This window comes from Lepisosteus platostomus, chromosome 24, assembly GCF_059453375.1.
Source record: "Lepisosteus platostomus isolate fLepPlt1 chromosome 24, fLepPlt1.hap1, whole genome shotgun sequence".
Lineage (NCBI taxonomy): Eukaryota > Metazoa > Chordata > Actinopteri > Semionotiformes > Lepisosteidae > Lepisosteus > Lepisosteus platostomus.
In genome coordinates this window covers 1497172-1569260 of record NC_142634.1, presented here as the reverse complement: position 1 = coordinate 1569260, position 72089 = coordinate 1497172, and positions in this window count along the sequence as shown.

Genomic DNA, 72089 nt, shown 5'->3' with positions numbered 1-72089 from the left:
TATTTCGGGCTGAAAAACACGTTTTGAAAAGTCTGCTGTTCCTGCCCCATTAGTTACAAGGGGGTGACCAAACTTGCAGAAACATGTTTATTTCTGCTGAAAAACACGTTTTGACACTTTCTGCACACTGGGGCTAAGAGCTGAGTGTGTGGACTCTTCTGAGCCTTGCAGTTACATGTTTATTCAGAAGTCTGAAAAAACGCGTTTATTTCGGGCTGAAAAACACGTTTTGAAAAGTGTGCTGTTACTGCCCCTTAAGGTACATGGGGTTGACCAAACTTGTAGAAACATGTTTATTTCTGCTGAAAAACACGTTTTGACACTTTCTGCACACTGGGGTTAAGAGCTGAGGCAGTGGGCTCTTCTGAGCCTAGCAGCTACATTGGGATTCTACAGTCTGAAAAAACGCGTTTATTTCGGGCTGAAAGACACGTTTTGAAAAGTCTGCTGTTCCTGCCCCATTAATTACATGGGGGTGACCAAACTTGCAGAAACATGTTTATTTCTGCAAAAAAACACGTTTTCACACTTTCTGCACACTGGGAATAAGAGCTGAGGCAGTTCTCTTCTGAGCCTAGCAGTTACTTTGGGATTCAAGAGACTGAAAAAACGCGTTTATTTCGGGTTGAAAAACACGTTTTTAAAAGTGTGCTGTTACTGCCCCATAACTTACATAGGGGTGACCAAACTTGCAGAAACATGTTTATCTCTGCTGAAAAACACGTTTTGACACTTTCTGCACACTGGGGTTAAGAGCTGAGTGTGTGGGTTCTTCTGAGCCTTGCAGGTATATGTTTATTCAGAAGTCTGAAAAAATGCGTTTATTTCGGGCTGACAAACACGTTTTGAAAAGTGTGCTGTTACTGCCCCATAAGTTACATGGGTTTGACCAAACTTGCAGAAACATGTTTATTTCTGCTGAAAAACACGTTTTGACACTTTCTACACACTGGGGTTAAGAGCTGAGGCAGTGGGCTCTTCTGAGCCTAGCAGCTACATTGGGATTCTAGAGTCTGAAAAAACGCGTTTATTTCGGGTTGAAAAACACGTTTTGAAAAGTGTGCTGTTACTGCCCCATAACTTACATAGGGGTGACCAAACTTGCAGAAACATGTTTATTTCTGCTGAAAAACACGTTTTGACACTTTCTGCACACTGGGGTTAAGAGCTGAAGCAGTGGGCTCTTCTGAGCCTAGCAGCTGCATTGGGATTCCACAGTATTAAAAAACGCGTTTATTTCGGGCTGAAAAACACGTTTTGAAAAGTCTGCTGTTCCTGCCCCATTGGTTACATGGGGGTGACCAAACTTGCAGAAACGTTTATTTCTGCTGAAAAACACGTTTTGACACTTTCTACACACTGGGGTTAAGAGCTGAGGCAGTGGGCTCTTCTGAGCCTAGCAGCTACATTGGGATTCTAGAGTCTGAAAAAACGCGTTTATTTCGGGTTGAAAAACACGTTTTGAAAAGTGTGCTGTTACTGCCCCATAACTTACATAGGGGTGACCAAACTTGCAGAAACATGTTTATTTCTGCTGAAAAACACGTTTTGACACTTTCTGCACACTGGGGTTAAGAGCTGAGTGTGTGGGCTCTTCTGAGCCTTGAAGTTACATTGGGATTCTGCTGACTGAAAAAACGCATTTATTTCGGGCTTAAAAACACGTTTTGAAAAGTGTGCTGTTACTGCCCCATTAGTTACATGGGGGTGACCAAACTTGCAGAAACATGTTTATTTCTGCTGAAAATTACGTTTTGACACTTTCTGCACACTGGGTTTAAGAGCTGAGTGTGTGGGCTCTTCTGACCTTGCAGTTACATTGGGGTTTCTGTAGTCTGAAAAAACACGTTTATTTCGGGCTGAAAAACACGTTTTGAAAAGTGTGCTGTTACTGCCCCATAACTTACATGGGGGTGACCAAACTTGCAGAAACATGTTTATTTCTGCTGAAAAACACGTTTTGACACTTTCTGCACACTGGGGTTAAGAGCTGAGTGTGTGGACTCTTCTGAGCCTTGCAGTTACATGTTTATTCAGAAGTCTGAAAAAACGCGTTTATTTCGGGCTGAAAAACACGTTTTGAAAAGTGTGCTGTTACTGCCCCATAAGTTACATGGGGTTGACCAAACTTGCAGAAACATGTTTATTTCTGCTGAAAAACACGTTTTGACACTTTCTGCACACTGGGGTTAAGAGCTGAGTGTGTGGGCTCTTCTGACCTTGCAGTTACATTGGGGATTCAGAAGTCTGAAAAAACGCGTTTATTTTGGGATGAAAAACACGTTTTGAAAAGTGTGCTGTTACTGCCCCATAAGTTACATGGGGGTGACCAAACTTGCAGAAACATGTTTATTTCTGCTGAAAAAGACGTTTTGACACTTTCTGCACACTGGGGTTAAGAGCTGAGTGTGTGGGCTCTTCTGAGCCTAGCAGTTACTTTGAGATTCAGCAGTCTGAAAAAACGCGTTTATTTCGGGCTCAAAAACACGTTTTGACAATTTCTGCACACTTGGGTTAAGAGCTGAGGCAGTGGGTTCTTCTGAGACTAGAAGTTACATTAAGATTCAACAGTCTGAAAAAACACGTTTATTTCGGGCTGAAAAACACGTTTTGAAAAGTCTGCTGTTCCTGCCCCATTGGTTACATGGGGGTGACCAAACTTGCAGAAACATGTTTATTTCTGCTGAAAAACACGTTTTGACACTTTCTACACACTGGGGTTAAGAGCTGAGGCAGTGGGCTCTTCTGAGCCTAGCAGCTACATTGGGATTCTAGATGCTGAAAAAACGCGTTTATTTCGGGTTGAAAAACACGTTTTGAAAAGTGTGCTGTTACTGCCCCATAACTTACATAGGGGTGACCAAACTTGCAGAAACATGTTTATTTCTGCTGAAAAACACGTTTTGACACTTTCTGCACACTGGGGTTAAGAGCTGAGTGTGTGGGCTCTTCTGAGCCTTGCAGTTACATTGGGATTCTGCTGACTGAAAAAACGCATTTATTTCGGGCTTAAAAACACGTTTTGAAAAGTGTGCTGTTACTGCCCCATAACTTACATAGGGGTGACCAAACTTGCAGAAACATGTTTATTTCTGCTGAAAAACACGTTTTGACACTTTCTGCACACTGGGGTTAAGAGCTGAGTGTGTGGGCTCTTCTGACCTTGCAGTTACATTGGGGTTTCCGTAGTCTGAAAAAACGCGTTTATTTCGGGCTGAAAAACACGTTTTGAAAAGTGTGCTGTTACTGCCCCATAAGTTACATTGGGTTGACCAAACTTGCAGAAATGTTTATTTCTGCTGAAAAACACGTTTTGACACTTTCTGCACACTGGGGTTAAGAGCTGAGTGTGTGGGCTCTTCTGACCTTGCAGTTACATTGGGGATTCTGTAGTCTGAAAAAACGCGTTTATTTCGGGTTGAAAAACACGTTTTTAAAAGTGTGCTGTTACTGCCCCATAACTTACATAGGGGTGACCAAACTTGCAGAAACATGTTTATTTCTGCTGAAAAACACGTTTTGACACTTTCTGCACACTGGGGTTAAGAGCTGAGTGTGTGGGTTCTTCTGAGCCTTGCAGGTATATGTTTATTCAGAAGTCTGAAAAAATGCGTTTATTTCGGGCTGACAAACACGTTTTGAAAAGTGTGCTGTTACTGCCCCATAAGTTACATGGGGTTGACCAAACTTGCAGAAACATGTTTATTTCTGCTGAAAAAGACGTTTTGACACTTTCTGCACACTGGGGTTAAGAGCTAAGGCAGTGGGTTCTTCTGAGACTAGAAGTTACATTAAGATTCAACAGTCTGAAAAAACATGTTTATTTCTGCTGAAAAAGACGTTTTGACACTTTCTGCACACTGGGGTTAAGAGCTAAGGCAGTGGGTTCTTCTGAGACTAGAAGTTACATTAAGATTCAACAGTCTGAAAAAACACGTTTATTTCGGGCTGAAAAACACATTTTGAAAAGTCTGCTGTTCCTGCTCCATTAGTTACATAGTGCTGACCAAACTTGCAGAAACATGTTTATTTCTGCTGAAAAACACGTTTTGACACTTTCTGCACACTGGGGTTAGAGCTAAAGCAGTGGGCTCTTCTGAGCCTAGCAGTTACATTGGAATTCAACAGTATGAAAAAAAGTGTTTATTTCGGGCTGAAAAACACGTTTTGAAAAGTCTGCTCTTCCTGCCCCATAAGTTACATGGGGGTGACCAAACTTGCAGAAACGTTTATTTCTGCTGAAAAACACGTTTTGACACTTTCTGCACACTGGGGTTAAGAGCTGAAGCAGTGGGCTCTTCTGAGCCTAGCAGCTGCATTGGGATTCCACAGTATTAAAAAACACGTTTATTTCGGGCTGAAAAACACGTTTTGAAAAGTCTGCTGTTCCTGCCCCATTGGTTACATGGGGGTGACCAAACTTGCAGAAACATGTTTATTTCTGCTGAAAAACACGTTTTGACACTTTCTACACACTGGGGTTAAGAGTTGAGGCAGTGGGCTCTTCTGAGCCTAGCAGCTACATTGGGATTCTAGAGTCTGAAAAAACGCGTTTATTTCGGGTTGAAAAACATGTTTTGAAAAGTGTGCTGTTACTGCCCCATAACTTACATAGGGGTGACCAAACTTGCAGAAACATGCTTATTTCTGCTGAAAAACACGTTTTGACACTTTCTGCACACTGGGGTTAAGAGCTGAGTGTGTGGGCTCTTCTGAGCCTTGAAGTTACATTGGGATTCTGCTGACTGAAAAAACGCATTTATTTCGGGCTTAAAAACACGTTTTGAAAAGTGTGCTGTTACTGCCCCATTAGTTACATGGGGGTGACCAAACTTGCAGAAACATGTTTATTTCTGCTGAAAATCACGTTTTGACACTTTCTGCACACTGGGTTTAAGAGCTGAGTGTGTGGGCTCTTCTGACCTTGCAGTTACATTGGGGTTTCTGTAGTCTGAAAAAACACGTTTATTTCGGGCTGAAAAACACGTTTTGAAAAGTGTGCTGTTACTGCCCCATAACTTACATGGGGGTGACCAAACTTGCAGAAACATGTTTATTTCTGCTGAAAAACACGTTTTGACACTTTCTGCACACTGGGGTTAAGAGCTGAGTGTGTGGACTCTTCTGAGCCTTGCAGTTACATGTTTATTCAGAAGTCTGAAAAAACGCGTTTATTTCGGGCTGAAAAACACGTTTTGAAAAGTGTGCTGTTACTGCCCCTTAAGTTACATGGGGTTGACCAAACTTGTAGAAACATGTTTATTTCTGCTGAAAAACACGTTTTGACACTTTCTGCACACTGGGGTTAAGAGCTGAGTGTGTGGGTTCTTCTGAGCCTTGCAGGTATATGTTTATTCAGAAGTCTGAAAAAATGCGTTTATTTCGGGCGGACAAACACGTTTTGAAAAGTGTGCTGTTACTGCCCCATAAGTTACATGGGGTTGACCAAACTTGCAGAAACATGTTTATTTCTGCTGAAAAACACGTTTTGACACTTTCTGCACACTGGGGTTAAGAGCTGAGTGTGTGAGCTCTTCTGAGCCTTGCAGTTACATTGGGATTCTGCTGACTGAAAAAACGCGTTTATTTCGGGCTGAAAAACACGTTTTGAAAAGTGTGCTGTTACTGCCCCATAAGTTACATTGGGTTGACCAAACTTGCAGAAACATGTTTATTTCTGCTGAAAAACACGTTTTGACACTTTCTGCACACTGGGGTTAAGAGCTGAGTGTGTGGGCTCTTCTGAACTTTCAGTTACATTGGGGATTCAGAAGTCTGAAAAAACGCGTTTATTTCGGGCTCAAAAACACGTTTTGACAATTTCTGCACACTGGGGTTAAGAGCTGAGTGTGTGGCTCTTCTGACCTTGCAGTTACATTGGGGATTCTGTAGTCTGAAAAAACGCGTTTATTTCGGGTTGAAAAACACGTTTTTAAAAGTGTGCTGTTACTGCCCCATAACTTACATAGGGGTGACCAAACTTGCAGAAACATGTTTATTTCTGCTGAAAAACACGTTTTGACACTTTCTGCACACTGGGGTTAAGAGCTGAGTGTGTGGGTTCTTCTGAGCCTTGCAGGTATATGTTTATTCAGAAGTCTGAAAAAATGCGTTTATTTCGGGCTGACAAACACGTTTTGAAAAGTGTGCTGTTACTGCCCCATAAGTTACATGGGGTTGACCAAACTTGCAGAAACATGTTTATTTCTGCTGAAAAAGACGTTTTGACACTTTCTGCACACTGGGGTTAAGAGCTGAGGCAGTGGGTTCTTCTGAGACTAGAAGTTACATTAAGATTCAACAGTCTGAAAAAACACGTTTATTTCGGGCTGAAAAACACGTTTTGAAAAGTCTGCTGTTCCTGCCCCATTAGTTACAAGGGGGTGACCAAACTTGCAGAAACATGTTTATTTCTGCTGAAAAACACGTTTTGACACTTTCTGCACACTGGGGTTAAGAGCTGAGGCAGTGGGCTCTTCTGAGCCTAGCAGCTACATTGGGATTCTACAGTCTGAAAAAACGCGTTTATTTCGGGCTGAAAGACACGTTTTGAAAAGTCTGCTGTTCCTGCCCCATTAATTACATGGGGGTGACCAAACTTGCAGAAACATGTTTATTTCTGCAAAAAAACACGTTTTCACACTTTCTGCACACTGGGAATAAGAGCTGAGGCAGTTCTCTTCTGAGCCTAGCAGTTACTTTGGGAATCAAGAGACTGAAAAAACGTGTTTATTTCGGGCTGAAAAACACATTTTTAAAAGTCTGCTGTTCCTGCTCCATTAGTTACATAGGGCTGACCAAACTTGCAGAAACATGTTTATTTCTGCTGAAAAACACGTTTTGACACTTTCTGCACACTGGGGTTAGAGCTAAAGCAGTGGGCTCTTCTGAGCCTAGCAGTTACATTGGAATTCAACAGTATGAAAAAAAGTGTTTATTTCGGGCTGAAAAACACGTTTTGAAAAGTCTGCTGTTCCTGCCCCATAAGTTACATGGGGGTGACCAAACTTGCAGAAACGTTTATTTCTGCTGAAAAACACGTTTTGACACTTTCTGCACACTGGGGTTAAGAGCTGAAGCAGTGGGCTCTTCTGAGCCTAGCAGCTGCATTGGGATTCCACAGTATTAAAAAACGCGTTTATTTCGGGCTGAAAAACACGTTTTGAAAAGTCTGCTGTTCCTGCCCCATTGGTTACATGGGGGTGACCAAACTTGCAGAAACATGTTTATTTCTGCTGAAAAACACGTTTTGACACTTTCTACACACTGGGGTTAAGAGCTGAGGCAGTGGGCTCTTCTGAGCCTAGCAGCTACATTGGGATTCTAGAGTCTGAAAAAACGCGTTTATTTCGGGTTGAAAAACACGTTTTGAAAAGTGTGCTGTTACTGCCCCATAACTTACATAGGGGTGACCAAACTTGCAGAAACATGTTTATTTCTGCTGAAAAACACGTTTTGACACTTTCTGCACACTGGGGTTAAGAGCTGAGTGTGTGGGCTCTTCTGAGCCTTACAGTTACATTGGGATTCTGCTGACTGAAAAAACGCATTTATTTCGGGCTTAAAAACACGTTTTGAAAAGTGTGCTGTTACTGCCCCATTAGTTACATGGGGGTGACCAAACTTGCAGAAACATGTTTATTTCTGCTGAAAATCACGTTTTGACACTTTCTGCACACTGGGGTTAAGAGCTGAGTGTGTGGGCTCTTCTGACCTTGCAGTTACATTGGGGTTTCTGTAGTCTGAAAAAACACGTTTATTTCGGGCTGAAAAACACGTTTTGAAAAGTGTGCTGTTACTGCCCCATAACTTAAATGGGGGTGACCAAACTTGCAGAAACATGTTTATTTCTGCTGAAAAACACGTTTTGACACTTTCTGCACACTGGGGTTAAGAGCTGAGTGTGTGGACTCTTCTGAGCCTTGCAGTTACATGTTTATTCAGAAGTCTGAAAAAACGCGTTTATTTCGGGCTGAAAAACACGTTTTGAAAAGTGTGCTGTTACTGCCCCTTAAGTTACATGGGGTTGACCAAACTTGTAGAAACATGTTTATTTCTGCTGAAAAACACGTTTTGACACTTTCTGCACACTGGGGTTAAGAGCTGAGTGTGTGGGTTCTTCTGAGCCTTGCAGGTATATGTTTATTCAGAAGTCTGAAAAAATGCGTTTATTTCGGGCGGACAAACACGTTTTGAAAAGTGTGCTGTTACTGCCCCATAAGTTACATGGGGTTGACCAAACTTGCAGAAACATGTTTATTTCTGCTGAAAAACACGTTTTGACACTTTCTGCACACTGGGGTTAAGAGCTGAGTGTGTGAGCTCTTCTGAGCCTTGCAGTTACATTGGGATTCTGCTGACTGAAAAAACGCGTTTATTTCGGGCTGAAAAACACGTTTTGAAAAGTGTGCTGTTACTGCCCCATAAGTTACATTGGGTTGACCAAACTTGCAGAAACATGTTTATTTCTGCTGAAAAACACGTTTTGACACTTTCTGCACACTGGGGTTAAGAGCTGAGTGTGTGGGCTCTTCTGACCTTAAAGTTACATTGGGGATTCAGAAGTCTGAAAAAACGCGTTTATTTTGGGATGAAAAACACGTTTTGAAAAGTGTGCTGTTACTGCCCCATAAGTTACATGGGGGTGACCAAACTTGCAGAAACATGTTTATTTCTGCTGAAAAAGACGTTTTGACACTTTCTGCACACTGGGGTTAAGAGCTGAGTGTGTGGGCTCTTCTGAGCCTAGCAGTTACTTTGAGATTCAGCAGTCTGAAAAAACGCGTTTATTTCGGGCTCAAAAACACGTTTTGACAATTTCTGCACACTGGGGTTAAGAGCTGAGTGTGTGGGCTCTTCTGACCTTGCAGTTACATTGGGGATTCTGTTGTCTGAAAAAACGCGTTTATTTCGGGTTGAAAAACACGTTTTTAAAAGTGTGCTGTTACTGCCCCATAACTTACATAGGGGTGACCAAACTTGCAGAAACATGTTTATTTCTGCTTAAAAACACGTTTTGACACTTTCTGCACACTGGGGTTAAGAGCTGAGTGTGTGGGTTCTTCTGAGCCTTGCAGGTATATGTTTATTCAGAAGTCTGAAAAAATGCGTTTATTTCGGGCTGACAAACACGTTTTGAAAAGTGTGCTGTTACTGCCCCATAAGTTACATGGGGTTGACCAAACTTGCAGAAACATGTTTATTTCTGCTGAAAAAGACATTTTGACACTTTCTGCACACTGGGGTTAAGAGCTGAGGCAGTGGGTTCTTCTGAGACTAGAAGTTACATTAAGATTCAACAGTCTGAAAAAACACGTTTATTTCGGGCTGAAAAACACGTTTTGAAAAGTCTGCTGTTCCTGCCCCATTGGTTACATGGGGGTGACCAAACTTGCAGAAACATGTTTATTTCTGCTGAAAAACACGTTTTGACACTTTCTACACACTGGGGTTAAGAGCTGAGGCAGTGGGCTCTTCTGAGCCTAGCAGCTACATTGGGATTCTAGAGTCTGAAAAAACGCGTTTATTTCGGGTTGAAAAACACGTTTTGAAAAGTGTGCTGTTACTGCCCCATAACTTACATAGGGGTGACCAAACTTGCAGAAACATGTTTATTTCTGCTGAAAAACACGTTTTGACACTTTCTGCACACTGGGGTTAAGAGCTGAGTGTGTGGGCTCTTCTGAGCCTTGAAGTTACATTGGGATTCTGCTGACTGAAAAAACGCATTTATTTCGGGCTTAAAAACACGTTTTGAAAAGTGTGCTGTTACTGCCCCATTAGTTACATGGGGGTGACCAAACTTGCAGAAACATGTTTATTTCTGCTGAAAATCACGTTTTGACACTTTCTGCACACTGGGTTTAAGAGCTGAGTGTGTGGGCTCTTCTGACCTTGCAGTTACATTGGGGTTTCTGTAGTCTGAAAAAACACGTTTATTTCGGGCTGAAAAACACGTTTTGAAAAGTGTGCTGTTACTGCCCCATAACTTACATGGGGGTGACCAAACTTGCAGAAACATGTTTATTTCTGCTGAAAAACACGTTTTGACACTTTCTGCACACTGGGGTTAAGAGCTGAGTGTGTGGACTCTTCTGAGCCTTGCAGTTACATGTTTATTCAAAAGTCTGAAAAAACGCGTTTATTTCGGGCTGAAAAACACGTTTTGAAAAGTGTGCTGTTACTGCCCCTTAAGTTACATGGGGTTGACCAAACTTGTAGAAACATGTTTATTTCTGCTGAAAAACACGTTTTGACACTTTCTGCACACTGGGGTTAAGAGCTGAGTGTGTGGGTTCTTCTGAGCCTTGCAGGTATATGTTTATTCAGAAGTCTGAAAAAATGCGTTTATTTCGGGCGGACAAACACGTTTTGAAAAGTGTGCTGTTACTGCCCCATAAGTTACATGGGGTTGACCAAACTTGCAGAAACATGTTTATTTCTGCTGAAAAACACGTTTTGACACTTTCTGCACACTGGGGTTAAGAGCTGAGTGTGTGAGCTCTTATGAGCCTTGCAGTTACATTGGGATTCTGCTGACTGAAAAAACGCGTTTATTTCGGGCTGAAAAACACGTTTTGAAAAGTGTGCTGTTACTGCCCCATAAGTTACATTGGGTTGACCAAACTTGCAGAAACATGTTTATTTCTGCTGAAAAACACGTTTTGACACTTTCTGCACACTGGGGTTAAGAGCTGAGTGTGTGGGCTCTTCTGACCTTGCAGTTACATTGGGGATTCAGAAGTCTGAAAAAACGCGTTTATTTCAGGTTGAAAAACACGTTTTTAAAAGTGTGCTGTTACTGCCCCATAACTTACATAGGGGTGACCAAACTTGCAGAAACATGTTTATTTCTGCTGAAAAACACGTTTTGACACTTTCTGCACACTGGGGTTAAGAGCTGAGTGTGTGGGTTCTTCTGAGCCTTGCAGGTATATGTTTATTCAGAAGTCTGAAAAAATGCGTTTATTTCGGGCTGACAAACACGTTTTGAAAAGTGTGCTGTTACTGCCCCATAAGTTACATGGGGTTGACCAAACTTGCAGAAACATGTTTATTTCTGCTGAAAAAGACGTTTTGACACTTTCTGCACACTGGGGTTAAGAGCTGAGGCAGTGGGTTCTTCTGAGACTAGAAGTTACATTAAGATTCAACAGTCTGAAAAAACACGTTTATTTCGGGCTGAAAAACACGTTTTGAAAAGTCTGCTGTTCCTGCCCCATTAGTTACAAGGGGGTGACCAAACTTGCAGAAACATGTTTATTTCTGCTGAAAAACACGTTTTGACACTTTCTGCACACTGGGGTTAAGAGCTGAGGCAGTGGGCTCTTCTGAGCCTAGCAGCTACATTGGGATTCTACAGTCTGAAAAAACGCGTTTATTTCGGGCTGAAAGACACGTTTTGAAAAGTCTGCTGTTCCTGCCCCATTAATTACATGGGGGTGACCAAACTTGCAGAAACATGTTTATTTCTGCAAAAAAACACGTTTTCACACTTTCTGCACACTGGGAATAAGAGCTGAGGCAGTTCTCTTCTGAGCCTAGCAGTTACTTTGGGATTCAAGAGACTGAAAAAACGTGTTTATTTCGGGCTGAAAAACACGTTTTGAAAAGTCTGCTGTTCCTGCTCCATTAGTTACATAGGGCTGACCAAACTTGCAGAAACATGTTTATTTCTGCTGAAAAACACGTTTTGACACTTTCTGCACACTGGGGTTAGAGCTAAAGCAGTGGGCTCTTCTGAGCCTAGCAGTTACATTGGAATTCAACAGTATGAAAAAAATTGTTTATTTCGGGCTGAAAAACACGTTTTGAAAAGTCTGCTGTTCCTGCCCCATAAGTTACATGGGGGTGACCAAACTTGCAGAAACGTTTATTTCTGCTGAAAAACACGTTTTGACACTTTCTGCACACTGGGGTTAAGAGCTGAAGCAGTGGGCTCTTCTGAGCCTAGCAGCTGCATTGGGATTCCACAGTATTAAAAAACGCGTTTATTTTGGGCTGAAAAACACGTTTTGAAAAGTCTGCTGTTCCTGCCCCATTGGTTACATGGGGGTGACCAAACTTGCAGAAACATGTTTATTTCTGCTGAAAAACACGTTTTGACACTTTCTACACACTGGGGTTAAGAGCTGAGGCAGTGGGCACTTCTGAGCCTAGCAGCTACATTGGGATTCTAGAGTCTGAAAAAACGCGTTTATTTCGGGTTGAAAAACACGTTTTGAAAAGTGTGCTGTTACTGCCCCATAACTTACATAGGGGTGACCAAACTTGCAGAAACATGTTTATTTCTGCTGAAAAACACGTTTTGACACTTTCTGCACACTGGGGTTAAGAGCTGAGTGTGTGGGCTCTTCTGACCTTGCAGTTACATTGGGGATTCTGTAGTCTGAAAAAACGCGTTTATTTCGGGTTGAAAAACACGTTTTTAAAAGTGTGCTCTTACTGCCCCATAACTTACATAGGGGTGACCAAACTTGCAGAAACATGTTTATTTCTGCTGAAAAACACGTTTTGACACTTTCTGCACACTGGGGTTAAGAGCTGAGTGTGTGGGCTCTTCTGACCTTGCAGTTACATTGGGGATTCTGTAGTCTGAAAAAACGCGTTTATTTCGGGTTGAAAAACACGTTTTTAAAAGTGTGCTGTTACTGCCCCATAACTTACATAGGGGTGACCAAACTTGCAGAAACATGTTTATTTCTGCTGAAAAACACGTTTTGACACTTTCTGCACACTGGGGTTAAGAGCTGAGGCAGTGGGTTCTTCTGAGACTAGAAGTTACATTAAGATTCAACAGTCTGAAAAAACACGTTTATTTCGGGCTGAAAAACACGTTTTGAAAAGTCTGCTGTTCCTGCCCCATTAGTTACAAGGGGGTGACCAAACTTGCAGAAACATGTTTATTTCTGCTGAAAAACACGTTTTGACACTTTCTGCACACTGGGGTTAAGAGCTGAGGCAGTGGGCTCTTCTGAGCCTAGCAGCTACATTGGGATTCTACAGTCTGAAAAAACGCGTTTATTTCGGGCTGAAAGACACGTTTTGAAAAGTCTGCTGTTCCTGCCCCATTAATTACATGGGGGTGACCAAACTTGCAGAAACATGTTTATTTCTGCAAAAAAACACGTTTTCACACTTTCTGCACACTGGGAATAAGAGCTGAGGCAGTTCTCTTCTGAGCCTAGCAGTTACTTTGGGATTCAAGAGACTGAAAAAACGTGTTTATTTCGGGCTGAAAAACACGTTTTGAAAAGTCTGCTGTTCCTGCTCCATTAGTTACATAGGGCTGACCAAACTTGCAGAAACATGTTTATTTCTGCTGAAAAACACGTTTTGACACTTTCTGCACACTGGGGTTAGAGCTAAAGCAGTGGGCTCTTCTGAGCCTAGCAGTTACATTGGAATTCAACAGTATGAAAAAAATTGTTTATTTCGGGCTGAAAAACACGTTTTGAAAAGTCTGCTGTTCCTGCCCCATAAGTTACATGGGGGTGACCAAACTTGCAGAAACGTTTATTTCTGCTGAAAAACACGTTTTGACACTTTCTGCACACTGGGGTTAAGAGCTGAAGCAGTGGGCTCTTCTGAGCCTAGCAGCTGCATTGGGATTCCACAGTATTAAAAAACGCGTTTATTTTGGGCTGAAAAACACGTTTTGAAAAGTCTGCTGTTCCTGCCCCATTGGTTACATGGGGGTGACCAAACTTGCAGAAACATGTTTATTTCTGCTGAAAAACACGTTTTGACACTTTCTACACACTGGGGTTAAGAGCTGAGGCAGTGGGCTCTTCTGAGCCTAGCAGCTACATTGGGATTCTAGAGTCTGAAAAAACGCGTTTATTTCGGGTTGAAAAACACGTTTTGAAAAGTGTGCTGTTACTGCCCCATAACTTACATAGGGGTGACCAAACTTGCAGAAACATGTTTATTTCTGCTGAAAAACACGTTTTGACACTTTCTGCACACTGGGGTTAAGAGCTGAGTGTGTGGGCTCTTCTGACCTTGCAGTTACATTGGGGATTCTGTAGTCTGAAAAAACGCGTTTATTTCGGGTTGAAAAACACGTTTTTAAAAGTGTGCTGTTACTGCCCCATAACTTACATAGGGGTGACCAAACTTGCAGAAACATGTTTATTTCTGCTGAAAAACACGTTTTGACACTTTCTGCACACTGGGGTTAAGAGCTGAGTGTGTGGGTTCTTCTGAGCCTTGCAGGTATATGTTTATTCAGAAGTCTGAAAAAATGTGTTTATTTCGGGCTGACAAACACGTTTTGAAAAGTGTGCTGTTACTGCCCCATAAGTTACATGGGGTTGACCAAACTTGCAGAAACATGTTTATTTCTGCTGAAAAAGACGTTTTGACACTTTCTGCACACTTGGGTTAAGAGCTGAGGCAGTGGGTTCTTCTGAGACTAGAAGTTACATTAAGATTCAACAGTCTGAAAAAACGCGTTTATTTCGGGCTGAAAAACACGTTTTGAAAAGTCTGCTGTTCCTGCCCCATTGGTTACATGGGGGTGACCAAACTTGCAGAAACATGTTTATTTCTGCTGAAAAACACGTTTTGACACTTTCTGCACACTGGGGATAAGAGCTGAGTGTGTGGGCTTTTCTGACCTTGCAGTTACATTGGGGTTTCTGTAGTCTGAAAAAACACGTTTATTTCGGGCTGAAAAACACGTTTTGAAAAGTGTGCTGTTACTGCCCCATAACTTACATGGGGGTGACCAAACTTGCAGAAACATGTTTATTTCTGCTGAAAAACACGTTTTGACACTTTCTGCACACTGGGGTTAAGAGCTGAGTGTGTGGGTTCTTCTGAGCCTTGCAGGTATATGTTTATTCAGAAGTCTGAAAAAATGCGTTTATTTCGGGCGGACAAACACGTTTTGAAAAGTGTGCTGTTACTGCCCCATAAGTTACATGGGGTTGACCAAACTTGCAGAAACATGTTTATTTCTGCTGAAAAACACGTTTTGACACTTTCTGCACACTGGGGTTAAGAGCTGAGTGTGTGAGCTCTTCTGAGCCTTGCAGTTACATTGGGATTCTGCTGACTGAAAAAACGCGTTTATTTCGGGCTGAAAAACATGTTTTGAAAAGTGTGCTGTTACTGCCCCATAAGTTACATTGGGTTGACCAAACTTGCAGAAACATGTTTATTTCTGCTGAAAAACACGTTTTGACAATTTCTGCACACTGGGGTTAAGAGCTGAGTGTGTGGGCTCTTCTGAACTTTCAGTTACATTGGGGATTCTGTAGTCTGAAAAAACGCGTTTATTTCGGGTTGAAAAACACGTTTTTAAAAGTGTGCTGTTACTGCCCCATAACTTACATAGGGGTGACCAAACTTGCAGAAACATGTTTATTTCTGCTGAAAAACACGTTTTGACACTTTCTGCACACTGGGGTTAAGAGCTGAGTGTGTGGGTTCTTCTGAGCCTTGCAGGTATATGTTTATTCAGAAGTCTGAAAAAATGCGTTTATTTCGGGCTGACAAACACGTTTTGAAAAGTGTGCTGTTACTGCCCCATAAGTTACATGGGGTTGACCAAACTTGCAGAAACATGTTTATTTCTGCTGAAAAAGACGTTTTGACACTTTCTGCACACTGGGGTTAAGAGCTGAGGCAGTGGGTTCTTCTGAGACTAGAAGTTACATTAAGATTCAACAGTCTGAAAAAACACGTTTATTTCGGGCTGAAAAACACGTTTTGAAAAGTCTGCTGTTCCTGCCCCATTAGTTACAAGGGGGTGACCAAACTTGCAGAAACATGTTTATTTCTGCTGAAAAACACGTTTTGACACTTTCTGCACACTGGGGTTAAGAGCTGAGGCAGTGGGCTCTTCTGAGCCTAGCAGCTACATTGGGATTCTACAGTCTGAAAAAACGCGTTTATTTCGGGCTGAAAGACACGTTTTGAAAAGTCTGCTGTTCCTGCCCCATTAATTACATGGGGGTGACCAAACTTGCAGAAACATGTTTATTTCTGCTGAAAAACACGTTTTGACACTTTCTGCACACTGGGGTTAAGAGCTGAGGCAGTGGGCTCTTCTGAGCCTAGCAGCTACATTGGGATTCTACAGTCTGAAAAAACGCGTTTATTTCGGGCTGAAAGACACGTTTTGAAAAGTCTGCTGTTCCTGCCCCATTAATTACATGGGGGTGACCAAACTTGCAGAAACATGTTTATTTCTGCAAAAAAACACGTTTTCACACTTTCTGCACACTGGGAATAAGAGCTGAGGCAGATCTCTTCTGAGCCTAGCAGTTACTTTGGGAATCAAGAGACTGAAAAAACGTGTTTATTTCGGGCTGAAAAACACATTTTTAAAAGTCTGCTGTTCCTGCTCCATTAGTTACATAGGGCTGACCAAACTTGCAGAAACATGTTTATTTCTGCTGAAAAACACGTTTTGACACTTTCTGCACACTGGGGTTAGAGCTAAAGCAGTGGGCTCTTCTGAGCCTAGCAGTTACATTGGAATTCAACAGTATGAAAAAAAGTGTTTATTTCGGGCTGAAAAACACGTTTTGAAAAGTCTGCTGTTCTTGCCCCATAAGTTACATGGGGGTGACCAAACTTGCAGAAACGTTTATTTCTGCTGAAAAACACGTTTTGACACTTTCTGCACACTGGGGTTAAGAGCTGAAGCAGTGGGCTCTTCTGAGCCTAGCAGCTGCATTGGGATTCCACAGTATTAAAAAACGCGTTTATTTCGGGCTGAAAAACACGTTTTGAAAAGTCTGCTGTTCCTGCCCCATTGGTTACATGGGGGTGACCAAACTTGCAGAAACATGTTTATTTCTGCTGAAAAACACGTTTTGACACTTTCTACACACTGGGGTTAAGAGCTGAGGCAGTGGGCTGTAGCGGTGAGGCTTAATAATAATGCAGAATTAAGTGTTTCTGAGCTTTCCCAAATTAGGCCTCATTTCTCTGTTCATCTCTGTGGTGCAGCCACAGAGAAACCATTCATGCAAGGTGATTTAAGGTCCAAGGACAGCTCCCAAAGGGGGATGCACTTAGCTAAGCCTGGCTATCATGATCAATGGTCACCCATTGGCGCCTATCTGTCTAGGGAGTGCGAGTTGGACATCTGGATTGCATTCCTAAGTGTCAGGACTAAGTGACTCATATCTCACCTTGATCAACCAATCAGGGACCGGTAGGGCCGAGTAACCCACGTGGGACTCTGATGCCCATGGAACTTTCAGCCAATCAATGAGCTGAAGTTCCTCCAGGTAAAAACAGGCAACACAGAGAGCCTGAGAGATTCAACGAGATTCAGACAAGATTCAGATTCAGATTCAGATTCAACAAGATTCTGTGAGAATTCCAGGGCAGGACGGCCCAGGAGAAGAAGGCTCCCAAGGGCAGGACATTCTCGCAGCGCGCCTCCTGACCATCCTGAGACTCAGCCCGGACAACCACGGAACGGCCAGTGTGTCCGAGTGCCAGAACTTTCCTTTGTTCTAAGAGTCTAGAGTGGAGGTTGCCAGAGAGTAACCAGCAGCAGGCCTCGTGAACAGGTCGGAACTGTGGACAGCTGAATCACTATTCAGAACTAGCTCTTCATCATAAACGAACTGGTCCTCTTCCTGACTTGCTGGGACCCACAGTCATCTTTTCTCCTGTGCACAAACTTTGCTAGTTAAAGCCAACACTAACTAGCCGGTCAGTGAGCATCAGCAGCGCACCGTCGCAAGCCGCACAGCACAGCCTGGCACCGAGCCAGAGAGCGCGGATTGGACAGCAACAGCCTGCAACTGTTTCTTTGTGCCCGCAGGAGATCTGAATCCCCAGAGATTGGATGAGTATTCAACTTCAATGCATTACAGCTCGAGAATTCAATTGTTATCCCAACCAGTTGATATCAATTTAATTCCTAAGAGTTATGTACTTGTTTGAGTATCTAATGTAGAAGTTGTAACCAAGTTCACTTTACGAAACGGTCTTAATGAATGATATACTGAACGTATGTCCTCTTGATGTGTAACACTTTGTAACTGATTGAATATATATCTTTTGTATTCTGATAACCCTCTCGATAAGATCTGTTAGGTTTATATGCATATTCTATGTATTAATAAATGTATCCTCGTGTATTAGTACCTGTGTGTGTGCGTTGTTTGAGTTATGTCGCATGGTTGGATTCTAAAGCCACCAAAAGAATCAACTTTGTGATTTACTGCTACAATTAATAATTGTCTCAGTAAATGCCCAAACCCTACAGAACTGGTGCCTTCAGAGAGCCACTATGATTACATATTTGGCGTCCCTGAACCGGCTATGAATCACTACATTTATTTGGCGTCCCTGGGTCGGCTTAATCTACATTTATTTGGCGTCCCTGGCACGGGCGTGGCAAGACTGAAATGAGTCAACCAAGCGAATAATTCATATAAAACGCCGCGGGTTTCATACACGACAATACAGTGTGCTGAAAGCCGAAAGGAAAAAAAGTTCCCCTTGCTCTTTAAGCAGTGCTTGATTGTTTTGTGATCTTTTGCGATCTACCGGGTTGATTGCATACTTGATCTTGTGGTTTTCTGTGGTAAAACTGTAATTTCGTACTTAAAAGTAATTAAGTTTAACGATGGTTGCTAAAAGGTCTGAATTCGAGTCGCTATTAAGCACTCTCTCTAGCAGCGACAGGTCTGACCACGATCTCTTCCATATCTCCGTCAGCGGAGAAGCTAGAATAAATCTCCATTCTCTGAGAGAGCTAGCGAAGGACATAGAGAGATTTGACCCCGCAGTGTCAGAGAATAATATCGAGAGTTATATTCAAGACCTCAGGTATACCCTGCAGTACCTGCCAAACGCCACAGAACAGGAGAAAGTGTTTCTGGTCAGGAAAACTACCAGCAGAGCTGTACATGAGTGGATGGCTAGGCAGATGAAAGAAGTCTGCAATGACTTTGAGCAGCTTTGTCAAGCACTTATCGAAGAATACAGTGCGTTTATTGACCCGACTGCTGCGATAGCCGCCGCTCTTAACATTAAGCACGAGAGAGCAGAGTCCCCTCGCGAATATTACGAGAGACTTAGACGAACTTATTTTGCAGGGCGAAATGATGAGGGTTGCGAAGAGAACACACATTTCAAGGGTTTATTCATTGCGAATCTCCACCCATCAGTCAGAAATATGATCTTAATGCATACAGATGCACACACCATGAAAATGACTGATATTAAGAGATTCGTGCAGAAAGCCTGGGAGTATGATGTCCAAAGTCGCTCTGAGAAAAAAGCTGTTAAAGCGACTGTGTTCGCCGTCAGAGCCAGCAGGGTTAACTCCCTCCTGCTCGAAGGAGCGCAGGTTCCTGAGCTGGCTAAGCCCCGTTCCAAAGCACTCACACAGGACCGCACCCAGCGTTCTAAGTGCCATGAGAACACCGGGGGAGGGAAAGGGCTAGATAAAGCTGAACAAAAGGATTCAGTAGCCGCCCGCCTGGCCAGGCTTGAACAAGCTTTATTAAGACAGGGACAACCGCTCCCCAGGGCTGCCGGAAACGTGAATGAGCTGATACTCTCCACTGGAGGAGGCGGAGACCCGCCCCCTCTCCCTCCCTCAGTCTATCTGATTGAGCGGAAGAGTTCCTGCCTGGATAAGGTCAGCCACTCCCAAGCGAGTGCTGACTCCACCCCTGAAGTCACAGAGCAGGCAGTAAAACGCAGAGGAAAAGCAAGAAGCTTTTACTTCAAGGCTGCCATGGGAGATGTCTTACCCAGTGAGACACTGATTGACACTGAGGTTGAAAGGTGTTTGAAGTCACACGGCAAGCTCAAACGGGTAGAAAAAGAAAAGGGCATGCGACTCAGAGAGGAACCTTTGGTGAATCACCAGAAAGGCAAGGTGTGGAAACAGGTCAAGGCTCCTAAGCCTTCTGTACAGAAGGAAAGGGGGGCCAAGAGGCAGACTGTGCTCACACAGTGCCCACCGAACACAGAAGCCTATGCGGAGATTCCTTCTGTTCCCTCTGGACAAGAAATAAAAATATTTCCTTGTTCCCCAGATATACAGGGAAGTCCTGTCCCGGCTGAGGTCCCAACAGCCTCCCTGCCACAGGAGCGCTGCTCCAAGCAGCCGCCTGATCCACCAGGTAAAGCACACACCTTTTATGTCCCTAAAGAGGAGCAGATCTCCCCACCTGGCGATGAAAAGGAGCTTTCCCTGTGCACCCTGGCACCCAAGAGGGGTCAGGACCACCACCCTGCAGTGGTGGAAGGGATCCAGATGGCAGGAGAGCAGGTTGGTGATGTAGCCCTCACCCTTAGCCCTGAGAGGTCCTCTATTAGTGAGGATCTGCTTGAGCAGCTGTCACAGGGCCACCGCCAGGTGCCCCTGGTGCAACATTCACAGGTTAGACAGGAGGTCCAGCTGGACGCTGAGACTACTGCGCTGTGGACACACCTGATCCCAGATGCTGATTCCCTCTGCTTTGACCCAGGGAACCTGCAGTCAGGTAACATTATTTCTCACGACTACCAGGTAGTGAGTGAGACTGACCTGATTGTTCCTGCCTCAATGGCAGGGTTTCCAACACACCCAGTCCCCCAGAAGGGACAGGGAATGAAAGCCGAGCCGGTTTTCTTACAGCCACCAGCTCAGTCTGTCAGTCTGAGTCTGACCAACAGTGGTTCAGCCAGACTGGAGCTGGATGGTCAAGTCACCCGCCTGCCAGTGCAGGACATCGCAAAGAGAGGTGTCAGAATCCCCGCCTGCACTGACATGGGCCTGGTGAGTGATAGTAAGTTCAAAGACAGTGAACTAGCTATCCCAGTGCTGGGGCAGCTCCCTGAACCCCTAGCGAGGGAAGGGGGGAGCGAGCAGGTGTCCTACACCTACCCCCAGCAAACGATTGTAAACATGCCGATAGAGGAATTCCTCAATCAGGAAGTGTGCAGGGTGGACCTGAACAGTGAGAATAGGGTAACAATCCCAGATCACTCAGGTGCTCCAGATGACCACTCAGCCGAGGGTCAGGCATGCTCCACCACTGCACCGCCCCCTGCAGGGTTCCTAGAGCACAGGCATGAACAAATCGAAAAAGCAAATGCCCTGGAAAAGGAGGAGCAGCATCAGCAGCTGCGTCAGATCTCCACAGATTTCCAGGATGTTGGTGCCCAAGATGCCACATGGCATACTGAGAAAGACACCATGTACACGCTGCGCCAGCTTAGAAAGGCAACAGTCACTCAGAAGGAGATGACTGGGATCAGCCACCCGAAAAGACTTTTGGGAGGACTGATTGCTGCCGCCACTGTTGCACGTTTGCTATTTCTGGTAGGCTTGTGTGCTACTGGCACTCTCACCCTGACTGCCCCAAGAAGGCAGGTGTCAGAGATGCCAGAGGGTAGTGACAGACTGTATCAACAGCAGCAAAAGTTGGAAAGCTTAGGGAAAACCCTACAGGCAACTTCCTATGCAACAGGGTTAAACCTTATTCCCCAAACAGTGGACATGATTGTTGGTGTTATACAGTGGGTTTATGCTTGTGTGCAACAGGCCAGAATGTTGACACAAGACCTGTTAAGGGAGTTTAGTGCCACTGTGGCCAGTCTAGCCATGGCACAATTCCCAACCCACTTGATTCCACTCTTCTCAGTAGAGGAGTATGTGACATTAACCCCATCGCTCATAGCTCACCCAGAAGGCAATCCAAGATTGAATTCGGTTCCAAATCTTGAGATGGGTATGGCTACCAAAGCTATCCATTGGCTGTGTCTAAACGATTCACCAATGAAGGGTGTAAAGCTACTAACGAGCAGAGGGAGGTTAATGAACCCCATGAAGAGCAGGTGGGAAGTTAATGGCTGGTCAGCACACCACATTTAACTGACACTATGACTTGTGACGGGCATGATACAGCTACCACAATGCAGCTATCTAACCAATAGTTTTCCTGTAAGTTCCCGAGGAGGCCATAGTACAGCATGGTAACTTAACACTGTACGGTCTGGAACCAGACAATATAAGACCAAACTTGAGGTCTAAGATGCCTTCAGGTGCCACACTATTCAATTGGATAGAAATCCAAGAAACAGTAAGCCCTGAAGAGGTACAGGTAGTTAGTTTGCTTTAATGGAACAAACCTCCAAACCACCCTAGCAGATACCCAACACAGGTGTTGTGGTTTATCGGGGGCTGGGAACAGGAACTGTTGTTATTGTAACACTACTGCCAGGTAGCTGGATCATGACTGACAGTGTACTCTGAATGATGTACTCTCACATCAAGATGTACTCTGGGTAGCATGAATGAGTCAAAGGTAGCATGTCAAAAGAAAGGAAGTGACTTCTCCCCAAATATCTACCACAGAGGTATCAGATATTGACAGTGAACTTCCTGATGTGTACTCCTAGACTTAGATAATGTCTCCTACCGTGTTTATACATACTCCAGATGTTATTCATCCTGTTTGTATCCAATGCTGGTTCCGGTATGAATTCTCGAGGAGTAATGTAGACATTTAAGATTAATGTTCTAATGGCAAGGGACATCACTTAACTCTGTTTTGTTTTGAAGGCAACAACGCCTCAGGACCTCGTGGCCTTCAAAAAGGGGGGATATGTAGCGGTGAGGCTTAATAATAATGCAGAATTAAGTGTTTCTGAGCTTTCCCAAATTAGGCCTCATTTCTCTGTTCATCTCTGTGGTGCAGCCACAGAGAAACCATTCATGCAAGGTGATTTAAGGTCCAAGGACAGCTCCCAAAGGGGGATGCACTTAGCTAAGCCTGGCTATCATGATCAATGGTCACCCATTGGCGCCTATCTGTCTAGGGAGTGCGAGTTGGACATCTGGATTGCATTCCTAAGTGTCAGGACTAAGTGACTCATATCTCACCTTGATCAACCAATCAGGGACCGGTAGGGCCGAGTAACCCACGTGGGACTCTGATGCCCATGGAACTTTCAGCCAATCAATGAGCTGAAGTTCCTCCAGGTAAAAACAGGCAACACAGAGAGCCTGAGAGATTCAACGAGATTCAGACAAGATTCAGATTCAGATTCAGATTCAACAAGATTCTGTGAGAATTCCAGGGCAGGACGGCCCAGGAGAAGAAGGCTCCCAAGGGCAGGACATTCTCGCAGCGCGCCTCCTGACCATCCTGAGACTCAGCCCGGACAACCACGGAACGGCCAGTGTGTCCGAGTGCCAGAACTTTCCTTTGTTCTAAGAGTCTAGAGTGGAGGTTGCCAGAGAGTAACCAGCAGCAGGCCTCGTGAACAGGTCGGAACTGTGGACAGCTGAATCACTATTCAGAACTAGCTCTTCATCATAAACGAACTGGTCCTCTTCCTGACTTGCTGGGACCCACAGTCATCTTTTCTCCTGTGCACAAACTTTGCTAGTTAAAGCCAACACTAACTAGCCGGTCAGTGAGCATCAGCAGCGCACCGTCGCAAGCCGCACAGCACAGCCTGGCACCGAGCCAGAGAGCGCGGATTGGACAGCAACAGCCTGCAACTGTTTCTTTGTGCCCGCAGGAGATCTGAATCCCCAGAGATTGGATGAGTATTCAACTTCAATGCATTACAGCTCGAGAATTCAATTGTTATCCCAACCAGTTGATATCAATTTAATTCCTAAGAGTTATGTACTTGTTTGAGTATCTAATGTAGAAGTTGTAACCAAGTTCACTTTACGAAACGGTCTTAATGAATGATATACTGAACGTATGTCCTCTTGATGTGTAACACTTTGTAACTGATTGAATATATATCTTTTGTATTCTGATAACCCTCTCGATAAGATCTGTTAGGTTTATATGCATATTCTATGTATTAATAAATGTATCCTCGTGTATTAGTACCTGTGTGTGTGCGTTGTTTGAGTTATGTCGCATGGTTGGATTCTAAAGCCACCAAAAGAATCAACTTTGTGATTTACTGCTACAATTAATAATTGTCTCAGTAAATGCCCAAACCCTACAGAACTGGTGCCTTCAGAGAGCCACTATGATTACATATTTGGCGTCCCTGAACCGGCTATGAATCACTACAGGGCTCTTCTGAGCCTAGCAGCTACATTGGGATTCTAGAGTCTGAAAAAACGCGTTTATTTCGGGTTGAAAAACACGTTTTGAAAAGTGTGCTGTTACTGCCCCATAACTTACATAGGGGTGACCAAACTTGCAGAAACATGCTTATTTCTGCTGAAAAACACGTTTTGACACTTTCTGCACACTGGGATTAAGAGCTGAGTGTGTGGGCTCTTCTGAGCCTTGCAGTTAAATTGGGATTCTGCTGACTGAAAAAACGCATTTATTTCGGGCTTAAAAACACGTTTTGAAAAGTGTGCTGTTACTGCCCCATTAGTTACATGGGGGTGACCAAACTTGCAGAAACATGTTTATTTCTGCTGAAAATCACGTTTTGACACTTTCTGCACACTGGGTTAAAGAGCTGAGTGTGTGGGCTCTTCTGACCTTGCAGTTACATTGGGGTTACTGTAGTCTGAAAAAACACGTTTATTTCGGGCTGAAAAACACGTTTTGAAAAGTGTGCTGTTACTGCCCCATAACTTACATGGGGGTGACCAAACTTGCAGAAACATGTTTATTTCTGCTGAAAAAGACGTTTTGACACTTTCTGCACACTGGGGTTAAGAGCTGAGGCAGTGGGTTCTTCTGAGACTAGAAGTTACATTAAGATTCAACAGTCTGAAAAAACACGTTTATTTCGGGCTGAAAAACACGTTTTGAAAAGTCTGCTGTTCCTGCCCCATTAGTTACAAGGGGGTGACCAAACTTGCAGAAACATGTTTATTTCTGCTGAAAAACACGTTTTGACACTTTCTGCACACTGGGGTTAAGAGCTGAGGCAGTGGGCTCTTCTGAGCCTAGCAGCTACATTGGGATTCTACAGTCTGAAAAAACGCGTTTATTTCGGGCTGAAAGACACGTTTTGAAAAGTCTGCTGTTCCTGCCCCATTAATTACATGGGGGTGACCAAACTTGCAGAAACATGTTTATTTCTGCAAAAAAACACGTTTTCACACTTTCTGCACACTGGGAATAAGAGCTGAGGCAGTTCTCTTCTGAGCCTAGCAGTTACTTTGGGAATCAAGAGACTGAAAAAACGTGTTTATTTCGGGCTGAAAAACACATTTTTAAAAGTCTGCTGTTCCTGCTCCATTAGTTACATAGGGCTGACCAAACTTGCAGAAACATGTTTATTTCTGCTGAAAAACACGTTTTGACACTTTCTGCACACTGGGGTTAGAGCTAAAGCAGTGGGCTCTTCTGAGCCTAGCAGTTACATTGGAATTCAACAGTATGAAAAAAAGTGTTTATTTCGGGCTGAAAAACACGTTTTGAAAAGTCTGCTGTTCTTGCCCCATAAGTTACATGGGGGTGACCAAACTTGCAGAAACGTTTATTTCTGCTGAAAAACACGTTTTGACACTTTCTGCACACTGGGGTTAAGAGCTGAAGCAGTGGGCTCTTCTGAGCCTAGCAGCTGCATTGGGATTCCACAGTATTAAAAAACGCGTTTATTTCGGGCTGAAAAACACGTTTTGAAAAGTCTGCTGTTCCTGCCCCATTGGTTACATGGGGGTGACCAAACTTGCAGAAACATGTTTATTTCTGCTGAAAAACACGTTTTGACACTTTCTACACACTGGGGTTAAGAGCTGAGGCAGTGGGCTCTTCTGAGCCTAGCAGCTACATTGGGCTTCTAGAGTCTGAAAAAACGCGTTTATTTCGGGTTGAAAAACACGTTTTGAAAAGTGTGCTGTTACTGCCCCATAACTTACATAGGGGTGACCAAACTTGCAGAAACATGTTTATTTCTGCTGAAAAACACGTTTTGACACTTTCTGCACACTGGGGTTAAGAGCTGAGTGTGTGGGCTCTTCTGAGCCTTGCAGTTACATTGGGATTCTGCTGACTGAAAAAACGCATTTATTTCGGGCTTAAAAACACGTTTTGAAAAGTGTGCTGTTACTGCCCCATTAGTTACATGGGGGTGACCAAACTTGCAGAAACATGTTTATTTCTGCTGAAAATCACGTTTTGACACTTTCTGCACACTGGGGTTAAGAGCTGAGTGTGTGGGCTCTTCTGACCTTGCAGTTACATTGGGGTTTCTGTAGTCTGAAAAAACACGTTTATTTCGGGCTGAAAAAAACGTTTTGAAAAGTGTGCTGTTACTGCCCCATAACTTACATGGGGGTGACCAAACTTGCAGAAACATGTTTATTTCTGCTGAAAAACACGTTTTGACACTTTCTGCACACTGGGGTTAAGAGCTGAGTGTGTGGACTCTTCTGAGCCTTGCAGTTACATGTTTATTCAGAAGTCTGAAAAAACGCGTTTATTTCGGGCTGAAAAACACGTTTTGAAAAGTGTGCTGTTACTGCCCCTTAAGTTACATGGGGTTGACCAAACTTGTAGAAACATGTTTATTTCTGCTGAAAAAGACGTTTTGACACTTTCTGCACACTGGGGTTAAGAGCTGAGTGTGTGGGTTCTTCTGAGCCTTGCAGGTATATGTTTATTCAGAAGTCTGAAAAAATGCGTTTATTTCGGGCGGACAAACACGTTTTGAAAAGTGTGCTGTTACTGCCCCATAAGTTACATGGGGTTGACCAAACTTGCAGAAACATGTTTATTTCTGCTGAAAAACACGTTTTGACACTTTCTGCACACTGGGGTTAAGAGCTGAGTGTGTGAGCTCTTCTGAGCCTTGCAGTTACATTGGGATTCTGCTGACTGAAAAAACGCGTTTATTTCGGGCTGAAAAACACGTTTTGAAAAGTGTGCTGTTACTGCCCCATAAGTTACATTGGGTTGACCAAACTTGCAGAAACATGTTTATTTCTGCTGAAAAACACGTTTTGACACTTTCTGCACACTGGGGTTAAGAGCTGAGTGTGTGGGCTCTTCTGACCTTGCAGTTACATTGGGGATTCAGAAGTCTGAAAAAACGCGTTTATTTCGGGCTCAAAAACACGTTTTGACAATTTCTGCACACTGGGGTTAAGAGCTGAGTGTGTGGGCTCTTCTGACCTTGCAGTTACATTGGGGATTCTGTAGTCTGAAAAAACGCGTTTATTTCAGGTTGAAAAACACGTTTTTAAAAGTGTGCTGTTACTGCCCCATAACTTACATAGGGGTGACCAAACTTGCAGAAACATGTTTATTTCTGCTGAAAAACACGTTTTGACACTTTCTGCACACTGGGGTTAAGAGCTGAGTGTGTGGGTTCTTCTGAGCCTTGCAGGTATATGTTTATTCAGAAGTCTGAAAAAATGCGTTTATTTCGGGCTGACAAACACGTTTTGAAAAGTGTGCTGTTACTGCCCCATAAGTTACATGGGGTTGACCAAACTTGCAGAAACATGTTTATTTCTGCTGAAAAAGACGTTTTGACACTTTCTGCACACTGGGGTTAAGAGCTGAGGCAGTGGGTTCTTCTGAGACTAGAAGTTACATTAAGATTCAACAGTCTGAAAAAACACGTTTATTTCGGGCTGAAAAACACGTTTTGAAAAGTCTGCTGTTCCTGCCCCATTAGTTACAAGGGGGTGACCAAACTTGCAGAAACATGTTTATTTCTGCTGAAAAACACGTTTTGACACTTTCTGCACACTGGGGTTAAGAGCTGAGGCAGTGGGCTCTTCTGAGCCTAGCAGCTACATTGGGATTCTACAGACTGAAAAAACGCGTTTATTTCGGGCTGAAAGACACGTTTTGAAAAGTCTGCTGTTCCTGCCCCATTAATTACATGGGGGTGACCAAACTTGCAGAAACATGTTTATTTCTGCAAAAAAACACGTTTTCACACTTTCTGCACACTGGGAATAAGAGCTGAGGCAGTTCTCTTCTGAGCCTAGCAGTTACTTTGGGAATCAAGAGACTGAAAAAACGTGTTTATTTCGGGCTGAAAAACACATTTTTAAAAGTCTGCTGTTCCTGCTCCATTAGTTACATAGGGCTGACCAAACTTGCAGAAACATGTTTATTTCTGCTGAAAAACACGTTTTGACACTTTCTGCACACTGGGGTTAGAGCTAAAGCAGTGGGCTCTTCTGAGCCTAGCAGTTACATTGGAATTCAACAGTATGAAAAAAAGTGTTTATTTCGGGCTGAAAAACACGTTTTGAAAAGTCTGCTGTTCTTGCCCCATAAGTTACATGGGGGTGACCAAACTTGCAGAAACGTTTATTTCTGCTGAAAAACACGTTTTGACACTTTCTGCACACTGGGGTTAAGAGCTGAAGCAGTGGGCTCTTCTGAGCCTAGCAGCTGCATTGGGATTCCACAGTATTAAAAAACGCGTTTATTTCGGGCTGAAAAACACGTTTTGAAAAGTCTGCTGTTCCTGCCCCATTGGTTACATGGGGTTGACCAAACTTGCAGAAACATGTTTATTTCTGCTGAAAAACACGTTTTGACACTTTCTACACACTAGGGTTAAGAGCTGAGGCAGTGGGCTCTTCTGAGCCTAGCAGCTACATTGGGATTCTAGAGTCTGAAAAAACGCGTTTATTTCGGGTTGAAAAACACGTTTTGAAAAGTGTGCTGTTACTGCCCCATAACTTACATAGGGGTGACCAAACTTGCAGAAACATGTTTATTTCTGCTGAAAAACACGTTTTGACACTTTCTGCACACTGGGGTTAAGAGCTGAGTGTGTGGGCTCTTCTGAGCCTTGCAGTTACATTGGGATTCTGCTGACTGAAAAAACGCATTTATTTCGGGCTTAAAAACACGTTTTGAAAAGTGTGCTGTTACTGCCCCATTAGTTACATGGGGGTGACCAAACTTGCAGAAACATGTTTATTTCTGCTGAAAATCACGTTTTGACACTTTCTGCACACTGGGGTTAAGAGCTGAGTGTGTGGGCTCTTCTGACCTTGCAGTTACATTGGGGTTTCTGTAGTCTGAAAAAACACGTTTATTTCGGGCTGAAAAAAACGTTTTGAAAAGTGTGCTGTTACTGCCCCATAACTTACATGGGGGTGACCAAACTTGCAGAAACATGTTTATTTCTGCTGAAAAACACGTTTTGACACTTTCTGCACACTGGGGTTAAGAGCTGAGTGTGTGGACTCTTCTGAGCCTTGCAGTTACATGTTTATTCAGAAGTCTGAAAAAACGCGTTTATTTCGGGCTGAAAAACACGTTTTGAAAAGTGTGCTGTTACTGCCCCTTAAGTTACATGGGGTTGACCAAACTTGTAGAAACATGTTTATTTCTGCTGAAAAAGACGTTTTGACACTTTCTGCACACTGGGGTTAAGAGCTGAGTGTGTGGGTTCTTCTGAGCCTTGCAGGTATATGTTTATTCAGAAGTCTGAAAAAATGCGTTTATTTCGGGCGGACAAACACGTTTTGAAAAGTGTGCTGTTACTGCCCCATAAGTTACATGGGGTTGACCAAACTTGCAGAAACATGTTTATTTCTGCTGAAAAACACGTTTTGACACTTTCTGCACACTGGGGTTAAGAGCTGAGTGTGTGAGCTCTTCTGAGCCTTGCAGTTACATTGGGATTCTGCTGACTGAAAAAACGCGTTTATTTCGGGCTGAAAAACACGTTTTGAAAAGTGTGCTGTTACTGCCCCATAAGTTACATTGGGTTGACCAAACTTGCAGAAACATGTTTATTTCTGCTGAAAAACACGTTTTGACACTTTCTGCACACTGGGGTTAAGAGCTGAGTGTGTGGGCTCTTCTGACCTTGCAGTTACATTGGGGATTCAGAAGTCTGAAAAAACGCGTTTATTTCGGGCTCAAAAACACGTTTTGACAATTTCTGCACACTGGGGTTAAGAGCTGAGTGTGTGGGCTCTTCTGACCTTGCAGTTACATTGGGGATTCTGTAGTCTGAAAAAACGCGTTTATTTCAGGTTGAAAAACACGTTTTTAAAAGTGTGCTGTTACTGCCCCATAACTTACATAGGGGTGACCAAACTTGCAGAAACATGTTTATTTCTGCTGAAAAACACGTTTTGACACTTTCTGCACACTGGGGTTAAGAGCTGAGTGTGTGGGTTCTTCTGAGCCTTGCAGGTATATGTTTATTCAGAAGTCTGAAAAAATGCGTTTATTTCGGGCTGACAAACACGTTTTGAAAAGTGTGCTGTTACTGCCCCATAAGTTACATGGGGTTGACCAAACTTGCAGAAACATGTTTATTTCTGCTGAAAAAGACGTTTTGACACTTTCTGCACACTGGGGTTAAGAGCTGAGGCAGTGGGTTCTTCTGAGACTAGAAGTTACATTAAGATTCAACAGTCTGAAAAAACACGTTTATTTCGGGCTGAAAAACACGTTTTGAAAAGTCTGCTGTTCCTGCCCCATTAGTTACAAGGGGGTGACCAAACTTGCAGAAACATGTTTATTTCTGCTGAAAAACACGTTTTGAAACTTTCTGCACACTGGGGTTAAGAGCTGAGGCAGTGGGCTCTTCTGAGCCTAGCAGCTACATTGGGATTCTACAGTCTGAAAAAACGCGTTTATTTCGGGCTGAAAGACACGTTTTGAAAAGTCTGCTGTTCCTGCCCCATTAATTACATGGGGGTGACCAAACTTGCAGAAACATGTTTATTTCTGCAAAAAAACACGTTTTCACACTTTCTGCACACTGGGAATAAGAGCTGAGGCAGTTCTCTTCTGAGCCTAGCAGTTACTTTGGGAATCAAGAGACTGAAAAAACGTGTTTATTTCGGGCTGAAAAACACATTTTTAAAAGTCTGCTGTTCCTGCTCCATTAGTTACATAGGGCTGACCAAACTTGCAGAAACATGTTTATTTCTGCTGAAAAACACGTTTTGACACTTTCTGCACACTGGGGTTAGAGCTAAAGCAGTGGGCTCTTCTGAGCCTAGCAGTTACATTGGAATTCAACAGTATGAAAAAAAGTGTTTATTTCGGGCTGAAAAACACGTTTTGAAAAGTCTGCTGTTCTTGCCCCATAAGTTACATGGGGGTGACCAAACTTGCAGAAACGTTTATTTCTGCTGAAAAACACGTTTTGACACTTTCTGCACACTGGGGTTAAGAGCTGAAGCAGTGGGCTCTTCTGAGCCTAGCAGCTGCATTGGGATTCCACAGTATTAAAAAACGCGTTTATTTCGGGCTGAAAAACACGTTTTGAAAAGTCTGCTGTTCCTGCCCCATTGGTTACATGGGGGTGACCAAACTTGCAGAAACATGTTTATTTCTGCTGAAAAACACGTTTTGACACTTTCTACACACTGGGGTTAAGAGCTGAGGCAGTGGGCTCTTCTGAGCCTAGCAGCTACATTGGGATTCTAGAGTCTGAAAAAACGCGTTTATTTCGGGTTGAAAAACACGTTTTGAAAAGTGTGCTGTTACTGCCCCATAACTTACATAGGGGTGACCAAACTTGCAGAAACATGTTTATTTCTGCTGAAAAACACGTTTTGACACTTTCTGCACACTGGGGTTAAGAGCTGAGTGTGTGGGCTCTTCTGACCTTGCAGTTACATTGGGGTTTCTGTAGTCTGAAAAAACACGTTTATTTCGGGCTGAAAAAAACGTTTTGAAAAGTGTGCTGTTACTGCCCCATAACTTACATGGGGGTGACCAAACTTGCAGAAACATGTTTATTTCTGCTGAAAAACACGTTTTGACACTTTCTGCACACTGGGGTTAAGAGCTGAGTGTGTGGACTCTTCTGAGCCTTGCAGTTACATGTTTATTCAGAAGTCTGAAAAAACGCGTTTATTTCGGGCTGAAAAACACGTTTTGAAAAGTGTGCTGTTACTGCCCCTTAAGTTACATGGGGTTGACCAAACTTGTAGAAACATGTTTATTTCTGCTGAAAAAGACGTTTTGACACTTTCTGCACACTGGGGTTAAGAGCTGAGTGTGTGGGTTCTTCTGAGCCTTGCAGGTATATGTTTATTCAGAAGTCTGAAAAAATGCGTTTATTTCGGGCGGACAAACACGTTTTGAAAAGTGTGCTGTTACTGCCCCATAAGTTACATGGGGTTGACCAAACTTGCAGAAACATGTTTATTTCTGCTGAAAAACACGTTTTGACACTTTCTGCACACTGGGGTTAAGAGCTGAGTGTGTGAGCTCTTCTGAGCCTTGCAGTTACATTGGGATTCTGCTGACTGAAAAAACGCGTTTATTTCGGGCTGAAAAACACGTTTTGAAAAGTGTGCTGTTACTGCCCCATAAGTTACATTGGGTTGACCAAACTTGCAGAAACATGTTTATTTCTGCTGAAAAACACGTTTTGACACTTTCTGCACACTGGGGTTAAGAGCTGAGTGTGTGGGCTCTTCTGACCTTAAAGTTACATTGGGGATTCAGAAGTCTGAAAAAACGCGTTTATTTTGGGATGAAAAACACGTTTTGAAAAGTGTGCTGTTACTGCCCCATAAGTTACATGGGGGTGACCAAACTTGCAGAAACATGTTTATTTCTGCTGAAAAAGACGTTTTGACACTTTCTGCACACTGGGGTTAAGAGCTGAGTGTGTGTGCTCTTCTGAGCCTAGCAGTTACTTTGAGATTCAGCAGTCTGAAAAAACGCGTTTATTTCGGGCTCAAAAACACGTTTTGACAATTTCTGCACACTGGGGTTAAGAGCTGAGTGTGTGGGCTCTTCTGAGCCTTGCAGTTACATTGGGATTCTGCTGTCTGAAAAAACGTGTTTATTTCGGGTTGAAAAACACGTTTTGAAAAGTCTGCTGTTACTGCCCCATAACTTACATAGGGGTGACCAAACTTGCAGAAACATGTTTATTTCTGCTGAAAAACACGTTTTGACACTTTCTGCACACTGGTGTTAAGAGCTGAGTGTGTGGGCTCTTCTGAGCCTTGCAGGTACATGTTTATTCAGAAGTCTGAAAAAACGCGTTTATTTCGGGCTGAAAAACACGTTTTGAAAAGTGTGCTGTTACTGCCCCATAAGTTACATTGGGTTGACCAAACTTGCAGAAACATGTTTATTTCTGCTGAAAAACACGTTTTGACACTTTCTGCACACTGGGGTTAAGAGCTGAGTGTGTGGGCTCTTCTCACCTTGCAGTTACATTGGGGATTCTGTTGTCTGAAAAAACGCGTTTATTTCGGGTTGAAAAACACGTTTTTAAAAGTGTGCTGTTACTGCCCCATAACTTACATAGGGGTGACCAAACTTGCAGAAACATGTTTATTTCTGCTTAAAAACACGTTTTGACACTTTCTGCACACTGGGGTTAAGAGCTGAGTGTGTGGGTTCTTCTGAGCCTTGCAGGTATATGTTTATTCAGAAGTCTGAAAAAATGCGTTTATTTCGGGCTGACAAACACGTTTTGAAAAGTGTGCTGTTACTGCCCCATAAGTTACATGGGGTTGACCAAACTTGCAGAAACATGTTTATTTCTGCTGAAAAAGACGTTTTGACACTTTCTGCACACTGGGGTTAAGAGCTGAGGCAGTGGGTTCTTCTGAGACTAGAAGTTACATTAAGATTCAACAGTCTGAAAAAACACGTTTATTTCGGGCTGAAAAACACGTTTTGAAAAGTCTGCTGTTCCTGCCCCATTGGTTACAAGGGGGTGACCAAACTTGCAGAAACATGTTTATTTCTGCTGAAAAACACCTTTTGACACTTTCTACACACTGGGGTTAAGAGCTGAGGCAGTGGGCTCTTCTGAGCCTAGCAGCTACATTGGGATTCTAGAGTCTGAAAAAACGCGTTTATTTCGGGTTGAAAAACACGTTTTGAAAAGTGTGCTGTAACTGCCCCATAACTTACATAGGGGTGACCAAACTTGCAGAAACATGTTTATTTCTGCTGAAAAACACGTTTTGACACTTTCTGCACACTGGGGTTAAGAGCTGAGTGTGTGGGCACTTCTGAGCCTTGCAGTTACATTGGGATTCTGCTGACTGAAAAAACGCATTTATTTCGGGCTTAAAAACACGTTTTGAAAAGTGTGCTGTTACTGCCCCATTAGTTACATGGGGGTGACCAAACTTGCAGAAACATGTTTATTTCTGCTGAAAATCACGTTTTGACAGTTTCTGCACACTGGGGTTAAGAGCTGAGTGTGTGGGCTCTTCTGACCTTGCAGTTACATTGGGGTTTCTGTAGTCTGAAAAAACGCGTTTATTTCGGGCTGAAAAACACGTTTTGAAAAGTGTGCTGTTACTGCCCCATAACTTACATGGGGGAGACCAAACTTGCAGAAACATGTTTATTTCTGCTGAAAAACACGTTTTGACACTTTCTGCACACTGGGGTTAAGAGCTGAGTGTGTGGACTCTTCTGAGCCTTGCAGTTACATGTTTATTCAGAAGTCTGAAAAAACGCGTTTATTTCGGGCTGAAAAACACGTTTTGAAAAGTGTGCTGTTACTGCCCCTTAAGTTACATGGGGTTGACCAAACTTGTAGAAACATGTTTATTTCTGCTGAAAAACACGTTTTGACACTTTCTGCACACTGGGGTTAAGAGCTGAGTGTGTGGGTTTTTCTGAGCCTTGCAGGTATATGTTTATTCAGAAGTCTGAAAAAATGCGTTTATTTCGGGCTGAAAAACACGTTTTGAAAAGTGTGATGTTACTGCCCCATAAGTTACATGGGGTTGACCAAACTTGCAGAAACATGTTTATTTCTGCTGAAAAACACGTTTTGACACTTTCTGCACACTGGGGTTAAGAGCTGAGTGTGTGAGCTCTTCTGAGCCTTGCAGTTACATTGGGATTCTGCTGACTGAAAAAACGCGTTTATTTCGGGCTGAAAAACACGTTTTGAAAAGTGTGCTGTTACTGCCCCATAAGTTACATTGGGTTGACCAAACTTGCAGAAACATGTTTATTTCTGCTGAAAAACACGTTTTGACACTTTCTGCACACTGGGGTTAAGAGCTGAGTGTGTGGGCTCTTCTGACCTTGCAGTTACATTGGGGTTTCTGTAGTCTGAAAAAACACGTTTATTTCGGGCTGAAAAACACGTTTTGAAAAGTGTGCTGTTACTGCCCCATAACTTACATGGGGGTGACCAAACTTGCAGAAACATGTTTATTTCTGCTGAAAAACACGTTTTGACACTTTCTGCACACTGGGGTTAAGAGCTGAGTGTGTGGACTCTTCTGAGCCTTGCAGTTACATGTTTATTCAGAAGTCTGAAAAAACGCGTTTATTTCGGGCTGAAAAACACGTTTTGAAAAGTGTGCTGTTACTGCCCCTTAAGTTACATGGGGTTGACCAAACTTGTAGAAACATGTTTATTTCTGCTGAAAAACACGTTTTGACACTTTCTGCACACTGGGGTTAAGAGCTGAGTGTTTGGGTTCTTCTGAGCCTTGCAGGTATATGTTTATTCAGAAGTCTGAAAAAATGCGTTTATTTCGGGCGGACAAACACGTTTTGAAAAGTGTGCTGTTACTGCCCCATAAGTTACATGGGGTTGACCAAACTTGCAGAAACATGTTTATTTCTGCTGAAAAACACGTTTTGACACTTTCTGCACACTGGGGTTAAGAGCTGAGTGTGTGAGCTCTTCTGAGCCTTGCAGTTACATTGGGATTCTGCTGACTGAAAAAACGCGTTTATTTCGGGCTGAAAAACACGTTTTGAAAAGTGTGCTGTTACTGCCCCATAACTTACATAGGGGTGACCAAACTTGCAGAAACATGTTTATTTCTGCTGAAAAACACGTTTTGACACTTTCTGCACACTGGGGTTAAGAGCTGAGTGTGTGGGCTCTTCTGAGCCTTGCAGGTACATGTTTATTCAGAAGTCTGAAAAAACGCGTTTATTTCGGGCTGAAAAACACGTTTTGAAAAGTGTGCTGTTACTGCCCCTTAAGTTACATGGGGTTGACCAAACTTGCAGAAACATGTTTATTTCTGCTGAAAAACACGTTTTGACACTTTCTGCACACTGGGGTTAAGAGCTGAGTGTGTGAGCTCTTCTGAGCCTTGCAGTTACATTGGGATTCTGCTGACTGAAAAAACGCGTTTATTTCGGGCTGAAAAACACGTTTTGAAAAGTGTGCTGTTACTACCCCATTAGTTACAAGGGGTTGACCAAACTTGCAGAAACATGTTTATTTCTGCTGAAAAACACGTTTTGACACTTTCTGCACACTGGGGTTAAGAGCTGAGTGTGTGGGTTCTTCTGAGCCTTGCAGGTATATGTTTATTCAGAAGTCTGAAAAAATGCGTTTATTTCGGGCTGACAAACACGTTTTGAAAAGTGTGCTGTTACTGCCCCATAAGTTACATGGGGTTGACCAAACTTGCAGAAACATGTTTATTTCTGCTGAAAAAGACGTTTTGACACTTTCTGCACACTGGGGTTAAGAGCTGAGGCAGTGGGCTCTTCTGAGCCTAGCAGCTACATTGGGATTCTACAGTCTGAAAAAACGCGTTTATTTCGGGCTGAAAAACACGTTTTGAAAAGTCTGCTGTTCCTGCCCCATTAGTTACAAGGGGGTGACCAAACTTGCAGAAACATGTTTATTTCTGCTGAAAAACACGTTTTGACACTTTCTGCACACTGGGGTTAAGAGCTGAGGCAGTGGGCTCTTCTGAGCCTAGCAGCTACATTGGGATTCTACAGTCTGAAAAAACGCGTTTATTTCGGGCTGAAAGACACGTTTTGAAAAGTCTGCTGTTCCTGCCCCATTAATTACATGGGGGTGACCAAACTTGCAGAAACATGTTTATTTCTGCAAAAAAACACGTTTTCACACTTTCTGCACACTGGGAATAAGAGCTGAGGCAGTTCTCTTCTGAGCCTAGCAGTTACTTTGGGATTCAAGAGACTGAAAAAACGTGTTTATTTCGGGCTGAAAAACACGTTTTGAAAAGTCTGCTGTTCCTGCTCCATTAGTTACATAGGGCTGACCAAACTTGCAGAAACATGTTTATTTCTGCTGAAAAACACGTTTTGACACTTTCTGCACACTGGGGTTAGAGCTGAAGCAGTGGGCTCTTCTGAGCCTAGCAGTTACATTGGAATTCAACAGTATGAAAAAAAGCGTTTATTTCGGGCTGAAAAACACGTTTTGAAAAGTCTGCTGTTCCTGCCCCATTAATTACATGGCGGTGACCAAACTAGCAGAAACATGTTTATTTCTGCTGAAAAACACGTTTTGACACTTTCTGCACACTGGGGTTAAGAGCTGAGGCAGTGGGCTCTTCTGAGCCTAGCAGCTACATTGGGATTCTACAGTCTGAAAAAACGCGTTTATTTCGGGCTGAAAAACACGTTTTCAAAAGTCTGCTGTTCCTGCCCCATAAGTTACATGGGGGTGACCAAACTTGCAGAAACGTTTATTTCTGCTGAAAAACATGTTTTGACACTTTCTGCACACTGGGTTTAAGAGCTGAGGCAGTGGGCTTCTCTGAGCCTAGCAGTGACATTGGAATTCAACAGTCTGAAAAAACGTGTTTATTTCGGGCTGAAAAACACGTTTTGAAAAGTCTGCTGTTCCTGCCCCTTAAGTTACATGGGGGTGACCAAACTTGCAGAAACATGTTTATTTCTGTTGAAAAACACTGTAGGGAAAACCGGTTCAGGGACGCCAAATATGTAATCATAGTGGCTCTCTGAAGGCACCAGTTCTGTAGGGTTTGGGCATTTACTGAGACAATTATTAATTGTAGCAGTAAATCACAAAGTTGATTCTTTTGATGGCTTTAGAATCCAACCATGCGACATAACTCAAACAACGCGCACACACAGGTACTAATACACGAGGATACATTTATTAATACATAGAATATGCCTATAAACCTAACAGATCTTATCGAGAGGGTTATCAGAATACAAAAGGTATATATTCAATCAGTTACAAAGTGTTACACATCAAGAGGAAATACGTTCAGTATATCATTCATTAAGACCGTTTCGTAAAGTGAACTTGGTTACAACTTCTACATTAGATACTCAAACAAGTACATAACTCTTAGGAATTAAATTGATATCAACTGGTTTGGATAACAATTGAATTCTCGAGCTGTAATGCATTGAAGTTGAATACTCATCCAATTTCTGGGGATTCAGATCTCCTGCGGGCACAAAGAAACAGTTGCAGGCTGTGCTGTCCAATCCGCGCTCTCTGGCTCGGTGCCAGGCTGTGCTGTGCGGCTTGCGACGGTGCGCTGCTGATGCTCACTGTCCGGCTAGTTAGTGTTGGCTTTAACTAGCAAAGTTTGTGCACAGGAGAAAAGATGACTGTGGGTCCCAGCAAGTCAGGAAGAGGACCGGTTCGTTCCCGATGAAGAGCTAGTTCTGAATAGTGATTCAGCTGTCCACAGTTCCGACCTGTTCACGAGGCCTGCTGCTGGTTACTCTCTGGCAACCTCCACTCTAGACTCTTAGAACAAAGGAAAGTTCTGGCACTCGGACACACTGGCCGTTCCGTGGTTGTCCGGGCTGAGTCTCAGGATGGTCAGGAGGCGCGCTGCGAGAATGTCCTGCCCTTGGGAGCCTTCTGCTCCTGGGCCGTCCTGACCTGGAATTCTCCTTTGAATTCCCTTTAGAATCTTACTGAATCTGAATCTCAATCTGAATCTGAATCTCCCAGGCTCTCTGTGTTGCCTGTTTTTACCTGGAGGAACTTCAGCTCATTGATTGGCTGAAAGTTCCATGGGCATCAGAGTCCCACGTGGGTTACTCGGCCCTACCAGTCCCTGATTGGTTGATCAAGGTGAGATATGAGTCACTTAGTCCTGACACTTAGGAATGCAATCCAGATGTCCAACTCGCACTCCCTAGACAGATAGGCACCAATGGATGACCATTGATCATGATAGCCAGGCTTAGCTAAGTGCATCCCCCTTTGGGAGCTGTCCTTGAACCTTAAATCACCTTGCATGAATGGTTTCTCTGTGGCTGCACCACAGAGATGAACAGAGAAATGAGGCCTCATTTGGGAAGCTCAGAAACACTTAATTCTGCCTTATTATTAAGCCTCGCCGCTACAACACGTTTTGACACTTTCTGCACACTGGGGTTAAGAGCTGAGGCAGTGCGCTCTTCTGAGCCTAGCAGTTACTTTGGGATTCAAGAGTCTGAAAAAACGTGTTTATTTCGGGCTGAAAAACATGATTTGAAAAGTCTGCTGTTCCTGCCCCATAAGTTACATGGGGGTGACCAAACTTGCAGAAACATGTTTATTTCTGCTGAAAAACACGTTTTGACACTTTCTGCACACTGGGGTTAGGAGCTGAGGCAGTGCGCTCTTCTGAGCCTAGCAGTTACTTTGGAATTCAACAGTCTGAAAAAACGCGTTTATTTCGGGCTGAAAAACACGTTTTGAAAAGTCTGCTGTTCCTGCCCCATTGGTTACATGGGGGTGACCAAACTTGCAGAAACGTTTATTTCTGCAAAAAAACACGTTTTCACACTTTCTGCACACTGGGAATAAGAGCTGAGGCAGTTCTCTTCTGAGCCTAGCAGTTACTTTGGGATTCAAGAGTCTGAAAAAACGCGTTTATTTCGGGCTGAAAAACACGATTTGAAAAGTCTGCTGTTCCTGCCCCATAAGTTACATGGGGGTGACCAATCTTGCAGAAACGTTTATTTCTGCTGAAAAACACGTTTTGACACTTTCTGCACACTGGGGTTAAGAGCTGAGGCCGTGGGCTCTTCTGAGCATAGCAGCTACATTGGAATTCAACAGTATGAAAAAAAGCGTTTATTTCGGGCTGAAAGACACGATTTGAAAAGTCTGCTGTTCCTGCCCCATAAGTTACATGGGGGTGACCAATCTTGCAGAAACGTTTTTTTCTGCTGAAAAACACGTTTTGACACTTTCTGCACACTGGGGTTAAGAGCTGAGGCAGTGGGCTCTTCTGAGCATAGCAGCTACATTGGGATTCAACAGTCTGAAAAAAAGTGTTTATTTCGGGCTGAAAAACACGTTTTGAAAAGTCTGCTGTTCCTGCTCTATTAGTTACATAGGGCTGACCAAACTTGCAGAAACATGTTTATTTCTGCTGAAAAACACGTTTTGACACTTTCTGCACACTGGGGTTAGAGCTGAAGCAGTGGGCTCTTCTGAGCCTAGCAGTTACATTGGAATTCAACAGTATGAAAAAAAGCGTTTATTTCGGGCTGAAAAACACGTTTTGAAAAGTCTGCTGTTCCTGCCCCATAAGTTACATGGGGGTGACCAAACTTGCAGAAACATTTATTTCTGCTGAAAAACACGTTTTGACACTTTCTGCACACTGGGGTTAAGAGCTGAAGCAATGGGCTCTTCTGAGCCTAGCAGCTGCATTGGGATTCCACAGTATGAAAAAACGCGTTTATTTCGGGCTGAAAAACACGTTTTGAAAAGTCTGCTGTTCCTGCCCCATTAATTACATGGCGGTGACCAAACTAGCAGAAACATGTTTATTTCTGCTGAAAAACACGTTTTGACACTTTCTGCACACTGGGGTTAAGAGCTGAGGCAGTGGGCTCTTCTGAGCCTACCAGCTACATTGGGATTCAACAGTATGAAAAAACGTGTTTATTTCGGGCTGAAAAACACGTTTTGAAAAGTCTGCTGTTCCTGCCCCATAAGTTACATGGGGGTGACCAAAATTGCAGAAACGTTTATTTCTGCTGAAAAACACGTTTTGACACTTTCTGCACACTGGGGTTAAGAGCTGAGGCAGTGGGCTCTGCTGAGCCTAGCAGCTACATTGGGATTCTACAGTCTGAAAAAACGCGTTTATTTCGGGCTGAAAGACACGTTTTCAAAAGTCTGCTGTTCCTGCCCCATTAATTACATGGGGGTGACCAAACTTGCAGAAACATGTTTATTTCTGCTGAAAAACATGTTTTGACACTTTCTGCACACTGGGTTTAAGAGCTGAGGCAGTGGGCTTTTCTGAGCCTAGATGTTACATTGGAATTCAACAGTCTGAAAAAACGTGTTTATTTCGGGCTGAAAAACACGTTTTGAAAAGTCTGCTGTTCCTGCCCCTTAAGTTACATGGGGGTGACCAAACTTGCAGAAACATGTTTATTTCTGTCGAAAAACACGTTTTGACACTTTCTGCACACTGGGGTTAAGAGCTGAGGCAGTACGCTCTTCTGAGCATAGCAGTTACTTTGGGATTCAAGAGTCTGAAAAAACGTGTTTATTTCGGGCTGAAAAACACGATTTGAAAAGTCTGCTGTTCCTGCCCCATAAGTTACATGGGGGTGACCAAACTTGCAGAAACATGTTTATTTCTGCTGAAAAACACGTTTTGACACTTTCTGCACACTGGGGTTAAGAGCTGAGGCAGTGGGCTCTTCTGAGCCTAGCAGCTACATTGGGATTCTACAGTCTGAAAAAACGCATTTATTTCGGGCTGAAAGACACGTTTTGAAAAGTCTGCTGTTCCTGCCCCATTAATTACATGGGGGTGACAAAACTTGCAGAAACATGTTTATTTCTGCTGAAAAACAGGTTTTGACACTTTCTGCACACTGGGGTTAGAGCTGAAGCAGTGGGCTCTTCTGAGCCTAGCAGTTACATTGGAATTCAACAGTATGAAAAAAAGCGTTTATTTCGGGCTGAAAAACACGTTTTGAAAAGTCTGCTGTTCCTGCCCCATAAGTTACATGGGGGTGACCAAACTTGCAGAAACGTTTATTTCTGCTGAAAAACACGTTTTGACACTTTCTGCACACTGGGGTTAAGAGCTGAAGCAATGGGCTCTTCTGAGCCTAGCAGCTGCATTGGGATTCCACAGTCTGAAAAAACGCGTTTATTTCGGGCTGAAAAACACGTTTTGAAAAGTCTGCTGTTCCTGCCCCATTAATTACATGGGGGTGACCAAACTTGCAGAAACATGTTTATTTCTGCAAAAAAACACGTTTTCACACTTTCTGCACACTGGGAATAAGAGCTGAGGCAGTTCTCTTCTGAGCCTAGCAGTTACTTTGGGATATAAGAGTTTGAAAAAACGCGTTTATTTCGGGCTGAAAAACACGATTTGAAAAGTCTGCTGTTCCTGCCCCATAAGTTACATGGGGGTGACCAATCTTGCAGAAACGTTTATTTCTGCTGAAAAACACGTTTTGACACTTTCTGCACACTGGGGTTAAGAGCTGAGGCAGTGGGTTCTTCTGAGACTAGCAGTTACATTAAGATTCAACAGTCTGAAAAAACACGTTTATTTCGGACTGAAAAACACGTTTTGAAAAGTCTGCTGTTCCTGCCCCATTAATTACATGGCGGTGACCAAACTAGCAGAAACATGTTTATTTCTGCTGAAAAACACGTTTTGACACTTTCTGCACACTGGGGTTAAGAGCTGAGGCAGTGGGCTCTTCTGAGCCTACCAGCTACATTGGGAATCAACAGTATGAAAAAACGTGTTTATTTCGGGCTGAAAAACACGTTTTGAAAAGTCTGCTGTTCCTGCCCCATAAGTTACATGGGGGTGACCAAAATTGTAGAAACGTTTATTTCTGCTGAAAAACACGTTTTGACACTTTCTGCACACTGGGGTTAAGAGCTGAGGCAGACGGCTCTTCTGAGCCTAGCAGCTACATTGGGATTCTACAGTCTGAAAAAACGCGTTTATTTCGGGCTGAAAAACACGTTTTCAAAAGTCTGCTGTTCCTGCCCCATTAATTACATGGGGGTGAAAAAACTTGCAGAAACATGTTTATTTCTGCTGAAAAACATGTTTTGACACTTTCTGCACACTGGGTTTAAGAGCTGAGGCAGTGGGCTTCTCTGAGCCTAGCAGTTACATTGGAATTCAACAGTCTGAAAAAACGCGTTTATTTCGGGCTGAAAAACACGTTTTGAAAAGTCTGCTGTTCCTGCCCCTTAAGTTACATGGGGGTGACCAAACTTGCAGAAACATGTTTATTTCTGTTGAAAAACACGTTTTGACACTTTCTGCACACTGGGGTTAAGAGCTGAGGCAGTGCGCTCTTCTGAGCCTAGCAGTTACTTTGGGATTCAAGAGTCTGAAAAAACGTGTTTATTTCGGGCTGAAAAACACGATTTGAAAAGTCTGCTGTTCCTGCCCCATAAGTTACATGGGGGTGACCAAACTTGCAGAAACATGTTTATTTCTGCTGAAAAACACGTTTTGACACTTTCTGCACACTGGGGTTAAGAGCTGAGGCAGTGCGCTCTTCTGAGCCTAGCAGTTACATTGGAATTCAACAGTCTGAAAAAACGCGTTTATTTCGGGCTGAAAAACACGTTTTGAAAAGTCTGCTGTTCCTGCCCCATTAGTTACATGGGGGTGACCAAACTTGCAGAAACGTTTATTTCTGCAAAAAAACACGTTTTCACACTTTCTGCACACTGGGAATAAGAGCTGAGGCAGTTCTCTTCTGAGCCTAGCAGTTACTTTGGGATTCAAGAGACTGAAAAAAAGCGTTTATTTCGGGCTGAAAGACACGATTTGAAAAGTCTGCTGTTCCTGCCCCATAAGTTACATGGGGGTGACCAATCTTGCAGAAACGTTTTTTTCTGCTGAAAAACACGTTTTGACACTTTCTGCACACTGGGGTTAAGAGCTGAGGCAGTGGGCTCTTCTGAGCATAGCAGCTACATTGGGATTCAACAGTCTGAAAAAAAGTGTTTATTTCGGGCTGAAAAACACGTTTTGAAAAGTCTGCTGTTCCTGCTCTATTAGTTACATAGGGCTGACCAAACTTGCAGAAACATGTTTATTTCTGCTGAAAAACACGTTTTGACACTTTCTGCACACTGGGGTTAGAGCTGAAGCAGTGGGCTCTTCTGAGCCTAGCAGTTACATTGGAATTCAACAGTATGAAAAAAAGCGTTTATTTCGGGCTGAAAAACACGTTTTGAAAAGTCTGCTGTTCCTGCCCCATAAGTTACATGGGGGTGACCAAACTTGCAGAAACATTTATTTCTGCTGAAAAACACGTTTTGACACTTTCTGCACACTGGGGTTAAGAGCTGAAGCAATGGGCTCTTCTGAGCCTAGCAGCTGCATTGGGATTCCACAGTATGAAAAAACGCGTTTATTTCGGGCTGAAAAACACGTTTTGAAAAGTCTGCTGTTCCTGCCCCATTAATTACATGGCGGTGACCAAACTAGCAGAAACATGTTTATTTCTGCTGAAAAACACGTTTTGACACTTTCTGCACACTGGGGTTAAGAGCTGAGGCAGTGGGCTCTTCTGAGCCTACCAGCTACATTGGGATTCAACAGTATGAAAAAACGTGTTTATTTCGGGCTGAAAAACACGTTTTGAAAAGTCTGCTGTTCCTGCCCCATAAGTTACATGGGGGTGACCAAAATTGCAGAAACGTTTATTTCTGCTGAAAAACACGTTTTGACACTTTCTGCACACTGGGGTTAAGAGCTGAGGCAGTGGGCTCTTCTGAGCCTAGCAGCTACATTGGGATTCTACAGTCTGAAAAAACGCGTTTATTTCGGGCTGAAAGACACGTTTTCAAAAGTCTGCTGTTCCTGCCCCATTAATTACATGGGGGTGACCAAACTTGCAGAAACATGTTTATTTCTGCTGAAAAACATGTTTTGACACTTTCTGCACACTGGGTTTAAGAGCTGAGGCAGTGGGCTTTTCTGAGCCTAGATGTTACATTGGAATTCAACAGTCTGAAAAAACGTGTTTATTTCGGGCTGAAAAACACGTTTTGAAAAGTCTGCTGTTCCTGCCCCTTAAGTTACATGGGGGTGACCAAACTTGCAGAAACATTTTTATTTCTGTCGAAAAACACGTTTTGACACTTTCTGCACACTGTGGTTAAGAGCTGAGGCAGTACGCTCTTCTGAGCCTAGCAGTTACTTTGGGATTCAAGAGTCTGAAAAAACGTGTTTATTTCGGGCTGAAAAACACGATTTGAAAAGTCTGCTGTTCCTGCCCCATAAGTTACATGGGGGTGACCAAACTTGCAGAAACATGTTTATTTCTGCTGAAAAACACGTTTTGACACTTTCTGCACACTGGGGTTAAGAGCTGAGGCAGTGGGCTCTTCTGAGCCTAGCAGCTACATTGGGATTCTACAGTCTGAAAAAACGCATTTATTTCGGGCTGAAAGACACGTTTTGAAAAGTCTGCTGTTCCTGCCCCATTAATTACATGGGGGTGACAAAACTTGCAGAAACATGTTTATTTCTGCAAAAAAACACGTTTTCACACTTTCTGCACACTGGGAATAAGAGCTGAGGCAGTTCTCTTCTGAGCCTAGCAGTTACTTTGGGATATAAGAGTTTGAAAAAACGCGTTTATTTCGGGCTGAAAAACACGATTTGAAAAGTCTGCTATTCCTGCCCCATAAGTTACATGGGGGTGACCAATCTTGCAGAAACGTTTATTTCTGCTGAAAAACACGTTTTGACACTTTCTGCACACTGGGGTTAAGAGCTGAGGCAGTGGGCTCTTCTGAGCCTACCAGCTACTTTGGGATTCAACAGTATGAAAAAACGTGTTTATTTCGGGCTGAAAAACACATTTTGAAAAGTCTGCTGTTCCTGCCCCATAAGTTACATGGGGGTGACCAAAATTGCAGAAACGTTTATTTCTGCTGAAAAACACGTTTTGACACTTTCTGCACACTGGGGTTAAGAGCTGAGGCAGTGGGTTCTTCTGAGACTAGCAGTTACATTAAGATTCAACAGTCTGAAAAAACACGTTTATTTCGGGCTGAAAAACACGTTTTGAAAAGTCTGCTGTTCCTGCCCCATTAATTACATGGCGGTGACCAAACTAGCAGAAACATGTTTATTTCTGCTGAAAAACACGTTTTGACACTTTCTGCACACTGGGGTTAAGAGCTGAGGCAGTGGGCTCTTCTGAGCCTACCAGCTACATTGGGAATCAACAGTATGAAAAAACGTGTTTATTTCGGGCTGAAAAACACGTTTTGAAAAGTCTGCTGTTCCTGCCCCATAAGTTACATGGGGGTGACCAAAATTGCAGAAACGTTTATTTCTGCTGAAAAACACGTTTTGACACTTTCTGCACACTGGGGTTAAGAGCTGAGGCAGTGGGCTCTTCTGAGCCTAGCAGCTACATTGGGATTCTACAGTCTGAAAAAACGCGTTTATTTCGGGCTGAAAAACACGTTTTCAAAAGTCTGCTGTTCCTGCCCCATTAATTACATGGGGTTAAAAAACTTGCAGAAACATGTTTATTTCTGCTGAAAAACATGTTTTGACACTTTCTGCACACTGGGTTTAAGAGCTGAGGCAGTGGGCTTCTCTGAGCCTAGCAGTTACGTTGGAATTCAACAGTCTGAAAAAACGCGTTTATTTCGGGCTGAAAAACACGTTTTCAAAAGTCTGCTGTTCCTGCCCCATTAATTACATGGGGGTGACCAAACTTGCAGAAACATGTTTATTTCTGTTGAAAAACACGTTTTGACACTTTCTGCACACTGGGGTTAAGAGCTGACGCAGTGCGCTCTTTTGAGCCTAGCAGTTACATTGGCATTCAACAGTCTGAAAAAACGCGTTTATTTCGGGCTGAAAAACACGTTTTGAAAAGTCTGCTGTTCCTGCCCCATTGGTTACATGGGGGTGACCAAACTTGCAGAAACGTTAATTTCTGCAAAAAAACACGTTTTCACACTTTCTGCACACTGGGAATAAGAGCTGAGGCAGTTCTCTTCTGAGCCTAGCAGTTACTTTGGGATTCAAGAGTCTGAAAAAAGGCGTTTATTTCGGGCTGAAAGACACGATTTGAAAAGTCTGCTGTTCCTGCCCCATAAGTTACATGGGGGTGACCAAACTTGCAGAAACGTTTATTTCTGCTGAAAAACACGTTTTGACACTTTCTGCACACTGGGGTTAAGAGCTGAGGCAGTGGGCTCTTCTGAGCCTAGCAGCTACATTGGGATTCTACAGTCTGAAAAAACGCATTTATTTCGGGCTGAAAGACACGTTTTGAAAAGTCTGCTGTTCCTGCCCCATTAATTACATGGGGGTGACAAAACTTGCAGAAACATGTTTATTTCTGCAAAAAAACACGTTTTGACACTTTCTGCACACTGGGGTTAGAGCTGAAGTAGTGGGCTCTTCTGAGCCTAGCAGCTGCATTGGGATTCCACAGTATGAAAAAACGCATTTATTTCGGGCTGAAAAACACGTTTTGAAAAGTCTGCTGTTCCTGCCCCATTAATTACATGGCGGTGACCAAACTAGCAGAAACATGTTTATTTCTGCTGAAAAACACGTTTTGACACTTTCTGCACACTGGGGTTAAGAGCTGAGGCAGTGGGCTCTTCTGAGCCTACCAGCTACATTGGGAATCAACAGTATGAAAAAACGTGTTTATTTCGGGCTGAAAAACACGTTTTGAAAAGTCTGCTGTTCCTGCCCCATAAGTTACATGGGGGTGACCAAAATTGCAGAAACGTTTATTTCTGCTGAAAAACACGTTTTGACACTTTCTGCACACTGGGGTTAAGAGCTGAGGCATTAGGCTCTTCTGAGCCTAGCAGCTACATTGGGATTCTACAGTCTGAAAAAACGCGTTTATTTCGGGCTGAAAAACACGTTTTCAAAAGTCTGCTGTTCCTGCCCCATAAGTTACATGGGGGTGACCAAACTTGCACAAACGTTTATTTCTACTGAAAAACATGTTTTGACACTTTCTGCACACTGGGTTTAAGAGCTGAGGCAGTGGGCTTCTCTGAGCCTAGCAGTTACGTTGGAATTCAACAGTCTGAAAAAACGCGTTTATTTCGGGCTGAAAAACACGTTTTCAAAAGTCTGCTGTTCCTGCCCCATTAATTACATGGGGGTGACCAAACTTGCAGAAACATGTTTATTTCTGTTTAAAAACACGTTTTGACACTTTCTGCACACTGGGGTTAAGAGCTGAGGCAGTGCGCTCTTCTGAGCCTAGCAGTTACTTTGGGATTCAAGAGTCTGAAAAAACGTGTTTATTTCGGGCTGAAAAACACGATTTGAAAAGTCTGCTGTTCCTGCCCCATAAGTTACATGGGGGTGACCAAACTTGCAGAAACATGTTTATTTCTGCTGAAAAACACGTTTTGACACTTTCTGCACACTGGGGTTAAGAGCTGAGGCAGTGCGCTCTTCTGAGCCTAGCAGTTACATTGGAATTCAACAGTCTGAAAAAACGCGTTTATTTCGGGCTGAAAAACACGTTTTGAAAAGTCTGCTGTTCCTGCCCCATTAGTTACATGGGGGTGACCAAACTTGCAGAAACGTTTATTTCTGCAAAAAAACACGTTTTCACACTTTCTGCACACTGGGAATAAGAGCTGAGGCAGTTCTCTTCTGAGCCTAGCAGTTACTTTGGGATTCAAGAGACTGAAAAAACGCGTTTATTTCGGGCTGAAAGACACGATTTGAAAAGTCTGCTGTTCCTGCCCCATAAGTTACATGGGGGTGACCAAACTTGCAGAAACATGTTTATTTCTGCTGAAAAACATGTTTTGACACTTTCTGCACACTGGGTTTAAGAGCTGAGGCAGTGGGCTTTTCTGAGCCTAGATGTTACATTGGAATTCAACAGTCTGAAAAAACGTGTTTATTTCGGGCTGAAAAACACGTTTTGAAAAGTCTGCTGTTCCTGCCCCTTAAGTTACATGGGGGTGACCAAACTTGCAGAAACATGTTTATTTCTGTCGAAAAACACGTTTTGACACTTTCTGCACACTGGGGTTAAGAGCTGAGGCAGTACGCTCTTCTGAGCCTAGCAGTTACTTTGGGATTCAAGAGTCTGAAAAAACGTGTTTATTTCGGGCTGAAAAACACGATTTGAAAAGTCTGCTGTTCCTGCCCCATAAGTTACATGGGGGTGACCAAACTTGCAGAAACATGTTTATTTCTGCTGAAAAACACGTTTTGACACTTTCTGCACACTGGGGTTAAGAGCTGAGGCAGTGGGCTCTTCTGAGCCTAGCAGCTACATTGGGATTCTACAGTCTGAAAAAACGCATTTATTTCGGGCTGAAAGACACGTTTTGAAAAGTCTGCTGTTCCTGCCCCATTAATTACATGGGGGTGACAAAACTTGCAGAAACATGTTTATTTCTGCTGAAAAACAGGTTTTGACACTTTCTGCACACTGGGGTTAGAGCTGAAGCAGTGGGCTCTTCTGAGCCTAGCAGTTACATTGGAATTCAACAGTATGAAAAAAAGCGTTTATTTCGGGCTGAAAAACACATTTTGAAAAGTCTGCTGTTCCTGCCCCATAAGTTACATGGGGGTGACCAAACTTGCAGAAACGTTTATTTCTGCTGAAAAACACGTTTTGACACTTTCTGCACACTGGGGTTAAGAGCTGAAGCAATGGGCTCTTCTGAGCCTAGCAGCTGCATTGGGATTCCACAGTCTGAAAAAACGCGTTTATTTCGGGCTGAAAAACACGTTTTGAAAAGTCTGCTGTTCCTGCCCCATTAATTACATGGGGGTGACCAAACTTGGAGAAACATGTTTATTTCTGCAAAAAAACACGTTTTCACACTTTCTGCACACTGGGAATAAGAGCTGAGGCAGTTCTCTTCTGAGCCTAGCAGTTACTTTGGGATATAAGAGTTTGAAAAAACGCGTTTATTTCGGGCTGAAAAACACGATTTGAAAAGTCTGCTGTTCCTGCCCCATAAGTTACATGGGGGTGACCAATCTTGCAGAAACATGTTTATTTCTGCTGAAAAACACGTTTTGACACTTTCTGCACACTGGGGTTAAGAGCTGAGGCAGTGGGCTCTTCTGAGCCTACCAGCTACATTGGGAATCAACAGTATGAAAAAACGTGTTTATTTCGGGCTGAAAAACACGTTTTGAAAAGTCTGCTGTTCCTGCCCCATAAGTTACATGGGGGTGACCAAAATTGCAGAAACGTTTATTTCTGCTGAAAAACACGTTTTGACACTTTCTGCACACTGGGGTTAAGAGCTGAGGCAGTGGGCTCTTCTGAGCCTAGCAGCTACATTGGGATTCTACATTCTGAAAAAACGTGTTTATTTCGGGCTGAAAAACACGTTTTCAAAAGTCTGCTGTTCCTGCCCCATTAATTACATGGGGGTGAAAAAACTTGCAGAAACATGTTTATTTCTGCTGAAAAACATGTTTTGACACTTTCTGCACACTGGGTTTAAGAGCTGAGGCAGTGGGCTTCTCTGAGCCTAGCAGTTACATTGGAATTCAACAGTCTGAAAAAACGCGTTTATTTCGGGCTGAAAAACACGTTTTGAAAAGTCTGCTGTTCCTGCCCCTTAAGTTACATGGGGGTGACCAAACTTGCAGAAACATGTTTATTTCTGTTGAAAAACACGTTTTGACACTTTCTGCACACTGGGGTTAAGAGCTGAGGCAGTGCGCTCTTCTGAGCCTAGCAGTTACTTTGGGATTCAAGAGTCTGAAAAAACGTGTTTATTTCGGACTGAAAAACACGATTTGAAAAGTCTGCTGTTCCTGCCCCATAAGTTACATGGGGGTGACCAAACTTGCAGAAACATGTTTATTTCTGCTGAAAAACACGTTTTGACACTTTCTGCACACTGGGGTTAAGAGCTGAGGCAGTGCGCTCTTCTGAGCCTAGCAGTTACATTGGAATTCAACAGTCTGAAAAAACGCGTTTATTTCGGGCTGAAAAACACGTTTTGAAAAGTCTGCTGTTCCTGCCCCATTAGTTACATGGGGGTGACCAAACTTGCAGAAACGTTTATTTCTGCAAAAAAACACGTTTTCACACTTTCTGCACACTGGGAATAAGAGCTGAGGCAGTTCTCTTCTGAGCCTAGCAGTTACTTTGGGATTCAAGAGACTGAAAAAAAGCGTTTATTTCGGGCTGAAAGACACGATTTGAAAAGTCTGCTGTTCCTGCCCCATAAGTTACATGGGGGTGACCAATCTTGCAGAAACGTTTTTTTCTGCTGAAAAACACGTTTTGACACTTTCTGCACACTGGGGTTAAGAGCTGAGGCAGTGGGCTCTTCTGAGCATAGCAGCTACATTGGGATTCAACAGCTGAAAAAAAGTGTTTATTTCGGGCTGAAAAACACGTTTTGAAAAGTCTGCTGTTCCTGCTCTATTAGTTACATAGGGCTGACCAAACTTGCAGAAACATGTTTATTTCTGCTGAAAAACACGTTTTGACACTTTCTGCACACTGGGGTTAGAGCTGAAGCAGTGGGCTCTTCTGAGCCTAGCAGTTACATTGGAATTCAACAGTATGAAAAAAAGCGTTTATTTCGGGCTGAAAAACACGTTTTGAAAAGTCTGCTGTTCCTGCCCCATAAGTTACATGGGGGTGACCAAACTTGCAGAAACATTTATTTCTGCTGAAAAACACGTTTTGACACTTTATGCACACTGGGGTTAAGAGCTGAAGCAATGGGCTCTTCTGAGCCTAGCAGCTGCATTGGGATTCCACAGTATGAAAAAACGCGTTTATTTCGGGCTGAAAAACACGTTTTGAAAAGTCTGCTGTTCCTGCCCCATTAATTACATGGCGGTGACCAAACTAGCAGAAACATGTTTATTTCTGCTGAAAAACACGTTTTGACACTTTCTGCACACTTTGGTTAAGAGCTGAAGCAATGGGCTCTTCTGAGCCTAGCAGCTGCATTGGGATTCCACAGTATGAAAAAACGCGTTTATTTCGGGCTGAAAAACACGTTTTGAAAAGTCTGCTGTTCCTGCCCCATTAATTACATGGCGGTGACCAAACTAGCAGAAACATGTTTATTTCTGCTGAAAAACACGTTTTGACACTTTCTGCACACTGGGGTTAAGAGCTGAGGCAGTGGGCTCTTCTGAGCCTACCAGCTACATTGGGATTCAACAGTATGAAAAAACGTGTTTATTTCGGGCTGAAAAACACGTTTTGAAAAGTCTGCTGTTCCTGCCCCATAAGTTACATGGGGGTGACCAAAATTGCAGAAACGTTTATTTCTGCTGAAAAACACGTTTTGACACTTTCTGCACACTGGGGTTAAGAGCTGAGGCAGTGGGCTCTTCTGAGCCTAGCAGCTACATTGGGATTCTACAGTCTGAAAAAACGCGTTTATTTCGGGCTGAAAGACACGTTTTCAAAAGTCTGCTGTTCCTGCCCCATTAATTACATGGGGGTGACCAAACTTGCAGAAACATGTTTATTTCTGCTGAAAAACATGTTTTGACACTTTCTGCACACTGGGTTTAAGAGCTGAGGCAGTGGGCTTTTCTGAGCCTAGATGTTACATTGGAATTCAACAGTCTGAAAAAACGTGTTTATTTCGGGCTGAAAAACACGTTTTGAAAAGTCTGCTGTTCCTGCCCCTTAAGTTACATGGGGGTGACCAAACTTGCAGAAACATGTTTATTTCTGTCGAAAAACACGTTTTGACACTTTCTGCACACTGGGGTTAAGAGCTGAGGCAGTACGCTCTTCTGAGCCTAGCAGTTACTTTGGGATTCAAGAGTCTGAAAAAACGTGTTTATTTCGGGCTGAAAAACACGATTTGAAAAGTCTGCTGTTCCTGCCCCATAAGTTACATGGGGGTGACCAAACTTGCAGAAACATGTTTATTTCTGCTGAAAAACACGTTTTGACACTTTCTGCACACTGGGGTTAAGAGCTGAGGCAGTGGGCTCTTCTGAGCCTAGCAGCTACATTGGGATTCTACAGTCTGAAAAAACGCATTTATTTCGGGCTGAAAGACACGTTTTGAAAAGTCTGCTGTTCCTGCCCCATTAATTACATGGGGGTGACAAAACTTGCAGAAACATGTTTATTTCTGCAAAAAAACACGTTTTCACACTTTCTGCACACTGGGAATAAGAGCTGAGGCAGTTCTCTTCTGAGCCTAGCAGTTACTTTGGGATATAAGAGTTTGAAAAAACGCGTTTATTTCGGGCTGAAAAACACGATTTGAAAAGTCTGCTATTCCTGCCCCATAAGTTACATGGGGGTGACCAATCTTGCAGAAACGTTTATTTCTGCTGAAAAACACGTTTTGACACTTTCTGCACACTGGGGTTAAGAGCTGAGGCAGTGGGCTCTTCTGAGCCTACCAGCTACTTTGGGATTCAACAGTATGAAAAAACGTGTTTATTTCGGGCTGAAAAACACGTTTTGAAAAGTCTGCTGTTCCTGCCCCATTAATTACATGGCGGTGACCAAAATTGCAGAAACGTTTATTTCTGCTGAAAAACACGTTTTGACACTTTCTGCACACTGGGGTTAAGAGCTGAGGCAGTGGGCTCTTCTGAGCCTAGCAGCTACATTGGGATTCTACAGTCTGAAAAAACGCGTTTATTTCGGGCTGAAAAACACGTTTTCAAAAGTCTGCTGTTCCTGCCCCATTAATTACATGGGGGTGAAAAAACTTGCAGAAACATGTTTATTTCTGCTGAAAAACATGTTTTGACACTTTCTGCACACTGGGTTTAAGAGCTGAGGCAGTGGGCTTCTCTGAGCCTAGCAGTTACGTTGGAATTCAACAGTCTGAAAAAACGCGTTTATTTCGGGCTGAAAAACACGTTTTCAAAAGTCTGCTGTTCCTGCCCCATTAATTACATGGGGGTGACCAAACTTGCAGAAACATGTTTATTTCTGTTGAAAAACACGTTTTGACACTTTCTGCACACTGGGGTTAAGAGCTGACGCAGTGCGCTCTTTTGAGCCTAGCAGTTACATTGGCATTCAACAGTCTGAATAAACGCGTTTATTTCGGGCTGAAAAACACGTTTTGAAAAGTCTGCTGTTCCTGCCCCATTGGTTACATGGGGGTGACCAAACTTGCAGAAACGTTAATTTCTGCAAAAAAACACGTTTTCACACTTTCTGCACACTGGGAATAAGAGCTGAGGCAGTTCTCTTCTGAGCCTAGCAGTTACTTTGGGATTCAAGAGTCTGAAAAAAGGCGTTTATTTCGGGCTGAAAGACACGATTTGAAAAGTCTGCTGTTCCTGCCCCATAAGTTACATGGGGGTGACCAAACTTGCAGAAACGTTTATTTCTGCTGAAAAACACGTTTTGACACTTTCTGCACACTGGGGTTAAGAGCTGAGGCAGTGGGCTCTTCTGAGCCTAGCAGCTACATTGGGATTCTACAGTCTGAAAAAACGCATTTATTTCGGGCTGAAAGACACGTTTTGAAAAGTCTGCTGTTCCTGCCCCATTAATTACATGGGGGTCACAAAACTTGCAGAAACATGTTTATTTCTGCAAAAAAACACGTTTTGACACTTTCTGCACACTGGGGTTAGAGCTGAAGTAGTGGGCTCTTCTGAGCCTAGCAGCTGCATTGGGATTCCACAGTATGAAAAAACGCATTTATTTCGGGCTGAAAAACACGTTTTGAAAAGTCTGCTGTTCCTGCCCCATTAATTACATGGCGGTGACCAAACTAGCAGAAACATGTTTATTTCTGCTGAAAAACACGTTTTGACACTTTCTGCACACTGGGGTTAAGAGCTGAGGCAGTGGGCTCTTCTGAGCCTACCAGCTACATTGGGAATCAACAGTATGAAAAAACGTGTTTATTTCGGGCTGAAAAACACGTTTTGAAAAGTCTGCTGTTCCTGCCCCATAAGTTACATGGGGGTGACCAAAATTGCAGAAACGTTTATTTCTGCTGAAAAACACGTTTTGACACTTTCTGCACACTGGGGTTAAGAGCTGAGGCATTAGGCTCTTCTGAGCCTAGCAGCTACATTGGGATTCTACAGTCTGAAAAAACGCGTTTATTTCGGGCTGAAAAACAAGTTTTCAAAAGTCTGCTGTTCCTGCCCCATAAGTTACATGGGGGTGACCAAACTTGCACAAACGTTTATTTCTACTGAAAAACATGTTTTGACACTTTCTGCACACTGGGTTTAAGAGCTGAGGCAGTGGGCTTCTCTGAGCCTAGCAGTGACATTGGAATTCAACAGTCTGAAAAAACGTGTTTATTTCGGGCTGAAAAACACGTTTTGAAAAGTCTGCTGTTCCTGCCCCTTAAGTTACATGGGGGTGACCAAACTTGCAGAAACATGTTTATTTCTGTTTAAAAACACGTTTTGACACTTTCTGCACACTGGGGTTAAGAGCTGAGGCAGTGCGCTCTTCTGAGCCTAGCAGTTACTTTGGGATTCAAGAGTCTGAAAAAACTTGTTTATTTCGGGCTGAAAAACACGATTTGAAAAGTCTGCTGTTCCTGCCCCATAAGTTACATGGGGGTGACCAAACTTGCAGAAACATGTTTATTTCTGCTGAAAAACACGTTTTGACACTTTCTGCACACTGGGGTTAAGAGCTGAGGCAGTGCGCTCTTCTGAGCCTAGCAGTTATATTGGAATTCAACAGTCTGAAAAAACGCGTTTATTTCGGGCTGAAAAACACGTTTTGAAAAGTCTGCTGTTCCTGCCCCATTAGTTACATGGGGGTGACCAAACTTGCAGAAACGTTTATTTCTGCAAAAAAACACGTTTTCACACTTTCTGCACACTGGGAATAAGAGCTGAGGCAGTTCTCTTCTGAGCCTAGCAGTTACTTTGGGATTCAAGAGACTGAAAAAACGCGTTTATTTCGGGCTGAAAGACACGATTTGAAAAGTCTGCTGTTCCTGCCCCATAAGTTACATGGGGGTGACCAAACTTGCAGAAACATGTTTATTTCTGCTGAAAAACATGTTTTGACACTTTCTGCACACTGGGTTTAAGAGCTGAGGCAGTGGGCTTTTCTGAGCCTAGATGTTACATTGGAATTCAACAGTCTGAAAAAACGTGTTTATTTCGGGCTGAAAAACACGTTTTGAAAAGTCTGCTGTTCCTGCCCCTTAAGTTACATGGGGGTGACCAAACTTGCAGAAACATGTTTATTTCTGTCGAAAAACACGTTTTGACACTTTCTGCACACTGGGGTTAAGAGCTGAGGCAGTACGCTCTTCTGAGCCTAGCAGTTACTTTGGGATTCAAGAGTCTGAAAAAACGTGTTTATTTCGGGCTGAAAAACACGATTTGAAAAGTCTGCTGTTCCTGCCCCATAAGTTACATGGGGGTGACCAAACTTGCAGAAACATGTTTATTTCTGCTGAAAAACACGTTTTGACACTTTCTGCACACTGGGGTTAAGAGCTGAGGCAGTGGGCTCTTCTGAGCCTAGCAGCTACATTGGGATTCTACAGTCTGAAAAAACGCATTTATTTCGGGCTGAAAGAAACGTTTTGAAAAGTCTGCTGTTCCTGCCCCATTAATTACATGGGGGTGACAAAACTTGCAGAAACATGTTTATTTCTGCAAAAAAACACGTTTTCACACTTTCTGCACACTGGGAATAAGAGCTGAGGCAGTTCTCTTCTGAGCCTAGCAGTTACTTTGGGATATAAGAGTTTGAAAAAACGCGTTTATTTCGGGCTGAAAAACACGATTTGAAAAGTCTGCTATTCCTGCCCCATAAGTTACATGGGGGTGACCAATCTTGCAGAAACGTTTATTTCTGCTGAAAAACACGTTTTGACACTTTCTGCACACTGGGGTTAAGAGCTGAGGCAGTGGGTTCTTCTGAGACTAGCAGTTACATTAAGATTCAACAGTCTGAAAAAACACGTTTATTTCGGGCTGAAAAACACGTTTTGAAAAGTCTGCTGTTCCTGCCCCATTAATTACATGGCGGTGACCAAAATTGCAGAAACGTTTATTTCTGCTGAAAAACACGTTTTGACACTTTCTGCACACTGGGGTTAAGAGCTGAGGCAGTGGGCTCTTCTGAGCCTAGCAGCTACATTGGGATTCTACAGTCTGAAAAAACGCGTTTATTTCGGGCTGAAAAACACGTTTTCAAAAGTCTGCTGTTCCTGCCCCATTAATTACATGGGGGTGAAAAAACTTGCAGAAACATGTTTATTTCTGCTGAAAAACATGTTTTGACACTTTCTGCACACTGGGTTTAAGAGCTGAGGCAGTGGGCTTCTCTGAGCCTAGCAGTTACGTTGGAATTCAACAGTCTGAAAAAACGCGTTTATTTCGGGCTGAAAAACACGTTTTCAAAAGTCTGCTGTTCCTGCCCCATTAATTACATGGGGGTGACCAAACTTGCAGAAACATGTTTATTTCTGTTGAAAAACACGTTTTGACACTTTCTGCACACTGGGGTTAAGAGCTGACGCAGTGCGCTCTTTTGAGCCTAGCAGTTACATTGGCATTCAACAGTCTGAATAAACGCGTTTATTTCGGGCTGAAAAACACGTTTTGAAAAGTCTGCTGTTCCTGCCCCATTGGTTACATGGGGGTGACCAAACTTGCAGAAACGTTAATTTCTGCAAAAAAACACGTTTTCACACTTTCTGCACACTGGGAATAAGAGCTGAGGCAGTTCTCTTCTGAGCCTAGCAGTTACTTTGGGATTCAAGAGTCTGAAAAAAGGCGTTTATTTCGGGCTGAAAGACACGATTTGAAAAGTCTGCTGTTCCTGCCCCATAAGTTACATGGGGGTGACCAAACTTGCAGAAACGTTTATTTCTGCTGAAAAACACGTTTTGACACTTTCTGCACACTGGGGTTAAGAGCTGAGGCAGTGGGCTCTTCTGAGCCTAGCAGCTACATTGGGATTCTACAGTCTGAAAAAACGCATTTATTTCGGGCTGAAAGACACGTTTTGAAAAGTCTGCTGTTCCTGCCCCATTAATTACATGGGGGTCACAAAACTTGCAGAAACATGTTTATTTCTGCAAAAAAACACGTTTTGACACTTTCTGCACACTGGGGTTAGAGCTGAAGTAGTGGGCTCTTCTGAGCCTAGCAGCTGCATTGGGATTCCACAGTATGAAAAAACGCATTTATTTCGGGCTGAAAAACACGTTTTGAAAAGTCTGCTGTTCCTGCCCCATTAATTACATGGCGGTGACCAAACTAGCAGAAACATGTTTATTTCTGCTGAAAAACACGTTTTGACACTTTCTGCACACTGGGGTTAAGAGCTGAGGCAGTGGGCTCTTCTGAGCCTACCAGCTACATTGGGAATCAACAGTATGAAAAAACGTGTTTATTTCGGGCTGAAAAACACGTTTTGAAAAGTCTGCTGTTCCTGCCCCATAAGTTACATGGGGGTGACCAAAATTGCAGAAACGTTTATTTCTGCTGAAAAACACGTTTTGACACTTTCTGCACACTGGGGTTAAGAGCTGAGGCATTAGGCTCTTCTGAGCCTAGCAGCTACATTGGGATTCTACAGTCTGAAAAAACGCGTTTATTTCGGGCTGAAAAACACGTTTTCAAAAGTCTGCTGTTCCTGCCCCATAAGTTACATGGGGGTGACCAAACTTGCACAAACGTTTATTTCTACTGAAAAACATGTTTTGACACTTTCTGCACACTGGGTTTAAGAGCTGAGGCAGTGGGCTTCTCTGAGCCTAGCAGTGACATTGGAATTCAACAGTCTGAAAAAACGTGTTTATTTCGGGCTGAAAAACACGTTTTGAAAAGTCTGCTGTTCCTGCCCCTTAAGTTACATGGGGGTGACCAAACTTGCAGAAACATGTTTATTTCTGTTTAAAAACACGTTTTGACACTTTCTGCACACTGGGGTTAAGAGCTGAGGCAGTGCGCTCTTCTGAGCCTAGCAGTTACTTTGGGATTCAAGAGTCTGAAAAAACTTGTTTATTTCGGGCTGAAAAACACGATTTGAAAAGTCTGCTGTTCCTGCCCCATAAGTTACATGTTGGTGACCAAACTTGCAGAAACATGTTTATTTCTGCTGAAAAACACGTTTTGACACTTTCTGCACACTGGGGTTAAGAGCTGAGGCAGTGCGCTCTTCTGAGCCTAGCAGTTATATTGGAATTCAACAGTCTGAAAAAACGCGTTTATTTCGGGCTGAAAAACACATTTTGAAAAGTCTGCTGTTCCTGCCCCATAAGTTACATGGGGGTGACCAAAATTGCAGAAACGTTTATTTCTGCTGAAAAACACGTTTTGACACTTTCTGCACACTGGGGTTAAGAGCTGAGGCAGTGGTCTCTTCTGAGCCTAGCAGCTACATTGGGATTCTACAGTCTGAAAAAACGCGTTTATTTCGGGCTGAAAAACACGTTTTCAAAAGTCTGCTGTTCCTGCCCCATTAATTACATGGGGGTGAAAAAACTTGCAGAAACATGTTTATTTCTGCTGAAAAACATGTTTTGACACTTTCTGCACACTGGGTTTAAGAGCTGAGGCAGTGGGCTTCTCTGAGCCTAGCAGTTACGTTGGAATTCAACAGTCTGAAAAAACGCGTTTATTTCGGGCTGAAAAACACGTTTTCAAAAGTCTGCTGTTCCTGCCCCATTAATTACATGGGGGTGACCAAACTTGCAGAAACATGTTTATTTCTGTTGAAAAACACGTTTTGACACTTTCTGCACACTGGGGTTAAGAGCTGACGCAGTGCGCTCTTTTGAGCCTAGCAGTTACATTGGCATTCAACAGTCTGAATAAACGCGTTTATTTCGGGCTGAAAAACACGTTTTGAAAAGTCTGCTGTTCCTGCCCCATTGGTTACATGGGGGTGACCAAACTTGCAGAAACGTTAATTTCTGCAAAAAAACACGTTTTCACACTTTCTGCACACTGGGAATAAGAGCTGAGGCAGTTCTCTTCTGAGCCTAGCAGTTACTTTGGGATTCAAGAGTCTGAAAAAAGGCGTTTATTTCGGGCTGAAAGACACGATTTGAAAAGTCTGCTGTTCCTGCCCCATAAGTTACATGGGGGTGACCAAACTTGCAGAAACGTTTATTTCTGCTGAAAAACACGTTTTGACACTTTCTGCACACTGGGGTTAAGAGCTGAGGCAGTGGGCTCTTCTGAGCCTAGCAGCTACATTGGGATTCCACAGTATGAAAAAACGCATTTATTTCGGGCTGAAAAACACGTTTTGAAAAGTCTGCTGTTCCTGCCCCATTAATTACATGGGGGTCACAAAACTTGCAGAAACATGTTTATTTCTGCAAAAAAACACGTTTTGACACTTTCTGCACACTGGGGTTAGAGCTGAAGTAGTGGGCTCTTCTGAGCCTAGCAGCTGCATTGGGATTCCACAGTATGAAAAAACGCATTTATTTCGGGCTGAAAAACACGTTTTGAAAAGTCTGCTGTTCCTGCCCCATTAATTACATGGCGGTGACCAAACTAGCAGAAACATGTTTATTTCTGCTGAAAAACACGTTTTGACACTTTCTGCACACTGGGGTTAAGAGCTGAGGCAGTGGGCTCTTCTGAGCCTACCAGCTACATTGGGAATCAACAGTATGAAAAAACGTGTTTATTTCGGGCTGAAAAACACGTTTTGAAAAGTCTGCTGTTCCTGCCCCATAAGTTACATGGGGGTGACCAAAATTGCAGAAACGTTTATTTCTGCTGAAAAACACGTTTTGACACTTTCTGCACACTGGGGTTAAGAGCTGAGGCATTAGGCTCTTCTGAGCCTAGCAGCTACATTGGGATTCTACAGTCTGAAAAAACGCGTTTATTTCGGGCTGAAAAACACGTTTTCAAAAGTCTGCTGTTCCTGCCCCATAAGTTACATGGGGGTGACCAAACTTGCACAAACGTTTATTTCTACTGAAAAACATGTTTTGACACTTTCTGCACACTGGGTTTAAGAGCTGAGGCAGTGGGCTTCTCTGAGCCTAGCAGTGACATTGGAATTCAACAGTCTGAAAAAACGTGTTTATTTCGGGCTGAAAAACACGTTTTGAAAAGTCTGCTGTTCCTGCCCCTTAAGTTACATGGGGGTGACCAAACTTGCAGAAACATGTTTATTTCTGTTTAAAAACACGTTTTGACACTTTCTGCACACTGGGGTTAAGAGCTGAGGCAGTGCGCTCTTCTGAGCCTAGCAGTTACTTTGGGATTCAAGAGTCTGAAAAAACTTGTTTATTTCGGGCTGAAAAACACGATTTGAAAAGTCTGCTGTTCCTGCCCCATAAGTTACATGGGGGTGACCAAACTTGCAGAAACATGTTTATTTCTGCTGAAAAACACGTTTTGACACTTTCTGCACACTGGGGTTAAGAGCTGAGGCAGTGCGCTCTTCTGAGCCTAGCAGTTATATTGGAATTCAACAGTCTGAAAAAACGCGTTTATTTCGGGCTGAAAAACACGTTTTGAAAAGTCTGCTGTTCCTGCCCCATTAGTTACATGGGGGTGACCAAACTTGCAGAAACGTTTATTTCTGCAAAAAAACACGTTTTCACACTTTCTGCACACTGGGAATAAGAGCTGAGGCAGTTCTCTTCTGAGCCTAGCAGTTACTTTGGGATTCAAGAGACTGAAAAAACGCGTTTATTTCGGGCTGAAAGACACGATTTGAAAAGTCTGCTGTTCCTGCCCCATAAGTTACATGGGGGTGACCAAACTTGCAGAAACATGTTTATTTCTGCTGAAAAACATGTTTTGACACTTTCTGCACACTGGGTTTAAGAGCTGAGGCAGTGGGCTTTTCTGAGCCTAGATGTTACATTGGAATTCAACAGTCTGAAAAAACGTGTTTATTTCGGGCTGAAAAACACGTTTTGAAAAGTCTGCTGTTCCTGCCCCTTAAGTTACATGGGGGTGACCAAACTTGCAGAAACATGTTTATTTCTGTCGAAAAACACGTTTTGACACTTTCTGCACACTGGGGTTAAGAGCTGAGGCAGTACGCTCTTCTGAGCCTAGCAGTTACTTTGGGATTCAAGAGTCTGAAAAAACGTGTTTATTTCGGGCTGAAAAACACGATTTGAAAAGTCTGCTGTTCCTGCCCCATAAGTTACATGGGGGTGACCAAACTTGCAGAAACATGTTTATTTCTGCTGAAAAACACGTTTTGACACTTTCTGCACACTGGGGTTAAGAGCTGAGGCAGTGGGCTCTTCTGAGCCTAGCAGCTACATTGGGATTCTACAGTCTGAAAAAACGCATTTATTTCGGGCTGAAAGACACGTTTTGAAAAGTCTGCTGTTCCTGCCCCATTAATTACATGGGGGTGACAAAACTTGCAGAAACATGTTTATTTCTGCAAAAAAACACGTTTTCACACTTTCTGCACACTGGGAATAAGAGCTGAGGCAGTTCTCTTCTGAGCCTAGCAGTTACTTTGGGATATAAGAGTTTGAAAAAACGCGTTTATTTCGGGCTGAAAAACACGATTTGAAAAGTCTGCTATTCCTGCCCCATAAGTTACATGGGGGTGACCAATCTTGCAGAAACGTTTATTTCTGCTGAAAAACACGTTTTGACACTTTCTGCACACTGGGGTTAAGAGCTGAGGCAGTGGGCTCTTCTGAGCCTACCAGCTACTTTGGGATTCAACAGTATGAAAAAACGTGTTTATTTCGGGCTGAAAAACACATTTTGAAAAGTCTGCTGTTCCTGCCCCATAAGTTACATGGGGGTGACCAAAATTGCAGAAACGTTTATTTCTGCTGAAAAACACGTTTTGACACTTTCTGCACACTGGGGTTAAGAGCTGAGGCAGTGGGTTCTTCTGAGACTAGCAGTTACATTAAGATTCAACAGTCTGAAAAAACACGTTTATTTCGGGCTGAAAAACACGTTTTGAAAAGTCTGCTGTTCCTGCCCCATTAATTACATGGCGGTGACCAAAATTGCAGAAACGTTTATTTCTGCTGAAAAACACGTTTTGACACTTTCTGCACACTGGGGTTAAGAGCTGAGGCAGTGGGCTCTTCTGAGCCTAGCAGCTACATTGGGATTCTACAGTCTGAAAAAACGCGTTTATTTCGGGCTGAAAAACACGTTTTCAAAAGTCTGCTGTTCCTGCCCCATTAATTACATGGGGGTGAAAAAACTTGCAGAAACATGTTTATTTCTGCTGAAAAACATGTTTTGACACTTTCTGCACACTGGGTTTAAGAGCTGAGGCAGTGGGCTTCTCTGAGCCTAGCAGTTACGTTGGAATTCAACAGTCTGAAAAAACGCGTTTATTTCGGGCTGAAAAACACGTTTTCAAAAGTCTGCTGTTCCTGCCCCATTAATTACATGGGGGTGACCAAACTTGCAGAAACATGTTTATTTCTGTTGAAAAACACGTTTTGACACTTTCTGCACACTGGGGTTAAGAGCTGACGCAGTGCGCTCTTTTGAGCCTAGCAGTTACATTGGCATTCAACAGTCTGAATAAACGCGTTTATTTCGGGCTGAAAAACACGTTTTGAAAAGTCTGCTGTTCCTGCCCCATTGGTTACATGGGGGTGACCAAACTTGCAGAAACGTTAATTTCTGCAAAAAAACACGTTTTCACACTTTCTGCACACTGGGAATAAGAGCTGAGGCAGTTCTCTTCTGAGCCTAGCAGTTACTTTGGGATTCAAGAGTCTGAAAAAAGGCGTTTATTTCGGGCTGAAAGACACGAGTTGAAAAGTCTGCTGTTCCTGCCCCATAAGTTACATGGGGGTGACCAAACTTGCAGAAACGTTTATTTCTGCTGAAAAACACGTTTTGACACTTTCTGCACACTGGGGTTAAGAGCTGAGGCAGTGGGCTCTTCTGAGCCTAGCAGCTACATTGGGATTCTACAGTCTGAAAAAACGCATTTATTTCGGGCTGAAAGACACGTTTTGAAAAGTCTGCTGTTCCTGCCCCATTAATTACATGGGGGTCACAAAACTTGCAGAAACATGTTTATTTCTGCAAAAAAACACGTTTTGACACTTTCTGCACACTGGGGTTAGAGCTGAAGTAGTGGGCTCTTCTGAGCCTAGCAGCTGCATTGGGATTCCACAGTATGAAAAAACGCATTTATTTCGGGCTGAAAAACACGTTTTGAAAAGTCTGCTGTTCCTGCCCCATTAATTACATGGCGGTGACCAAACTAGCAGAAACATGTTTATTTCTGCTGAAAAACACGTTTTGACACTTTCTGCACACTGGGGTTAAGAGCTGAGGCAGTGGGCTCTTCTGAGCCTACCAGCTACATTGGGAATCAACAGTATGAAAAAACGTGTTTATTTCGGGCTGAAAAACACGTTTTGAAAAGTCTGCTGTTCCTGCCCCATAAGTTACATGGGGGTGACCAAAATTGCAGAAACGTTTATTTCTGCTGAAAAACACGTTTTGACACTTTCTGCACACTGGGGTTAAGAGCTGAGGCATTAGGCTCTTCTGAGCCTAGCAGCTACATTGGGATTCTACAGTCTGAAAAAACGCGTTTATTTCGGGCTGAAAAACACGTTTTCAAAAGTCTGCTGTTACTGCCCCATAAGTTACATGGGGGTGACCAAACTTGCACAAACGTTTATTTCTACTGAAAAACATGTTTTGACACTTTCTGCACACTGGGTTTAAGAGCTGAGGCAGTGGGCTTCTCTGAGCCTAGCAGTGACATTGGAATTCAACAGTCTGAAAAAACGTGTTTATTTCGGGCTGAAAAACACGTTTTGAAAAGTCTGCTGTTCCTGCCCCTTAAGTTACATGGGGGTGACCAAACTTGCAGAAACATGTTTATTTCTGTTTAAAAACACGTTTTGACACTTTCTGCACACTGGGGTTAAGAGCTGAGGCAGTGCGCTCTTCTGAGCCTAGCAGTTACTTTGGGATTCATGAGTCTGAAAAAACTTGTTTATTTCGGGCTGAAAAACACGATTTGAAAAGTCTGCTGTTCCTGCCCCATAAGTTACATGGGGGTGACCAAACTTGCAGAAACATGTTTATTTCTGCTGAAAAACACGTTTTGACACTTTCTGCACACTGGGGTTAAGAGCTGAGGCAGTGCGCTCTTCTGAGCCTAGCAGTTATATTGGAATTCAACAGTCTGAAAAAACGCGTTTATTTCGGGCTGAAAAACACGTTTTGAAAAGTCTGCTGTTCCTGCCCCATTAGTTACATAGGGGTGACCAAACTTGCAGAAACGTTTATTTCTGCAAAAAAACACGTTTTCACACTTTCTGCACACTGGGAATAAGAGCTGAGGCAGTTCTCTTCTGAGCCTAGCAGTTACTTTGGGATTCAAGAGACTGAAAAAACGCGTTTATTTCGGGCTGAAAGACACGATTTGAAAAGTCTGCTGTTCCTGCCCCATAAGTTACATGGGGGTGACCAAACTTGCAGAAACATGTTTATTTCTGCTGAAAAACATGTTTTGACACTTTCTGCACACTGGGTTTAAGAGCTGAGGCAGTGGGCTTTTCTGAGCCTAGATGTTACATTGGAATTCAACAGTCTGAAAAAACGTGTTTATTTCGGGCTGAAAAACACGTTTTGAAAAGTCTGCTGTTCCTGCCCCTTAAGTTACATGGGGGTGACCAAACTTGCAGAAACATGTTTATTTCTGTCGAAAAACACGTTTTGACACTTTCTGCACACTGGGGTTAAGAGCTGAGGCAGTACGCTCTTCTGAGCCTAGCAGTTACTTTGGGATTCAAGAGTCTGAAAAAACGTGTTTATTTCGGGCTGAAAAACACGATTTGAAAAGTCTGCTGTTCCTGCCCCATAAGTTACATGGGGGTGACCAAACTTGCAGAAACATGTTTATTTCTGCTGAAAAACACGTTTTGACACTTTCTGCACACTGGGGTTAAGAGCTGAGGCAGTGGGCTCTTCTGAGCCTAGCAGCTACATTGGGATTCTACAGTCTGAAAAAACGCATTTATTTCGGGCTGAAAGACACGTTTTGAAAAGTCTGCTGTTCCTGCCCCATTAATTACATGGGGGTGACAAAACTTGCAGAAACATGTTTATTTCTGCTGAAAAACAGGTTTTGACACTTTCTGCACACTGGGGTTAGAGCTGAAGCAGTGGGCTCTTCTGAGCCTAGCAGTTACATTGGAATTCAACAGTATGAAAAAAAGCATTTATTTCGGGCTGAAAAACACGTTTTTTAAAGTCTGCTGTTCCTGCCCCATAAGTTACATGGGGGTGACCAAACTTGCAGAAACGTTTATTTCTGCTGAAAAACACGTTTTGACACTTTCTGCACACTGGGGTTAAGAGCTGAAGCAATGGGCTCTTCTGAGCCTAGCAGCTGCATTGGGATTCCACAGTCTGAAAAAACGCGTTTATTTCGGGCTGAAAAACACGTTTTGAAAAGTCTGCTGTTCCTGCCCCATTAATTACATGGGGGTGACCAAACTTGCAGAAACATGTTTATTTCTGCAAAAAAACACGTTTTCACACTTTCTGCACACTGGGAATAAGAGCTGAGGCAGTTCTCTTCTGAGCCTAGCAGTTACTTTGGGATATAAGAGTTTGAAAAAACGCGTTTATTTCGGGCTGAAAAACACGATTTGAAAAGTCTGCTGTTCCTGCCCCATAAGTTACATGGGGGTGACCAATCTTGCAGAAACGTTTATTTCTGCTGAAAAACACGTTTTGACACTTTCTGCACACTGGGGTTAAGAGCTGAGGCAGTGGGTTCTTCTGAGACTAGCAGTTACATTAAGATTCAACAGTCTGAAAAAACACGTTTATTTCGGGCTGAAAAACACGTTTTGAAAAGTCTGCTGTTCCTGCCCCATTAATTACATGGCGGTGACCAAACTAGCAGAAACATGTTTATTTCTGCTGAAAAACACGTTTTGACACTTTCTGCACACTGGGGTTAAGAGCTGAGGCAGTGGGCTCTTCTGAGCCTACCAGCTACATTGGGAATCAACAGTATGAAAAAACGTGTTTATTTCGGGCTGAAAAACACGTTTTGAAAAGTCTGCTGTTCTGCCCCATAAGTTACATGGGGGTGACCAAAATTGCAGAAACGTTTATTTCTGCTGAAAAACACGTTTTGACACTTTCTGCACACTGGGGTTAAGAGCTGAGGCAGTGGGCTCTTCTGAGCCTAGCAGCTACATTGGGATTCTACAGTCTGAAAAAACGCGTTTATTTCGGGCTGAAAAACACGTTTTCAAAAGTCTGCTGTTCCTGCCCCATTAATTACATGGGGGTGAAAAAACTTGCAGAAACATGTTTATTTCTGCTGAAAAACATGTTTTGACACTTTCTGCACACTGGGTTTAAGAGCTGAGGCAGTGGGCTTCTCTGAGCCTAGCAGTTACATTGGAATTCAACAGTCTGAAAAAACGCGTTTATTTCGGGCTGAAAAACACGTTTTCAAAAGTCTGCTGTTCCTGCCCCATTAATTACATGGGGGTGACCAAACTTGCAGAAACATGTTTATTTCTGTTGAAAAACACGTTTTGACACTTTCTGCACACTGGGGTTAAGAGCTGAGGCAGTGCGCTCTTCTGAGCCTAGCAGTTACTTTGGGATTCAAGAGTCTGAAAAAACGTGTTTATTTCGGGCTGAAAAACACGTTTTCAAAAGTCTGCTGTTCCTGCCCCATAAATTACATGGCGGTGACCAAACTAGCTGAAACATGTTAATTTCTGCTGAAAAACACGTTTTGAAAAGTCTGCTGTTCCTGCCCCATAAGTTACATGGGGGTGACCAAAATTGCAGAAACGTTTATTTCTGCTGAAAAACACGTTTTGACACTTTCTGCACACTGGGGTTAGAGCTGAAGCAGTGGGCTCTTCTGAGCCTAGCAGCTGCATTGGGATTCCACAGTATGAAAAAACGCGTTTATTTCGGGCTGAAAAACACGTTTTGAAAAGTCTGCTGTTCCTGCCCCATTAATTACATGGCGGTGACCAAACTAGCAGAAACATGTTTATTTCTGCTGAAAAACACGTTTTGACACTTTCTGCACACTGGGGTTAAGAGCTGAGGCAGTGGGCTCTTCTGAGCATAGCAGCTACATTGGGATTCAACAGTCTGAAAAAACGTGTTTATTTCGGGCTGAAAAACACGTTTTGAAAAGTCTGCTGTTCCTGCCCCATTGGTTACATGGGGGTGACCAAACTTGCAGAAACGTTTATTTCTGCAAAAAAACACGTTTTCACACTTTCTGCACACTGGGAATAAGAGCTGAGGCAGTTCTCTTCTGAGCCTAGCAGTTACTTTGGGATTCAAGAGTCTGAAAAAACTAGTTTATTTCGGGCTGAAAGACACGATTTGAAAAGTCTGCTGTTCCTGCCCCATAAGTTACATGGGGGTGACCAAACTTGCAGAAACATGTTTATTTCTGCTGAAAAACACGTTTTGACACTTTCTGCACACTGGGGTTAAGAGCTGAGGCAGTGGGCTCTTCTGAGCCTAGCAGCTACATTGGGATTCTACAGTCTGAAAAAACGCGTTTATTTCGGGCTGAAAAACACGTTTTCAAAAGTCTGCTGTTCCTGCCCCATTAATTACATGGGGGTGACCAAACTTGCAGAAACATGTTTATTTCTGCTGAAAAACACGTTTTGACACTTTCTGCACACTGGGGTTAAGAGCTGAGGCAGTGCGCTCTTCTGAGCCTAGCAGTTACTTTGGGATTCAAGAGCCTGAAAAAACGTGTTTATTTCGGGCTGAAAAACACGATTTGAAAAGTCTGCTGTTCCTGCCCCATAAGTTACATGGGGGTGACCAAACTTGCAGAAACATGTTTATTTCTGCTGAAAAACACGTTTTGACACTTTCTGCACACTGGGGTTAAGAGCTGAGGCAGTGCGCTCTTCTGAGCCTAGCAGTTACTTTGGAATTCAACAGTCTGAAAAAACGCGTTTATTTCGGGCTGAAAAACACGTTTTGAAAAGTCTGCTGTTCCTGCCCCATTGGTTACATGGGGGTGACCAAACTTGCAGAAACGTTTATTTCTGCAAAAAAACACGTTTTCACACTTTCTGCACACTGGGAATAAGAGCTGAGGCAGTTCTCTTCTGAGCCTAGCAGTTACTTTGGGATTCAAGAGTCTGAAAAAACGAGTTTATTTCGGGCTGAAAGACACGATTTGAAAAGTCTGCTATTCCTGCCCCATAAGTTACATGGGGGTGACCAATCTTGCAGAAACGTTTATTTCTGCTGAAAAACACGTTTTGACACTTTCTGCACACTGGGATTAAGAGCTTAGGCTGTGGGCTCTTCTGAGCATAGCAGCTACATTGGGATTCAACAGTCTGAAAAAAAGTGTTTATTTCGGGCTGAAAAACACGTTTTGAAAAGTCTGCTGTTCCTGCCCCATTAATTACATGGGGGTGACCAAACTTGCAGAAACATGTTTATTTCTGCAAAAAAACACGTTTTCACACTTTCTGCACACTGGGAATAAGAGCTGAGGCAGTTCTCTTCTGAGCCTAGCAGTTACTTTGGGATATAAGAGTTTGAAAAAACGCGTTTATTTCGGGCTGAAAAACACGATTTGAAAAGTCTGCTGTTCCTGCCCCATAAGTTACATGGGGGTGACCAATCTTGCAGAAACGTTTATTTCTGCTGAAAAACACGTTTTGACACTTTCTGCACACTGGGGTTAAGAGCTGAGGCAGTGGGTTCTTCTGAGACTAGCAGTTACATTAAGATTCAACAGTCTGAAAAAACACGTTTATTTCGGGCTGAAAAACACGTTTTGAAAAGTCTGCTGTTCCTGCCCCATTAATTACATGGCGGTGACCAAACTAGCAGAAACATGTTTATTTCTGCTGAAAAACACGTTTTGACACTTTCTGCACACTGGGAATAAGAGCTGAGGCAGTTCTCTTCTGAGCCTAGCAGTTACTTTGGGATTCAAGAGTCTGAAAAAACGAGTTTATTTCGGGCTGAAAGACACGTTTTCAAAAGTCTGCTGTTCCTGCCCCATTAATTACATGGGGGTGACCAAACTTGCAGAAACATGTTTATTTCTGTTGAAAAACACGTTTTGACACTTTCTGCACACTGGGGTTAAGAGCTGAGGCAGTGCGCTCTTCTGAGCCTAGCAGTTACTTTGGGATTCAAGAGTCTGAAAAAACGTGTTTATTTCGGGCTGAAAAACACGATTTGAAAAGTCTGCTGTTCCTGCCCCATAAGTTACATGGGGGTGACCAAACTTGCAGAAACATGTTTATTTCTGCTGAAAAACACGTTTTGACACTTTCTGCACACTGGGGTTAAGAGCTGAGGCAGTGGGCTCTTCTGAGCCTAGCAGCTACATTGGGATTCTACAGTCTGAAAAAACGCGTTTATTTCGGGCTGAAAAACACGTTTTCAAAAGTCTGCTGTTCCTGCCCCATTAATTACATGGGGGTGACCAAACTTGCAGAAACATGTTTATTTCTGTTGAAAAACACGTTTTGACACTTTCTGCACACTGGGGTTAAGAGCTGAGGCAGTGCGCTCTTCTGAGCCTAGCAGTTACATTGGAATTCAACAGTCTGAAAAAACGCGTTTATTTCGGGCTGAAAAACACGTTTTGAAAAGTCTGCTGTTCCTGCCCCATTGGTTACATGGGGGTGACCAAACTTGCAGAAACATGTTTATTTCTGTTGAAAAACACGTTTTGACACTTTCTGCACACTGGGATTAAGAGCTTAGGCTGTGGGCTCTTCTGAGCATAGCAGCTACATTGGGATTCAACAGTCTGAAAAAAAGTGTTTATTTCGGGCTGAAAAACACGTTTTGAAAAGTCTGCTGTTCCTGCTCCATTAGTTACATAGGGCTGACCAAACTTGCAGAAACATGTTTATTTCTGCTGAAAAACACGTTTTGACACTTTCTGCACACTAGGGTTAAGAGCTGAGGCAGTGGGCTCTTCTGAGCCTAGCAGCTACATTGGGATTCTACAGTCTGAAAAAACGCGTTTATTTCGGGCTGAAAAACACGTTTTCAAAAGTCTGCTGTTCCTGCCCCATTAATTACATGGGGGTGACCAAACTTGCAGAAACATGTTTATTTCTGTTGAAAAACACGTTTTGACACTTTCTGCACACTGGGGTTAAGAGCTGAGGCAGTGGGCTCTTCTGAGCCTACCAGCTACATTGGGATTCAACAGTATGAAAAAACGTGTTTATTTCGGGCTGAAAAACACGTTTTGAAAAGTCTGCTGTTCCTGCCCCATTGGTTACATGGGGGTGACCAAACTTGCAGAAACGTTTATTTCTGCAAAAAAACACGTTTTCACACTTTCTGCACACTGGGAATAAGAGCTGAGGCAGTTCTCTTCTGAGCCTAGCAGTTACTTTGGGATTCAAGAGTCTGAAAAAACGAGTTTATTTCGGGCTGAAAGACACGATTTGAAAAGTCTGCTGTTCCTGCCCCATAAGTTAAATTGGGGTGACCAATCTTGCAGAAACGTTTATTTCTGCTGAAAAACACGTTTTGACACTTTCTGCACACTGGGATTAAGAGCTTAGGCCGTGGGCTCTTCTGAGCATAGCAGCTACATTGGGATTCAACAGTCTGAAAAAAAGTGTTTATTTCGGGCTGAAAAACACGTTTTGAAAAGTCTGCTGTTCCTGCTCCATTAGTTACATAGGGCTGACCAAACTTGCAGAAACATGTTTATTTCTGCTGAAAAACACGTTTTGACACTTTCTGCACACTGGGGTTAAGAGCTGAGGCAGTGGGCTCTTCTGAGCCTAGCAGCTACATTGGGATTCTACAGACTGAAAAAACGCGTTTATTTCGGGCTGAAAAACACGTTTTCAAAAGTCTGCTGTTCCTGCCCCATTAATTACATGGGGGTGACCAAACTTGCAGAAACATGTTTATTTCTGTTGAAAAACACGTTTTGACACTTTCTGCACACTGGGGTTAAGAGCTGAGGCAGAGGGCTCTTCTGAGCCTACCAGCTACATTGGGATTCAACAGTATGAAAAAACGTGTTTATTTCGGGCTGAAAAACACGTTTTGAAAAGTCTGCTGTTCCTGCCCCATTGGTTACATGGGGGTGACCAAACTTGCAGAAACGTTTATTTCTGCAAAAAAACACGTTTTCACACTTTCTGCACACTGGGAATAAGAGCTGAGGCAGTTCTCTTCTGAGCCTAGCAGTTACTTTGGGATTCAAGAGTCTGAAAAAACGAGTTTATTTCGGGCTGAAAGACACGATTTGAAAAGTCTGCTGTTCCTGCCCCATAAGTTACATTGGGGTGACCAATCTTGCAGAAACGTTTATTTCTGCTGAAAAACACGTTTTGACACTTTCTGCACACTGGGATTAAGAGCTTAGGCCGTGGGCTCTTCTGAGCATAGCAGCTACATTGGGATTCAACAGTCTGAAAAAAAGTGTTTATTTCGGGCTGAAAAACACGTTTTGAAAAGTCTGCTGTTCCTGCTCCATTAGTTACATAGGGCTGACCAAACTTGCAGAAACATGTTTATTTCTGCTGAAAAACACGTTTTGACACTTTCTGCACACTGGGGTTAAGAGCTGAGGCAGTGGGCTCTTCTGAGCCTAGCAGCTACATTGGGATTCTACAGTCTGAAAAAACGCGTT